At 30.7% G+C, this 72,089-nt stretch overlaps 3 protein-coding genes across 4 annotated transcripts; 1 reads left to right on the top strand and 2 right to left on the bottom strand.

Annotated features, from left to right (window-relative positions):
- Positions 1-17,842: 17,842 nt before the first annotated feature.
- On the bottom strand, positions 17,843-21,744 carry LOC121117358 (type I phosphatidylinositol 4,5-bisphosphate 4-phosphatase-B). The gene is made up of 5 exons (XM_040711762.2): positions 21,390-21,744; positions 20,402-20,751; positions 19,849-19,922; positions 19,668-19,783; positions 17,843-18,602 (listed from the first exon to the last, which is right to left on the bottom strand). The coding sequence occupies exons 1-5, from the start codon at positions 21,520-21,522 to the stop codon at positions 18,520-18,522; spliced, it is 756 nt and encodes a 251-aa protein (XP_040567696.1). The 5' UTR covers positions 21,523-21,744; the 3' UTR covers positions 17,843-18,519.
- Positions 21,745-22,186: 442 nt separating this feature from the next.
- On the top strand, positions 22,187-25,194 carry LOC121117357 (thioredoxin-related transmembrane protein 1). Of its 2 annotated transcripts, none has more exons than XM_040711761.2 (7): positions 22,187-22,254; positions 22,702-22,907; positions 23,040-23,204; positions 23,968-24,124; positions 24,193-24,312; positions 24,371-24,475; positions 24,542-25,194. In XM_040711761.2, exons 2-7 carry the CDS (start codon positions 22,783-22,785, stop codon positions 24,629-24,631), a joined length of 762 nt encoding a protein of 253 aa, XP_040567695.1. In that variant the 5' UTR covers positions 22,187-22,254; positions 22,702-22,782; the 3' UTR covers positions 24,632-25,194. The 2 variants fall into 2 exon arrangements, with proteins under 2 accessions (XP_040567695.1, XP_071744330.1); XM_071888229.1 differs by having other exon boundaries at positions 22,187-22,650.
- Positions 25,195-29,644: 4,450 nt separating this feature from the next.
- LOC139905327 (zinc finger MYM-type protein 1-like) lies at positions 29,645-31,199 on the bottom strand. Its single transcript, XM_071888228.1, has 2 exons — positions 30,325-31,199; positions 29,645-30,268 (listed from the first exon to the last, which is right to left on the bottom strand). The coding sequence occupies exons 1-2, from the start codon at positions 31,111-31,113 to the stop codon at positions 29,942-29,944; spliced, it is 1,116 nt and encodes a 371-aa protein (XP_071744329.1). The 5' UTR covers positions 31,114-31,199; the 3' UTR covers positions 29,645-29,941.
- Positions 31,200-72,089: the final 40,890 nt, after the last annotated feature.

The following is a 72,089-nucleotide window of genomic DNA, read 5'->3' as shown; positions in this document are numbered from 1 at the left end:
TATTTTTCTAGAGAAGGAAAGAGTTTTTATTTTTGATGTACTGCTGTTATGGTAAGGATCTTTTTCTTTTTATTAGAGAATATAAAAAGTTTGTACCCTCATATTTTTCCTATAATGTAAAATGTACATTTTAATGAAATTTATAGAACTCAAAGATATGTCGTACATATGATGGCATTGAGTCTTGGTTAGATTCTCCCTGACGGACAATAAAGGTAGTTCTTTTACGTTCGCAATTTTCTCCAGACTCATCCCATATCCCTACAAACCGTTTTTAAGACAAACAAACAGTAATGGAGAGTAAGCCCGGGTCGAATGTTACTCTACCACGTCAGTTGCTCGTTATGTTTCCTTACGACAACATACCCCCGTCTTTTTTTAATCAGGAACAAAAACGTTGTGCACTTTTGTCCATTTAGTGCAATTTAAATGGTAAAATAGACAACGCGTCCTGCTTTGTTGAGGAAAGTAAACAAAAAATTGTGATAAATCCCGGCCAATCGATTAATGTGATCGCGGACTACAAAGACGTAGCGCCTTGTTTTCAACTGTATATTGTGTAATCAATGAAAACTTACCGTACCACAGCTATGCAACTCGCAAGGGAAAAATTCTAGCTCCATCAAACAGGTACAAAAGAGTCATCTGAACCAAGGCTTTGATCAATCTAAAACAGAAGATGTGAAAATCTTGTATGGTTTTTCTCAGATGAGAAATTTTTTATGTCAAACACATAGGCATAACTCAAGGAGCAATAGATTGTTGTCAGAAAAGTACCCACAATAAGTTCTGGTTGTTAGAAGCGAGGGCCTTTTAATTTTCACCATTAATAATAAAAACCCTATTTTGATAAATAATTTGAATTTTAGAACAATTTAATTTTTTTTAGAGAATAATGTTTCGTTTTATTGACTGATCTTATTCGGATCCTTTTTCTGGGCTGTTTTGATGTTTAGTTTGATTAATTTTTCTTTAGAAAATATTTTTTTTATCAATTTCAAATAAGTACATTCTATAGAAAGTATTTTTTCTATTTTTTAAACAGGCTCTCATTTCAACTTTCCATCATTTAAATCACTGCATAAATATTGCATAAATTTTAACTAACATCAAATTTTGTCTGTATCACTGTCCCTCCAGGGATTCCATTGTTTTGTTAAGGATGCCTACAAAAAATTACCTAAAGTCTGACTTTTAATTTTTTTTAAATGTGAAATAATATTTTTTTTTTAAATCGAGTAATACTTATTTAATTAAGAAACTGACACTAAAGATTTTTTAAACTATTATGTCAAATATGTTTATCCGCTGCAATTGTGCGTGGAATCAGCTACGTAAGCCAACATCTTAAATGCCGACGTACTATTTTATCATTATTTCCCATTGGTGTCTTATGAACATTTCAGAGTTCAAGCACGTTGACGAGTGCAGAAAGCTGACAACTGATGGAGACGAGTGAAGATTGCTCAATGAAAATGAGATTTGAAACAATGAAACTAGACATTTTTGAATATTAGTCGAAAAGGAAAACATAGTTGCTTTAAACAGCCTATACATTGTGTGAACCAAGCTTTTTAAGCCTGACATGCATTGATAACAATTTTCAGGGAGTGATAGAGTGTCTTAATAGAACTACAGTCGCTTTAAATCATCTTTTACACAGGATGCCTTGATATGTTTTATATATTTGTAAGGTAATTTGAGAAACTATACTCTAGATAATATTCAGAAAATGGAAATTAAAAGGTTTGAAACCAGAATTGATCAAAAATCCTAGTTAAGAAACATTTCTACTCGGTGAATGACGCAACACAATTTTAACGATATGATGCAATAAACTAAATGAAAATAAGAAAAACGATAGGATATTATCTCAAAAGATTGAAAAAATTTGGATTCTTCTTTTTTTGGAGAAATTGACACCCATTTTTTCCAATAAATAGAGAGGTTTTCATATTATTTTTTTAAATGTTCCGTTTTTTATAATTAAGCTTTAAGTAAATAGCCAAATCCGAATAACACCTTCATTTGAGTAAAATTGTCGGTCTACCTCAAGTTATATTCAACTCTTTTTTGTTTAAATATGAATATGTTACAAACCGGATATATCAAAATCGCTTGAGCACTTCTCTTACTTCTTACTTATGTTTACGGTATTTTTCTTACCATTAACTTAATACTAATATGTTTTATTAAAGAAGTTTACGCATCAGGGTCAGTCCGTATCAGATGTGTCCACATGTACCCTTCTTTCTTATTTTTAAATGTCACTTCCTCCTTTTTTATACACAAGGGAGCAGTTTTTGAAAACAAGAAAAATCCTTGCTATATGAAATCCACGTTGTACCTGGACTTTTTAGTACTAAAACCCGTCACATGAGAGAAATTATTTTCAAAGTTCACTTTTTACAATCTTTCCTTTTTTTTAGTATGATTAGGACAATAAAAACATTTTATTCCTCATAATTTATTTACAATAATGTATACATGTAAAATCTTATTCTATTCGCGTAATCACTTGATTTTTAATTGGACCATTTCAATACTGTAAAGTTTCAATAATCGGAACTTAAACAATATTTATTCAGCAGCCTTTTTAAATGCAAGTTTGCATTTAAAGTAAAAACTAAAAGTTTTAAGTACAGGTATCAAATAAAATACTTTCAGGAAAGTCACACCTATTCAAAATTAAACATTTCTATAATATGAATATATAAGCAGAGTATTTTTATAATTTAATTTAAAAAACTGCAATATGAGTGGAATATAAAGTAGTATACGGGGAGTCAGAATAATTTCAAACACTGTGTAAAGCGAAATCCGCGGAGTTAGAAACTGTGTGATGCGGTTACCCCCTGTATAAAAAATTACAATTTTTGTTACCCCCGTATTTAATTGGTGCCCCAAGTATTTCCCTAATGCTGCAAAAGCCTAGAGACGACTCCGTATTGCACCGTTGGTTCGAATACTATATTAGCTTTGGCAAAAGAATGATGTCTCCGAGCAGAATTCCTTTTAAAATAACAGTGCAAATAAGAGAATTTTTATGCTTTGAGCCTGGTCGACCACCATTTTGACATTGAGAGTAACCTCGAGAAAGAAACAATAATATATTGCAGGGGTGCCTCCACCAAATTAATGAATTTTTACTTTTGAATAGAAAATTTAATATTTGAATTTTTTTCAAAAAACGTTATATTTGAAATTTTTTCCCAAAAAAAATATTTTTTTTATTTTATTTCCAAAAATTTCCAAAAACCAAGACCCCTCTAGATATAATCCTGCGGACACCACTGTATTGGTAGATACTTTTCTCTCAGAGAGGGGGCATTCTAATCCCTATGAACTTAACTCCCATGAATCCAAACAAATTAAAATTAATTAAGGGGTTACTAACTCAGTATTTTAAAAGATATTTAGTTGTACATAGTTATGATGGGATTTTTAAAATTTTCCATAACAGATGTACACAAGCAATTTTGGGTGACACGCCCATTGGATGTCGTTTTATTTACTTATTGAAGAATTTTCTCTGATTTTGATAATATTTTTTCCAATTTTTTTGTCCCTAATTCCCTAACAGTGAAATTATGGAATTTTTGTTTATAGATATCTTATACATAATATTATCTGGGCACTGGAACAAATTCATAAGTGGCTGTCAGTTATACGTAAATGACGCAACATATTATTGACACTATACTCACGCAACTTTAGTAATTTTTATTTTACAATAGTGGGAGTCAATAGGTCCTTTTTAGCCTATATGATTAATAAATTATTATTACTAGAGATTAATATCTCAATTTGTTGTGTTTTTAGCTGGCCCTTTAATTTGTAATTAGTTTTATAAAGAAGGTATTTTCCTTAGCAGTTGTCATTATTATTTAATTCTTGAGTAGTGAACATACCTTCCTAAATAGATTCAATTACATTCAAAACCTGACTGAACATTCGTGTGTGCACATAAAAGACGGAGCGTAACCCTGAGGCTTTGTTACAAAGTTATAATTGTAAGTCGTTGTTGGAATCAGAGTAGAATTGGGGATCGACATTGGAGTAATTCTAGCAAATGTCCTTGTTTATATCCTTTTCTCCTTCCTCTCTTGTCACAGCCGATCTAATGAAACGTCATGAACAACGTGGATTTTCGGGTTCTTTTTTTTAACAAACCCATTCTTCATTTTCATCATCCCAAGAGATACATTTGTAATAGGAAATGTTCTAAAAATTATTTGAAGATACCTTGAATTTAATCATGTTGATATTATTTGGATATTAATTTCGGAATTAAAATGTGGTAAAACGTAAAAAGTTGTTATTATTTTGATAGTCTATTCATGTTCTTCTGATCTAAAGTCGATTATTCAGTTTTTTTAAAATGTGTTTTTTGAGGAAAAGTTGATACTATTTGGTCTGACTATATCTTTTGAAGTCTTTTAATTCACATTTCTGGAATTGTACATTTAATGGTTACTATTTCATAGGTTGGCTATTTGCTTAGTTAACTATGCAAACATAACTATATAAATATTTAGTCATAAGAGATATGAGGAGGTCTGTGGAGTCGGTAAATAAAATAATTTAAATGTCACCGACTCCAACACACAATTTTTTAATAATATATTTTATAGCCTATATATGTACTATTGAGGCATTTGAGTCTAGAGACTATAAATATAGATCAAATTTATAGGTATATGTAGTTATTAGTAATTTGTAGCAAATAATAGTTGAAGGTATAAAAAGAAATATTTGAAATATAAGATATTTAACAAGATGAGCAACAAATGATATGGATCAAAATCTATCTATTGCTAATACATTCATAAGTTTCTTAACATAATTTATGAACTCGTAACCGAGGAACAACAATACAAACGACCTCTCACTTCAACCTTACTCTTTACTCGGATGAGATTGACTATTCATAAGTAATGAATTAGTATGGCTAGTCGCAAAGCTCTACCCAACATAATAATTTATAATTTAGAGATGTTCGGGAATTGTGATTGTATAGACTATAGAGCAAGTTTGAAATTTGTGAAGCAAACTTATTAATGAGTTAACTTTCAAGTTTCCTAATTAATAGACGGTTGTACCCGGCTCAAGTTAAGTGGTTCTATTTGTCGCGGTCTCGGTTCTTTCATTCAAACGGTTTAGTCTTGGTTCCGCTTTATGGGCCTCGGTTCTTTTTTATACGAGCTCAGTATGGTAACATGTACTTAAAACATGTGGGGGATCGCTAGTAAATTCGGGCCCAGGAAAGGATATTAGATACAAACAGTACCGCAGCTACCTCATAAATAGAGTGCATAGTGCCCCAAGTTCCAGTGGGGCCTCGACAACTAAGGTTGATTAAGGCAATGGTTTTCAATGTGGGGCCGTGAGAAGAGGCTATTGGGGGTGGGGGATGCAGGGAGATTGAGAATGGAGGATTGCTTTCAGTCTACACATACTTAGTACACATGTTTAGTATAAAGGGGGCCTCAGCTAAAAATATATACTTGTAGGGGGTATAGTAAAGTTTGGGAAATCCTGGATTAAGAAATATTATAGTTATCATATCATAGGGGACCGTCAAATATAGTAGCAGACCTGGACCCATAATCTACCCACCCCCCCCTCTTTTAATTACACCGTCTGGTGCCTAAAACCACTTTTCCAGGTCCATAAAAAGCCCTTAGCTATTTGGATACAACTGTATCGCCCTGGCAACGTAAAAAAGTCAGAAAGTTGAAATATTGATTTAAGTTTTGTTTTTTTAATAATATATATATATTGTATATTCTTTATATATTCTATATAGGAACAACATCACAGGAACCGAAAGACCGATACACAATATAATGCAGTCTTGGTTCGACTTGGTCGGTTTGGTTCTAGCAGTTCGAAAACCGGAACTGCTCCTACCGCAAGGCACAGCCTTGTAAATCAATGTTTTATTTACATAAATTATAATAATTTTTGTAGCCGAAGACGGTACAAATTGTCCAACTCCTGACTCCCCAAAAAAGGCACCGAATCCAACTCCACGCCTCCGACTATGCAGCCCTGGATAAGGGGCCACGAAGGTTTTGAACGTTGATTTTTGAACTTGAAAAAGTATTGTTAATTCCTAATAGTAATCATGAATAGATATAAGTTCAACAATTTAGAACATAAACAACGTTAAGGTGAGTCGGGCACCTTCAAATTTTATGTAAGTTACACCCGTTTAAGAATCCTAACTGCACAACTTACTTATAAGTTATAATGTACTGGTACTACGTAAACTATTGGAGAGAATTCGATTTAATTGCCTAACTACGTAATTCTTTAAGCTCTTTTTTGCAGAAAAGGTTGACAAAGGAGATATGAAATCAAGATTACTAGCTAAGTGATTAACTAATTGATAAACAGAATACATTGTTGGCTATTTTCCATAATCTTAAGATATATATCCAACGTTATGTTTTGAAGAAGTATGGAAATAATTTAAATAAAATGTATATTAATGAATATTTTATCAACTTTTTTAGAGAGAAATATTTGACATATTCGATCATAACAACTTACATAACATTCAATTTTTAAATTTTTGTTCTTGTAGACATTTGAATTAAGGAATGCTATTTTATGTCTTTTCTATTTCAATAAAAACATACAAAAAAGGAATGGTAGTTCGTCAAAATCATCAAAATAACCATTTATAGGGCGTCCGCACGGGTTGAGCTCGAGGCGGTGTAGCCCTCTCCCAAATTAAAGAGTTTTTGTTTCTCACTCGACAAAAATTTCGTAATTCGGACAAATTATGCAGTAGAGCTAAAAATTTAATATTTGATTTTAATTTTTTTTTAATTAATTTTTTGTGAATTGCTATTGCTTTTTGAAAAAAAAATCAGAAATTATATAATTGAAATTAACCTTTTAATTTTTTTCCAAGAAATTTGGTATTTGAAATTTTTAACAAAAATAAATCCTTTGTACGTTCCTGATTTAAATTAATTATAACAATGCAAATTTTCAATTTTGATTTAAAAAAAGTATATTATAAGTAGGGATGTGAAAATTGTCAAAATTCTCGTGAGCAAACATTTATAAAAAAGTAAATGTTGTTTAATTGTAACTAGTGATGTGTTGGTCCAGTTTAGTCCAGTCTTCGTACCGGTTCTTAAGACTGTCATTGCTAGAACTAATAAACGAAGAAAAAATAAAGTTGAGTGGCGTCATCCGTGACCGAACTTATAAGTTTTCAGTACTGATATGCGGGACTGAACTGGACTGGACTGAAACTGAACTGAAAGGAATGAACTTCAGTGTTCACGTCCTTAATAAAGACGTACACAAACTACAAGATATATGTGATCTTATTAATAATCCTTCCTATTTTCAAAATATTTTTGGAAAAAAAAATATTCAATTATTAAATTCTTTGCAAAAAAAAATCAAAAATTCTGAAAAATATTTCAAAACTAAATATAGATATTTAGTTTTTGGGGAAAAAAATTCAAAAATCCATAGCTATTTAAGGAAAATTAAATTTTTTGGAAAATTTATTGAAGAACTATTTTTGGGGGAAATTGGATATTTGGGGGGGGGCTACAGCCGCACCTGGCCACCCCCTGCGGACGCCTCTGAACAATGATATAGGCAGGAATTACAACGACGTCGATCCTTAATTCTACTCCGAGTCCAAAAAGGAATACTCTTAAACTCCGAAACAAATCCTCTGTGTTATTTTTGATCTTTCACGCACTAGAACTTACTTTACTGGTAAATGTTCTCCCTTTAAGATTGACTTACCGTGTGGACTCAGGACGGCGCACCCTCCCACACGTCCGCCAAGTCACTAAAGTTCTGTGCAGATAAAATGGCTGAATTCTGGTCTAAAAAGACTGCAGCTTTAACAGTCCAGTGCTAGTAAAATTTGTCCTTATTGGTCTTTAATGGAAACTAAAATAGCTGAAATGACGTAGTTACTAGTAACTACGTTATTTGAGTCATCATCATTCATAAACTCTTTTAAAGAGAGAAAAGATATTTGAAGTTAAACTATGAAGTGTGTCACTAGAACGTATTATTATAACTTCTAGCTATCATGCAGTATTTTCTTAGTTCCTATATTCTTCAATTCTATCTAGGTATGAAGAAAATAAAAAAATAGTTATGTTTGTATGACTGAAAGACCGATTTATCGGTCATTAGGACCGACTCATAAAAGAAAAAAGTTTAAAAAAGGAGGGGGGAAAGACTGATGAGGAAATTAGTTCCAGGACCAATCTAACACTATCCCCCATCCATTATGTTAAATACATATATCACGCCGTTATCTTTATGGTACAACGCAACCTTTCCTCCAAAAAGAAACCGAAAAAAGGCCCGAAATAATCTGTTAGTTAGTCAAATAAGTTAATCATACAAACCTCTATTTATATCTTATATATTCGGAAACTATCACTGTTTTTAAAATGAATTACACCTATTAAAATTTACATAATATTTTATTTGGTACTGTATTATAATAGTGATTAGTAATATTTTATTAAAAGAGTAGTTATTATAGAAAGACATATGGTATCATTGTTTAAAATACTGATGTGATTCTCACTGATAATCACATCAGTATTTATCAGATGCCTGCTTTATTATAATTTTTGAGGGTATAACGAAAGTATTTGTTTAATGAAGATATACTACGTATAATTGACTTAGACGGTTTTTCTCCATGAAATTGTAATTCATTATGAACCATATTCTCAGAATAATAACTAATGAAACGACAAAGTAGAGTATTTCAAAATATATTTGAAGTTCCAAGTTTAAAAAGAAGGCTTAAATTAAATATAATCTACATACTAAAAAATAAACCATTATACATTTAAGTTAAATATACAAAATTAAACAATTGGAATCATATAACTAATAATAACTATAAATACAGAATATTGAAATAATAGATTGATCCAAATAATTTTTTCTTGTTCTGACATGAATTTAGTTAAATATGTCATAACTTTAGGTTGCAAAACACAAACCAGACGTGGAGTTTAATCAAAAATATCATCACCGTTTTTTCCTCTTATGCAAGTTGCATATACAATTGTGCACAGGATAGATATATCTCTACCGATGAGATCTTAATAATTATTAATAATAAAGTAAATGTCGAAATCATAAAATAATGTTAAGATTTAAATCCATATCTTCTTCCCATCTTAGTACGAACAGCTTTTAGAATCCCACTTTCATTTATTTCATGTTTATCTAAAAAAAGAAAAGTTAATCCATGCAGTCAAATTTTAAACCTTAATTACTTATCTTCGATATAAAAATAAGACTCCTTTATAACTGATAAGACAATTCAGGTAACCATTCTTGACTAATGTAGTTTTCTAACATGACATCGTAAAGATTTAGAGCAAAAGCTAATTATGTAGTAATGTCCGGCGATATTACTCCTTATTAAGGGCATCAAAAAAGATTTCCCCCTCCCCCCCATTATTTATGGTTGTTAAACAACATACTATTATCATGAAAGATACACACAATTGCTAATTATAATGCTACGCCCAATACCACTACCACGTTGTTGTGACCATTTAAGCCGTTGTTTTTGCCTTTTTATGAGTTTTCTGAACACCATTTCTTGGAGCTTATGAACCATAGCTAATCCTTAAGTGACAAAAAAGTAATATTTATTGACTATTTATTGAAAACCTAATGTCATACCCATATTTAAGAGAAAACCTAATTATCAAAGCTACCCCCCAAGCAGTTTTTTTGCCTTTTATGAGTTTTCTGAAGAAATGAACTAGCTAAGTGTGAGACAAACTAGTTGCCAGACAAACTATCCAACCATCCAAAGCTACTACCCCCGTTGTTGTGACCATTTAAGCAGTTGTTTTTGCCATTTAATGAGTTGTGTATCATAATTTTTGATATGTTTAGCTAAAATAGAATCATATTTTATGGTTAGATTTAAAAAAATTGAATACTTACTGTTAGATGTTACAAAATTCAGAGTTCCATTTTGAAATTAGTAAATATTTTATACTTTTTACTGATAACTTGATCGTAATTTGGTGTAGATGACTCAAAACATTTTTATATGTATTTCTATAAATGACATCAGTACCAACATCCTCCATTAATTTAATGATGGTTCCTCGGGAAGGGATAGGTTTACCCGTGTATTTCTCCATAAATTTTTTGAACGTAGATGATTAGCAATGGATAAGGTTATATTACATGTAATAAGCATCTTTGTGAGATCAGAGTTAAAGTCTGACTTGATGTATTCATCATTAACTTGATTTTTAGATGAATATCCATGTTCTTGATATGAGATGAGGATAATGAGTGGCGTGTAATTCTAGACAGGGGATTAAAGGCACATTTATATCGACAAATCCAACAAGCCATTTGTTTCTCATCCGGTAAGTATTTTCCAAATTCCTGGGCCTCCATTTTCAGAAATCCAGACAGAAGGCGACGTTATTTTAGGCATTTTATTCAGTTCTCTACCGACTATTACCATCTAATATTATATTAATATTGAATAATAAAGGCGAAGACAGGCCCGTGACAACAGGAGGGGGCGCTTTACCCTCCCTCTTCCCACTGACTACAATCTTGATGACAAATTTGTGAAAAAGAAAACTTATTTTTGCCACAATTATGAAATAAACATATTTTGACTTTTCTACAAAAGAATGTATTATTCAAATTTTATATTTTTCGCAATTTTCGAAGAATTTTTTGCCCCATAGTTTGTAATTAGGAAATAAAAGCTTTTCATCGTAGAGACTAAAATTTAGACTATGAAGAGCTTGAAACTGTTTTCAAAAATTGAAGAAAACCAAACTGAATCGTACACCTCATCTTTTACCACCTTGTATAAGTTATCAGTCATAGAGATTGCCAAAAAAGTATATAAGCCTTAATCAATGTGAGTCTCTTAATCTGAAGATAAATACATAAAATCACACTGCCCTGTTTATTGATTACTCAACATAATATTAGATCATAAATATTATGCAAGCATAAAATAATACTTATGAAAATATTAGTGATGGGACGATTCCTAAAAAAATGCCGATTCCGATTCTATAATATTTTTAAAAAAAAGTTAAAAATACAATTTTGTTTGCTAGGGGCGTCCACAGAATTATATTTTATATATGTATATTTTCCTTGCTTTTTGGAATTTTTCAAATGTACAATTTGATATTTAAAATTTTTTCAAAAATCAACAGCTTAAATTTCAAAAAAAAAATTAATTAAAAAACCCATGGCTATTCTCAAAAAATTTCAAAATCCATTACTGTTCATATAAAATTAAATTTTTTCCAAAAAGAATTCAAAAATCCACAGCTATTTACAAAAAATTAAATCTGTTCACAAAAAAAAAAAAAAAAAAATTAATTTCTCTTTTTTCCAGAAATCTCCAGTTGTATTTCAAACATGGAAACTCTTGGGAATTGGTAGGAAGTTTCCACTAAAAACTTGAGAAATAAATACTAAAAATAAAATAAAAATATGTATAGTCTTTAACATATCTTAAATTGATTAAAGAAAATTGTCACTCCTGGATATTTATAATAACATTACCTCTTGATTTTCTTCAATCCAAAGGGATGTTCCATTAAGGGAATTAAGGCATTTCATTATATGTTAATAAAATACAATTAGAGTATTCAGTGAGTTAATACAATTTGTTTGAATTGAGTGACAAAATCTTGCTTATTGTCGTGAAAAGTCTTTAAAAAGTGTGATTGAATCTTTGAAGAAAATGAAGGCATTTGTATATACAAGACATTACAATGTAGATTTTGCAGACGTTTAGCATGTAGCATCGAGCGTGTATACAAGGTGTACTGTATATAGCGCTCCTTAATGTATATCAAAAACCTATTTTCATCTAAAAATGAATAATGTAGTTTTATTAATAAATATGGCAGATCTGTGCTTACAGCACCGAGTGTCTATACAAGAACTGTTTCTGATTTTTTTTCTTATTGCTCTCTTATGTATTCTGATAAAGAAGATTTTTATAAAATATAAAGGCTGTATAAATATGAATTAACTCTTGGAGGTGTTTTGTATGCAGCATCAAGCGTGTATACAAGTAGAATTGTTTTGTTTTTCTTAGTTAGTGAGCGCTCTGGAAACTAAAGTACTCATCCGTCTCATAACATAATGTTGTTGTTTTTTTCTCTTCAACTCCTATTACATATTTTTTTTTTTTTTCATTCTTGAGGAGAGAAAACATATGAATTAAGTCAATAATAACTAAGCAAGAGTTAAGTATTCATTGATTTGGTATGTGAAATATTGTCGAACGCCTGTGGTTTTGTTTTTCAATAAAAGAAGATAATAATTTCGGGTTTTTTTCTATAATTAATTAAATATGTCGGTCATTTTTTTAATATATCTAACTTTTAAAAACTGCAGAGTGAGTAAATGTGTTTCAACTATTATCTGACGAAATTTTGTGTTTTTAAGATCAACCATATTACCAACGATCACTTACATCATGATCTAGATCATTTGTCTGAGTAACCCTTTAGATTGAATCAAGGCTTAACTAAGATAAAATGATTAATTACTCAATAAATTTATTAATTTATTTTTTATGAAATGAAATATGTAATTGTAGATGACATTAATTGCTACTAAATTGTTTACTTGATTATTATTGTTTTAATTGGCTTAATGCCTATTTATTGACGTTGACGTCTAAACTACAACACCTATCCATTTCAATTGGACATTTTTTTTCATAATTAAGAATTTAAAAAGAAAATTAGGATTTGCAGAGGGAGTAAACGTATTTCAACTATCACCTGACCAAAAAATTATGTGTCTGAGATCAACCATATTACAGCTGATCACTTATATAGGTTATGGTCTAAGCAAGTGTTTGAATTTAATTAAGGTAAATTGATTGCTTTAACAAATAAATGTATTAATTTTTTTTTATAATAATATATATAATCGTAGATTACTATGTTTGCTACTAAATTGTTTAAGTAAAATTGGAATAGTTATTTGATTAATTTCTAAGCTACATTTAAAAATAAACCTGTTACATAATTAATTGCTAAAATAACTTATTATTAAAATATGTTTTAAATCTTTAATGAATATCTCATAAGTTTATTTTAAACAAATTTAATTTCATGATACATCATAATCAAAATATAATATTGCTAAAGTGCATTAGTTGCATATAAATTAAATAAATTTACTTTGTTGCAATTTGATTAAATACATGAATGCAACAACGAGAACTCACATTAAATTAAAATTTCCCCCCATCATAAAATAAATAATTTTTTGAAATTTTGGTACTCATAATTTTTAATAAGATCATCAATGGAGCTTCAGGGCGTTCACAGGATTATATATACATTATTTTTTCAAAATCCATAGCTATTCACAAAAAAAATTCAAAAATTTGATTTCAAATATTAAATTTTTTGGAAAATTTTTATGTTGAAAAATTACAAAAATCCATAGCTATTCACAATTTAGGAGTTTAGAAGGATCAAATTTTAAGTAGTTGTAATTAATTGAGCCGGGATTAAGCAGTGTAGCGTGTATTTACGCACGGAGTTGAATTGATTTGGAATTAGAATATGTGTTATTCCAATAATATGAAAAGCTCACCTATTAATATAGCATAAATTAACGTAATTAATTCATTGGAGTGAACAAGATTCTTATATTTGGTGTCCAATTGGAAGAAATTGGAAACATCAGTCGGACTATATCGATTTCCTATATCCCCATTCATGAGCTTAAAATGATCAAAATAATGTAATTTTTAGTAACTAGGTACATCTAATTTCCATGAAGTAATAATTTATTCACGGAGTCGATTTGGAACATAGAGAATATGTATATTTATCTATTGATTTGGAGTCGCAATTTTTCAAATACCTGCAGATTTGGAGCTAGGATCTCCAAATATTATAAATCCAACTTAAGAAACTATTAGAATCATACTCTAGAAATTAAATTTAAATTTTCAGTCCCTAAAATAATAAATCAACATAAACAATTTGATTAAAAATACACACATCTAATAATTAATTATTCTTAATGTTTAGTTTGTAATAATATTTTGTGATTTTGGCTCTGAATCCAAACATTTGAATTGTACAACTACAAATCCATTTGATTAATTGTGCAATGAATTAATCACATTTAGTATTGAAAGATCAATCGAAGAATAATATTCCATATTAATTAGTTATTTGAACACAAACTGAAGTAAATACTTTATTTTTGAAGGGAAACTTCATCAGTTTAAAAAAAAAAAATCAATAATTTAATGCAATAAAATAATATTTCAGCCTGAATACAGAAATAAAATGCGCATTGCTACAAAATATAGATACAATTAAAATATAAAAAATTAAATAATTTTTGGATTTAGACACATAAAATGAATTTAAGATACATTAGACAGCTAATTCACTCTTCTATTTGCTCTAAGATCACTATGTCTCTTGTTTTTTCTATTTTCTTTCACATTAACAGAGGGACTTTTAACTATGAAATTAGACGTTTTTGAAGCTAATCAATTTAAAAATCATCGTATAATTTTACTACGCACCTAGCACTTAAAAACAAGGTACATTGCATAAATTAGTCTTCCTCCACCCTTATTAATGACGAAGAGCAAAATTTACAAATTTTAACTTACAGGTATACACGACATTAGAAGAAATCGATTCCTCAATTTTCGTAATCATCTTTTTTGGTTCCACATTATAGTTTTTCTACCTTTCAAATAAGCTATGACGTTATGAATTGTATTAACAATCTTAAGTTTATTTGACCTCACCATATACACAAGCTAGGACACAGGAAACTTCTTATGATTTGGATAAGGATAAAAAGTAAGCTTTTGCTCTATAAACAACCTTAGTTGGATATCTGACAAATTATTAAGTTTTTTGAATGGGTAAAACGTGTCTATTTGTTCATTTTATAATTCCAATGATTTGCTGTGTCTTGCTTCAGAAGATGACCAATTCGTATTTCACCTTTAGCAAGATTAAGGAGTGTATTTCGGGACAAATTTTGATGGAACTACATATATCTCTTTTAGTTTGCTTCTTTTTATTAGTCCATGATTCATGACATACAAAAATTACAGGATTTGTTATCCGATAGGTAGTCTTCAAAATGTAATGCGCCCACACTTGAATTCTAGTAGGTGTCTAATCATTTCTACATATATCTTTAACTCATAGTTTTCAAAGTTTTCGGAATGTCGTTTCCACTTCTGCAGCATACCACACAGCATTAATCAGAGTAGAGACAATGCCCTCCCGCTGGTTTTGTAAAGCAATGAGCGCACTCTTGCTCAATGAAAAAATGAGCGGCGCTCATTTTTTCACTCGTATTTGAACTTGAAACTCTTTATGTATGTATGTTACAAAAAAATCCAATTCAATTATGGCCAATTTATCATCAGAATTTCAGGACATTTTTTCGTAGTGTTAAATCTGTTAATGTTATAACCTACACCAAAATCTGTGATATAACAAAATATGATATTTTGAGCGTTTTTTTCGATCTTCTAAACTGGCGAGTGCGCTCCCGCTCAAGAATTTTGAGCGGTGCTTACTTATGCTTTGGATTTCATTCAAGCTCATTTCAAGTCCATTACTATAATACTGAGTCTATAGTGTTAAGGCTTTTCTTGAGAGCACAATATACTAGCTTTCGAGTCCAAGTCGAGTTGTAAGACCCTAGTTATGTAGTCTAAGTCAAGTCTCGAGTCTTTGATTGTGAGATCGTCTTCAAAATATGGACTCAACTCTAAGTCGAGTCGCAAGCCTTGAGTCCAAGTTCTCACCTCTCTCAATAATTGACCATTGTATCTTAAATTATACATTTATTATTATAATAACAATCAATAAATCATTAATAAATGTATAGCTAATTGAAACCTCCTCTTTGACTTTCAAGAAGTGACAAGTGATCAGGTCAAGAGAAGTCCGATATATCACTAATACTTACGTCATTAAGTTAAATAAATAATTACGTTTGTATGGTTGTTAAAAGATTAAATCTATGGTCGTATGGTTACTATTTATTATATAGGGGGTAAAATACTGAGGGATAGATGGTTCAGGGGGTTCTGGAGGTGAATTGCTAAGAGGTAAAAGGAGGTAATTGGTGGGGGTAGTTGGGGGGGGGGTAAGAGCCCTACAACCTTCCATACTATATATATATCTAATTCCACATAATAACTTTCTGTTATCCTAAATACAGAGTTCGATCATAAAAACAAAATACTCTACACTTTTTAAAGCAAATGATAACTGAAGCATAAATTCATAAAATGCATTGGAAAAATTATAACATTAAAAAATATATATATAATCCTGTGGGTGGAAAATGACAAAAATATATTTATAACTTCAAAATTAAAGAATTGTATGAAAAATGCAATTTATACACTCGGTTATTGGACATCTAATGAAAACTACATGAACGCAATCGACTATAAAATGCATGTACATCAAATAGAAGCAGATGTATTACTTCAAGATTTGATGTTTACAATTGCTTGATTCCTTTAGCCATATGGAAAATTTTATTTTATCTAAATATTCATAACAAGTAATTTAATAGAATACATGCTGAATTCCTATCCATACATTTCAGTACTATCTTATTAATGTTTATTTCATTTAAATACTAAATGGAAATGCAATAAATAATCCCTCAATGATTTTTTTTAAAATTAATTATTTTCAATAATTAATTTATGTAATACTATACATGAATCTGATAATAAAATAAAATTTATTTTCGTCATCAGCTTAGATACAATTTAAAATTTTATAATTATTTTATGTCATAGCGTAGTTATACATTTATACTAATGAATGTTGTAATAAAATATGACATTAATACAGTATACTTAGTTAATGTCTACTAATTATCAATTATATGTTACCTATTATCTAATAGCTATAGAAAAGTCAAATATTTCTTCTTCTTTTCTTCTCTTGGTGCTATTAAATCTGACCGCTGAAAAAATATGGTGCAGTATTCTGTATCAGGTCTGATGTCCCAGATTAAGTATATTCAAGTTTAATAGAAATAGTATTTCAATTAAACTTGGGTATATTGAATTGTTAAGATGTAAAACAATATGTGAGTCTTGCAAAGAAAATACAAAATCTCTGTCAAAAAATTCAAATTACTTTCATCCCATCAAATAAATATTAGAAATATTGGTATCACTGAAAACTAAAAGTTAAGCTACATCCAATAAAGTTTATTAGCTCATTCAAATTTAAAATTTGAAAATAGATAATTACATACATAATAACAATATGAATTGACTTAAGTAGTTACGTGTCAGTGTGCCTATGAAAACCGTGCTTGATAAGGGGCAGCGCCAAAATAACACAGGTGTATCTGTAGTAAGATAATTAATCTTTTTCTAGAATTATGACTTAACTATATATATGTATTTGTAAAGGGGGGAAGAGATTTTCTGTGAACTGAGAAGAATATTATTTAATTTTTAGAGTATAAACAGTAAGAAAATCTAAAATATTGTCTTTTAATTGTATACAGAACCTTTCATGATTCCCGGAGGAAATTTTCCATGGAAATAGAAACTTTCCACCCCAATGCGACTCTAATTAAAATCAAAATTAAGATAAACAAGTTTTGCTTTATAATGGAACTTAAAAATAATTCATTAACAAAAATAATCCTTGCTAATTGACAATAGAGCGGTAACTAATAATGAAATCCCAAAAAGTATCTTCCGCTTAAGCCTTTTACCTTCGGCCGTAGTAAATTAAATAAAAAATGAATATTTTGTATAAAACTTTTTATTTATAGTTTTGAGGATATTATAAAACATTAGAATCACAATCGAATAATTGAAAATGTAGAATGGGTATGAATCTCCAACTGTTAGTTGAAGAGCTTTCTTTCTTCTCCTTCTCAATTGTATGTACATTTATTTCCGTAAGATATGTGTATTTATATAAATAATTATATCGAAAAACACAAATGCAAACATCTTGAACGGAGAACAAATTAAGAGTGCGTGGATTAAAAATAACTTTCTTCAAATAGATTTTAAGAACATATTTATCAAAATATTTGAGACAAGGTATTTTTGCACAAAAAAAAAAAAAAACACTTTAAATTCAATTACTCGTAATAAAATAGTATTAACTTAATATATAAATAATATTTTAATCCCGTACGCTTTATTCAGATTAAAACAATTACTGGCGTTAATTTATAATTAATTGTATGAAGACTTTACTCTTACAATGACAAACTATCACTTTTTTTGTTTCTTTTTTATTTAATGTATTGATCTTTTAATAAAGCAGGAATGTAAGAAAGAAAATCAAATGACAAGGACTAAAGAGTACATTTTTTAAAAATATATTGTTTTTGTTAATAGCTACATCCATTTTTAAAAAGATAGTTAAAGCAGTCCCTTCTTTCCTAAAATAACCAATAATAAACTCAAAATTATTCGTTTGAACTACTACTAATTTTCAATCGGAAATAGTAAAAAGATTTGTAGACAAAATAAAGAAATAGAATTAAAAAGCCTATAAAAGAAAAATTATACAAATTAGTAAGTTATTTCTTAGAAATTAATAAACATTAAAAGCTTTTTCACTGACATCATAATATTAAGGGCTCATAGTTGGGATTTTTACTACATTAAATGGACAAATTTTCAATAAATCTTGATGAAATTTCATCAAATCATTTTAAAAATAACGGAAGACTTAGGACCTGCATTGAATACTACTAGATGCCAATAATGAACAACACTGATACTTGAATTAAATAAAAGTAGCATGTACTGAAAATCCTTAAAATTGAGTGGATTTGTAAAATTATTATGATTTCTTTATGATCGAATAGGGGCTAAAAAGTAGGATAATTAGAGAAATATATCTTAACATTTCCATTGTAATATTTACCTACAACATGGAAATAAGATTGTATAACAATGTAATATCATATTTTTAATACAAATTGGGATTGGATTTTGACATCCAATAGTTAACTATTTTCCTTCATATTAGTGAACAAGGGATGTTATTGTTATAAAACTTGGTTGTTTAGACCAGGGATTCTCAACCTTTTCTTAGCGCTGTACCACTTGTAAAATATTTATTTAAACAACCAAGTACCAACACAAAGCATTTTTAGCTTTAGTGACAAGGGCTTCCGCAGGATTCTATTTTGGAGGGGGTCTTGTTTTTTGAAAAAAATAAATCCAAAAATTAAATTTTTTGAAAAAAGTTTCAAAATCCACAGCTCTTAACAATAAATAAAATATCTTGGAAAACATTTCAATTATAAAATTTTTTGATGAAAAATTCAAAAATCCATATATATTCACAGAAAACTAAATTAAATTTGAAAAAAAAAAAAAAAAAAAAAAAATTACATTTTCAAAGTAAAAAACAAGAATTCCTTAAGCTCCTCCAGCTGATCTCTTACGGACGCCCCTGAGTTATGCACCTCATGTAAAATATTCTTTCAAAATCTCAAGTACCCCCTGGAGTGCCCCAAAGAGTACACGAACCCCCATTTGAGAACCACTGGTTTAGACCTGAACAATGATGATGTCACATGAAAACGCTCTATAAAATACTTACCCAAACAAATAAAGTAGATATATGTATGGCTTGCTGGAAAAGTTACAGCCATAAGAACAATAGGTATGATGAAAAAGGAAGCAGCCAAAATCCCATAGCCAATGCCTCTTACATACCTAGAATTATATACAATGCAATAAAAACGTGAAAATAAATTAGGAAAAAATATGCGAAGACTTACTTGAACTTTACATCAACAGCAATATGGTTGTGACAAGTTGGACATCTCGCCGCTGAATTGCTCAATACATTAAACTGTAATAAAATATGATGTAAATTGAAAGAATTAAAATACGTAAATATGGCCTACAAATAGTGATTAACTGACTAATATGCGTAAATATAAAATTAGCCAAAGTTGTTTTATAATATTACATGATATAGTAAATATACTAGATATATGTTCAGAAATAATATTATGCAAATTTTGACACTAAGGATCAGAAATTGTAATAAAAAAGCCTACTAGAAGTACGCTCGAAATTGAGTTAATCTTTTAATTTATTATCTGGAACATAGTGTCCATTTTTCAGAATGAATTCAATTGAATAAATATGTACATTATTTCTTAGTCATTCTCTATATGTGAAGCTTTAAAACATATTTGATCAATAATCAGGTAAGATTATTTTCATATTGGGAGGAACTAGATTAAAATTATCCTAAGGGGGGAGAATGCAAAATATATTAGGGCTCCAGCTCCTTTCTTATTAAGTCACTATAATAAAACCTACCAAAAAATTGGAATCACAATGCGGACAAATAAAGTTTCGCATTGTTCCATTCCCACCTTGGATACTGAATTGACGATCCTGAGGGCTAAAATGTATAATTCGGTTACAATTCGATCGAGGGCAATACACTCGCTCGGAAGAAGAGCGACATATAAGTAAGCAACAGCAGCAGCATCGCACATATTTCTTTCCAGGAGGAGCAGAGAAAATAGGAGTCGCTTCATTGCAACGGGAACATTTAGCTACATATTGCTTTTTCAAATGTTCAATTTGTATGACATTTTCACAAACACGGCAAATCACCTCATTTGCATTAACCAACTGAGGTGTTTCTTCGCGCCACCCATCACCTGGAATTAAAAAAAACATCATTCTGTTGTAGCATGGAAATTATAGGTTTTAATTTGGAAAAAAATCAAACTTTGGTCATTTGTATGATAAATAAACATACATACTTGTTCACACATCATTAACAAATAGAAATCGCATAAACATGGATGTGGTACATGATTGAATTCAATGGGTACTTTGAGGAGTCAACGAGACTCTTTTAAACAACAGAAAAGTTCAAACATATTAACAAGTGTTCAAAGTGCATAATTAACTTTTAGATATTAGAAGACAATGGGCCATGTGTTGATATGGAGCCATATATAGAGAAATAAGATAAAAAATACATTTATTTCTCGCGTTGGGGGAAGAACTTTAAGAACAACTAAGAAAGGGGGGAAGGTAAATTAGAACGTTCAACATTCAATTAGGAATATATATATATATATAAATAACAGCTATTATTAGCATGATTACACTTCTACAAGAACTTGAGTGTCAATTTGGACATTGACCATCTTAAATCAATAAGGTTGAACATAATAGCGCTAGAATTGTCAAGCAAAGTCCTTGTCGATATCCGAGAGGCGCACAAACAAAGAATGGGGAGAAAAAGAAAAGAATGTGGGATTAGGACAAGTGCTTTATGACTAATTACCAGTTTCCTCATTTGGAAAAGCTCTTCTTAGACTCGTTTCATAAGAAGGAGTTCCATTGGAGACATCAGGACCAGAAGGTTGGGCCTTCAACAAAGAAGTCTTTTCATTGTCCTCTTCTGTCGTCATTTTCATTTATGACAATGACCTGAATCTCCTTCGGACGATCGTCAACTTTGTTTGTGAGTTCCACAGTGCTTCTTTCTCCTCCGACTTGAATAATCTCACCTCTTCTTCTTCTTTTTCTTCACTTACTCACTTTACTTCCCTTTTTTCAGTCTTCAAAAGATGAAAGAATGGAAAATAAGAAAATGAAATAAAATTTCCTTTTTTTCTTTTTCTTTTTCTGGAACTGTCAGTCGAGAGCGCTCATTGGTTCAAATCATTATTCCTGCCCTGCATTCGTCCATTTCACAGTCTTGAATAAGGTCCATTATTCCATCAAACCTCGCTTTTATGAACTTTTTATCAGTTTTGGGATATATAATATAGTATCATCCTTAATTGTTGCATACCTTAATGATAAGAGTAGGAACGCTCAATAACTCATCTCTTTGTCAAGTCAGGATAAAAAACGACTGAATTCCAAAAAATGTCACCTTCATACTAGGCTCAGTGGACCGTTGATGTCATTGAAATATATATATTTTATGGGTCCTTTACATACTCAATTGAAATCCCTCGATCTATCATTTATTCATTGACTAGGCATGGATAAAACAACGCGGGTTAGGAATGTCAATGCAATATCAAACTTGAATTGTTAAAAAAAAACCTGAATTATTCTATTTTCTTTTTCAGTTGTAAGATTGACTATAAATAGCTAAGTCATGGAACCTCCTTCTTAATTCAATTTTCTAGGAATGGGTAATGATTACCTCCTAATTCTTTTCCTGCTGGATGGAAGAAACATACGTACATAGGGATGTGAAAATTGGGTAAATTATCGTGAGCGTAAATCAAAACGAAAACTATATGTAGCTGTCTATCAATTTTGAAAGACAGCTAGGTTTGAAAAAAATAAAATAATAATAATAACTATTATAGAGTGCTCCTTGCTCGTTAATAATACGTTTGCATTTTTAAAATAGGGAGGAATAATTAATGAGAGTACAAGTATCTTGTAAGTTATGTTGTTATATATATTTTTTTAAATGTACATATACTACTTCGGAGGATTTGGACAATTTTCACATCCCTATGATTGATAGCTAAAAAGAGGTTTCCCTGTTTCAAGTGTAAATGCAACGGAACCTCTTGAATGTGAGTGACGTCGAAAGAAGTGATTGAGAAATTGCTTGGTTTTTTTCCTAGTTAATATTGAAGACAGTCAAAGTGTTTACCTACTGCATTGCTACCGGGATCTGAAGCCGCAGACCTCTCACTACTATCCAAATGAGATTGTTATGCTTTGTGGGCTTGTTCGTCCTTGGGTCCCTGTGTGGATCCGAGGGACAAGTGATTGAACTTGAGGAGCAGAATTGGGAGCGTGTTCTGAGTGGAGAATGGATGCTGGAGTTGTAAGTACTTCCACATTTTCACTTAAAGGGCGTGGGCGTCGAACAGATGCTCCAAGCCTTGTTTCGTGAGCTAATGCTCAATAGTCGTAGTTGAATATCCATTTTGAATGTCTTTCGTTTTTTTTTTTGTAGTTATGCTCCTTGGTGCCCTGCGTGCAGAGCCCTGCAGTCTTCCTGGGAAGAGTTTGCCTCATGGTCCGAGGATTTACACCTCAAAGGGATTGCTCAAATTGACGTTACTAAAAGTCCAGGTCTCTCTGGACGCTTCATGGTCACAGCACTTCCCACGATTTTTCAGTGAGTGGAAAACATTTCATGAATCATGACTTATCCATTTTACTTTGTATTTTATTAAGTAGTCTCCGGCATTGCTCGGAGTTATTAGGAGTCGATGAACATTGCTTTAATAGTATATGTAGAGATGTGCACTCCCCATTTCTTTTTTTAGTATGAGGCGTTGAGCTACACAAGCTCCTTGCTAAATCTAATCAAAAGTCACCTTCATTATTTTAAATAATATGCACTCTCCTTTCCTTTCTGTAATATGACCAACACCATCTAGACCAAGGATTCTCAAACTTTTTTATTCATGTACCACTTGTAAAATATTTACTTGACACAAGTTCCCCCTTACCAGCACAAATCATTTTTAGTTTAAGTGATAGGGGCATCCCAAGGATAATATTTTGGAGAGGGTCTTGTTTTTTGGAGAAAAAAAATAATTGAAAATTACATTTTTTTTTCCTAAATATTTCAAAATATTAAATTTTTTCGAAAAAAATTAAAAACGTTCAGCTATTGACAAAAAATTCAAATATTAAATTTTCTAGTCAAAAAAAAAACCTTAGTGGGAGGGGGCTACAGCCCTTTCAGTTCACCTGTACGGGTGCCACTGAGTTATGTACCACTTGTAAGAAATTCTTCCAAAATCTTAAGTACCACATGGGGTATGCGTACCCCCATTTGAGAACCACTGATCTATACAAAACTTGCTTTTTTTTTTTTTTTTTTTTTTTTTTGCCTTATTTATATGGATTAACTCATGCATTCATTTGATTAGTGTGAAGGAAGGCGAATTTCGTCAGTATAGAGGATCCAGAGATAAAGAAGCTTTTATAGCTTTTATCGAAGAAGAAAAATGGAAAGAGATTGAGACCATTCCTTCTTGGAAGGATCCTAGGTCCTTCCAAATGACGGCCGTCTCCTACTTTTTCAAGGTAGATTTTAAGAAGCATACTAGCTTGTCTCTTTTTCTTGTATTTTCCTAATTTAAAATTTAATTTAGATGTCAATGTTTCTTCGTAATGCGCATTCTACAATCACGGAAGTCTATAATTTTCCTACGTGGGCCTCTTATTTGGGATTTGCTATTGCAACAGTAGCTCTTGGAGCTTTCCTTGGATTGGTATATCCTTGCTTCCCATACCTTTAACTTCAATGATAAAATCGTTCTATTTTCATAGGTATTAGTATGTTGTATTGATTTTGTCTGTCCTCCGCAAAAGAACTTCGGAGTTGTCGTTTCTCAACCTGACGATGACGAAAAGGACGCTACTGATCAAGATGATGTAAGTCTCTTTATTATTATAGTTTTCGTGATTTACATTTAACCTACTTATTTTAATCAAATGAAGATAAAGGATGATGTTGTGGAAGATGATACTGAATCTAAGCCAACAGCCATCAGGAAACGCAAAGCCAAAAAAGGCGGAATAATCTCATGATTACTTAATACTAAAAATGCGATAGGTTCTGCATCAATGAAGGCATAAAAAAAGACTTCAAAATTATGCTCGGTGACTGTGATTTCCTCTTTTGTTTATCCCTCTCTTATCTCTCTACCACCTTTTCAAGTTTTTTTTTCGTCTCAACCAAAAAATAAGCTTAACCATAACTTTCCTTATAAATGATTTCATGATGGGAGCTGATAATTTTATTTATCTTAAAGTTTTTTGTTCCTTTACATTTCATTATTAGTTGAGTGCGCAATTTTTATGTCTTCGAAATTTACCTAAATATTTTTTTTTAATAAATGAGTGGGTCATTTTTTGAATTTAGAGATGTAGCATTTATATAATTTCCAAAATAATACTTATTTATTACAAATGGAAAGAAAAATTGAGTAGATTACCCATCATTATTTTTATATTATTCACTCAGCAGATAAAATTACTAAAAAATAATCGTGTTGACTCTTTTCCTCGGAGTAGTGCACTTCAATTAATAGTATGTATTAACTATTTTTTTTACATCGTAATATTTTTATGAATAAAGAAGCTGTTGTTAATTTTTAAGTTTATGTCTTTTAAAAAAAATATTACTCTCCGATTTCATAAGGTATTGTGGGACAATAATTAAATACGGAGAAAATATGCACAGGTAGAAATAGCCAAATGTAAAACATATGCTCTCTTATATTATATTATTCATTAGGAAAAATTACAAAGCAGCGGTTACACTTTAAAATGTAACTGGAGTCTAAGCCGTTACGTGCTACCTTACATATTTTGATTAGTCTCATGGGAAGCTCAAGATGACTGAGATATTTACAATGGTATATACTGTTGTGTCAATCCTTATATAACCACTGTAGTCCTGTTCAGTCCTGCATATCAGTCATTGAACTTAAAAATTTTGGTCCTTGATGACGTCACTAAACTTAATTTATTTTCTTTTTTTAATCAGCTCTAGTTGTGACAGTCCGAAGGACCGGTCCTAAGAATGGATTGGAACGAATTAGTAATGACTAACACTATTCGTATATGATGGAATAATAATGCAATAAAATGTAATGCAGAGGCCCAGTTTGTAAAATGATTTTTTTTAAATATACTTTGGCAATAGATAACTGGGTATAATTTAGTATATCGTTGGCCCAGGGAGAAAAAATACTAACCAGCAAAACACAACAAAATGATAAATAACTTTTTAAGAGTAATCATGGAGTGAAATTATAATTCTTCAATTATTTTTTTTTAACCAAAAGTCAATATTTTTCCATATTTCTGAAGCTACAATATGCTAACTACAATTTGCTATGACTTTTCATTGCCAAACCATGCTGTGGGACATTATCAATCATATCTGTAATGCAGTGTTGCATTCAATCAAAGATAACGATATTATCAGCAATATTGCATTACAATATCTATATGTACTAGTATAAAACAACATTTTTAGTAAACTCTAAAATCTCTTAGCTTAATTAAATACTCGAAGTTATAGATACTTGAAATGTAAACCTTATGAGGGGCGTCCGCAGGGGGTGGTTTGGGGGCGCTGGAGCCCCACCCAAATTACGGAATTTTTGTTTTTCACTTGTAATTTTTTTCGTGATTAGGTCAAATTATGCAGCAGAGCAAAATATATATATATATGCATAATCCTGCAGAAGCCCCGGATGATAATAGTTTTGTGTTGGTACTTATTTAGGATTGTGTCCATTCACACTTGTCGGTCCTTAAAGAAGGTCAAATCGATCCCTTGTGACGCAATGAGGATGTTTTCCTCTTTTTAATTATTCCGTTATATATAATACAAGAACTTAGAACAAATGTAATTTGAAAAGCACAAACCAAGTAATATTCAATATTTTTTTGTTTTTTTAATATGTTTTTAAAATTCAAGATGGTATGAGCTTAAACCTTGTGTAATAGTTAACCTGCTCTTTATTAAATAAGTGTTTTAGAACGATTATCTGGATAGTTAATACAATATTAAGGACTTATAATAAAGAAAGTAATTTATTGTCAACCCTGAAATTTCATGCAAAGTATGTATTTATAGTTTTATTATTTAGGTCAACCCAAGAGAGTGGTTGGTGTAATTTGTATTTTAACTGTATATTTCTCTGAATATGTGGAATAATGCATTTATTCATTTTATCTCAAAGTACAAAAACAAATTTGTTTTTTATAAATAAAGTATTTGAAGCGACGTAATCGGAAAGATTAATCATGATTACCAAAAATGACCAATAAATTGCTGAGGTTGATGAGTTACTGTCCATTAAATTAACATGGTCCATTTACATAACTATCATTATGTAATTAAAGCTATTTATGAAACTGAACAAGCTCTCTACAAAGAAAGTATGATAAAACAAGTTGGAAATTTGAATTTAATATAACTTCCTATATACAAAGTTCGGGCAAATTCATTAGAATATTCTGGCATTCAAAGGACAGAACCCCAGATATTGTTTTTAAAGTGTATGTAATTAATTATATTGTAATTATCAATAGAACCTTTTTTTTTTTTTCAAATATACGACCTTTAACTTTATTATTTGTCTAAGACCATTGCTAGATTCAAACTTGTTTTAGGATATATTCAATATTCTAATTTAAATAATTATCGGAAATATAGAAACGTAGTTATTATTGTGAAGTTAAACATACTTCAACGAATACTGCAGGCATCGCCAACCAAGTGCCCGCGGGCATTTGGTCCCCGTTGGCTTTTTCTTAGTCACCCGCTGGACTTGTACTAAAAAATATTTTATGCTTTTTATTTCTTGATTCGTTTGTACATATTTTTTTTGATGGTAGCCGTCAAGCCTTTTTGGGAATCTTAAAGTAGCCCTCACCTTTAAAAAGGTTGGTGACCGCTGGTATAGAGAATTCTTTGATTTATTATATTAATTTCATTAGCGTAGGAGCTATCAAATATATACTTCGTTTACTAATTACTGTATTAGTGTAAGTTAAGTTGATACCGGAAATATGTTAGAAAGGATCAAACTGAAATGTTCTAAATCAGGGGTAGGTAACCTTTGAGACATGGAGTGCCAAGTTCAACATTTCTAATCAATGAGTGTGCTATTATCAACAATAATGGTAAAAAACGAACACAAACTACGGAAATATGTTTTAATTTGTGCGTGCCAGTGAATATGCCCACGCGTGCCATAGTTTACCGACCCCTACTCTAAATATATGTAATTAGAAAGTTGATGGAGGTTATAGATACTTTAGGAATATGATATGTACAGTATATGTCACAAAGTTCTAGCACAAATTCATACTGAGGCGATATTTTGTAAAAATGGGATGGAAGCAGTATCAAATTGAGTAATTTTGTATATCTATACTTTCTACCAGGCTTGTAAGCGTTCCGCTATTTTGATGTTCCTATCATTTTTTTCGTTGAGCATTCCTCCATTATTTCCGTTCCACGTTCCAATTATTAGTTAGTACCATATACACTTTACGACAGCAAATCACGACTTCCACTATAATTGTGTAAGGGAGGCCTCATTTGAGAACTAGGTTTCGAGATATTTTAACACAATAATTCGGTGAATATTAGCGTTTAAAAGAGCATTAAGTGACAATAATCGGTTCATTCATTGTCAAGATGGAGGCCAAAAGGCATAGTATAGCCATTTGATTCGCGCTCAGGACAGCAACAAGACAAGAAAAACTGGACCATGGTCTAGTCGAGAAACTCCATGAACGACCGTTACCTCAATTACGCAGCCAACCGGTCTAAGTTCCCAGCCTCCACGATGATGCTGGGAATCATGGCATCACTCGGGAAGAGGATGTCCCCCTATTGGTTCCTGAAAGACCAAATAATTGGGCCCAAGGAGTACCATGACGTCCTCAAGGAGGTGATCTTGCCCTTGGTGAATTCCAACTACCTAGACGGAAACTATGTTTTACAGCAGGCCTCTACCTCGGGGCAAAATGCCAGGACCACAAAGCAATGGCTTTTCTTATTTCTCGAAACTTGATTTGTGGCCTTCCTCCTCGCACGACATGAATCATCTCTATTATTGTATCTGGGGCTATATCGAAAGTAGGGCCTGTGCTGTCCCCCATCCCTGCATCGATGTGCTAAAGATCTCCGCAGAGAGGCAGTGGGAGGGCCACCTCGTTGCCATGGCCTGCAGCCTTCAGGTCCAACCTCGAGGCCATGGTGCAAGCAAAGGGTAGCCATTTCGAGAAATAACTTTGTAATTATTGATCTTTTGAATAATATATAAAGCACGCATTCAACACTTTGTTGTTCTTGATGAAGTCGATTTTTCTGTATGCTAAACTGAAAGATTGCGTTTTGCTGTCGCTGTATATAAAAGAGATTCAAAAACAAGAATTACTATGTAAATATTGAAAGACACCTATTAGTAAATCTCATTACTTGTAATGACATTATACATTGCGTTGCTTATTTTGTCATAAAATTCATCATTTAATTGAAAACGCCACCCGGCGTTACCTTTGTCAAGACACTCAGCATTCCCTGTATATTTCTTGATTGTGTCTCATTCAAAAATGCCACCAAATAGATTTCATGGTATAAATTAATATTACACTCTTGTAATGGAAAAATACATTTTGGAAAAAGTAAAGTATATTTAAAATTTTCAAAACGACTTGGTTAAACTATAATCATTTTATGTATTGCTGCAAGAGGGAACTGTTTCTCGAAATTTTCGTCCCCAATCCTTTGCCTCGTCCTTCGCCATATCAATTTGTATTTGGGAAAAAAAGTATTTCCAAACTGGCAAGGCTTGAGAGTATTACATTATACCCAGTGCCGTATGTCAGGAAGATTTTTCGGTCCGCTTTACAAGGGTGAACGGTTGATTTTCAGTGGTGAACGTGGGATATTTAAACAGGGCAAATGCTACAGTATAGATTAAATCTTGCAAGAATATCGTCCAATGGACTGTCTGACCATTATTTTCTTCAGGCAAACATTGGGAAAAATAAAATGAAAAACTCTTGACGGAAAGTCAATGCCGACCTATTCATAAAGGAAGGAGTATAATGGAGTATAAAATGCACGGTGCAAGAATGAGAGAAAATTTTTGAACTATACAATTAAGTCAAACAATTTAAACCTCCTTAAATATTTTTAAAATAATAACGGATGAAGATAATGAACGAGATTATAATATACCATGAAACGGTTACATCGACAGAAAATAAATTATGTTCACAAGTCTTGATGTTCTTAACTCGCATGTATACGTGGTGATGTGTTTGAAAAAAATGAAGAAAAAATGCATGTGTTCTTTATCATGATTAGAAGAAGAAGTTTTTCCTCTCTTTCCTTGACGCAAAGGTGTCAATCAAACTGTCCATGTCTTCATGGAGCACCTTGTCCACCATCACCCTGTCCATGTTCAAGAGGGTGAGGGAGGAGAGCCTCTCCTGGTCCATGGTGGTCCTCATGTGGTTCTTGAGCCTTCTGAGACAGGAGAATGACCGCTCCGCCTCACAGCTGCTGATGGGCATTGAGGCCAGGATAACGATCACCTTGTATAGCTCCGGCATCAGGCGGAACACTCCCGAGCTTATTAACTCCGCAGCAATTTGTGACGAAACCATGTCTTCTGTGTCAATATCTGCCTAGAGAAACATAAATTTTAAACATATAATGCAAAATGAAACATTATAATATTAACCTTGAATTGCTGGAAGATTGCATGGTCTGACTGGAGCTGCTCGAGTTCAAGTCTGTAGTGCTTGGCGACACGCTCAATGACACAGGTCTCCACTTCACTGTCATTGACGATTGCAATGAGATCCATTGTGATGTTTGTATCGTCGGTGGCAAATCTGCTCTCAAGCTCTAATACAATCTTATTGATTGCAACATCGAAATGTGTTTCACGGAAGTAGGATTCAGTTGTTCCTTTCCACTTTATTCTCCTTGGAATCTTCGCCTCCTTGAATTCCAAATCAATTGAGTCCTCCTGGTCAAATACTGATTTCATCTCAGACGACTTCAACTCAGCAAGTTTCCAGATTGATTCAAAGATTTTCTCATTCTTAAGATCTTCAAGAGTCCTAATCACTAGGTTGACGTGTTTCCGGGCCTTTGTTAGGTCAACCTTTCTGCCTTGAAGTTCATCTGACAAGCTAGATGTGTGTCTGAGGAGTGTCTTCAACAGTTCAATGCCGAAAACAAATTCGTGACTAAAGATGCTGTTGAGCAGAGAAGTTGCTGTTGAACTCGACAATGTATCTTTATCTTTTCTCATTATTATGAGGGTCTTCATGATTCTGACCATCCCTAGAGATACAGCGTGTACAGCATCGTAGCGGAGACTCCAGCGGGTAGCAGACTGGTTCTTCAGGGTCATCACCTTGGCATGCTCCTCATCTTTACTTGTTATCTTCACCGACTTGTAGATTGCTGACCTCTTTGGTGACCCTTCAATGAAGTTGTATAAAATTTGTACTGTCCCCATTGTATTTCTCAACAGGGTTATATCTGAGAGAAGATCCTTGACTACAAGATTGAGGACATGGGCGTAGCAGTGGATGTAGACACACAGTGGGGCTGCTCCCTTCCACCTGGCGGCAAGACCCTTCCTGATGCCGGATATGTTGGAGGAACCGTCCGCGGCCAGGGAGATAGTGCGGGCGGGGTTAAGGCCGAGATCCTTGACAGCCTCGTGAAGCTTCTCAAACAAATATTTGCCGTCAGTCTGGGTAACTTTTACAAACTTGAGGAAGCTCTCTTTCTTGATGCCTTCACTCGTCAAATATCCCAGTGACAGACTGAACTGCTCCGTGTTTGACATATCTGATGTCTCATCAACAATCACAGAGAACCAGTAGTCATCATCGCCGGCACAAGTCTTGACATCTTCAATTATATTTTCCATTACTTTGGATGCTATAATCTCTATCAGCTCATTTTGGATGTCAGGTGAAGTCCATTTGGGAAAACCTGCCCCAGCTGAACCAAATTTTTTGACTTCAGCCTCCATTTTATCTTTGAGAATATGATTGTCGTGTGAACGCAGGGACAAAAGCTCCAAGAAGTTTCCTCGATTGTTTTCATTAGATTCCGTCAACATTTCTCTTGTTTCGGAATCGCCCCTAAAAGCCAATCCTTGCTTTGCAAGGAACCCAACAGTTTGGAAAGAAACCTCAAATAAGCTCGCCACTTCACAACTTCCTCAGCATGTTGAGGCTGAACATGGCCGAGAACCGAGGTATTCTTTCTCTTTGATGTGAGGAAATTGATCCACTTTTCCATCGACAGTTTGTGTTTTTTGTTGTTAGAATGAACTTTCAACGAGGAACTGTTTTTCCATGTTTTGAACTCAAATTTCCCAAGGTTGGAAATGGAAAATTTGGAACAGGCGAAACACTTGGCTGACTTTTCAAACTCGTCATATTCTAGCCACGGGAACTTACGGAACCAATCATATTGAAAGTCTCTGGAGTATTTGTCATCTATCTGAGGACTGTATGTTTGTAACTTGGGCTGTAGAGGATGATCTCTCTCGACTTTAGGCACAGTTTCCCGCTCAGTCTCCACTCTGGTTCTGGTCTGGATGTCCTTCCGCTTTGGCTCCCGCCCGGTAAGTATCGGGTCACCCAGCTGGCTTGTGAAGACGACAGGGTACTCTGGGCCTCCGTCCACAAACTCCATCTCCTCAGTCTTGCTCTTCTCACCTCCCTAGACATTGTCGCTAGTCTCAGAGTCCTCTGCAGAGGGAATATTGTTGTTGTTGACTACAGGGAGCTGCTCGGGAGAGAAGATTGGTCCGATATCGAGATTAGGAAGTCTTATTCCATGAGAAATCCATCCGCTGGGGTAATTTCATGCGTCGCCATTATTTTCTGTGTCTGCAGTAACTTTCTCTTCAGCAGAAACGGACTTTTCAGATCTTGGTTCAGGCAGTAAGGCCTCAACTGGAGCAGGGTCATCGGGACAGGAGGAGGCAGTGACTGAGGATGAGGATGTAGGAGAGGAAGTTTTCTTAACAGCAAAGTTCAATGTTTTCTGCTTCTTATGATCAATTTTCACTTGATACTTGCAGCTGGGGTCATTCTTATGGAGTTTAACTTTGTGATCATTAAAGTTGTCCTTCTGTATTTCCTTCTGACAGATAGAACAAATCACCAACTCTCTGTTAAAATGCGTTTTCCGCTTCCCGTGATACATTTCTGATAATTAATAAATTACTGCAACAATCCACTCTAAAAAGTACATAACTATTATTTATGTCCCTTTTAAGCAGTAATAATTTAATTTATCTTGTATTCAATGAAACAAATTCTCACGCTCTTAAATATTTCAAGAGTACTCCATACGAAAAATGTTGTGTGCGTCTTTTTTTTTTTTTTTTTTGGCTGTAAAGTACTTCACATTTGCAACCAGTAACGTTAAACGTAATATCTAACTCAAATATCCACTCAATGTGAAGTACTTTAAATCCATACGAAAAATGTTGTGTGCGTCTTTGTTTTTTATTTTTGGCTGTAAAGTACTCTTGAAATAATTGCAGTAATTTATTAATTATCAGAAATGTATCAGGGGAAGCGAAAAACGCGTTTTATATTCAAAGGTTCAATCATTTATTTTATAAAATGACAGGCAATATTTGAAAGAGATATTACGGTAAATTACAGGATTTGAATTCAAATTTCTGCGATGAATTGAGATACCCGAGAATGTTAACTGTAGTTTAAAACCTCCGTTTTATCTATCTGACTTAATTTGGCCCCAATATTGTCTTAGAGATAAAATTTATTAATTTAGTAATTCTATAAATGTGCCGGTGAATTTTGGCTACTTTAAGTACAATTTGTGGTGCCTCCAAAGGATTAATCAGAATCATTTTTTCATTTAAATGAACTATAATTTGTTGGAAAATGTATTCCATGTTCAATTTTGAGAAAAATTATCTAGCTTCCTTTTGGGTGGACGTGCTACAAATATGTAATTTTATTATAATGACTCAGTACTATTATGAGTTGGTCATAAGTTACATATATATAATAGATTTTAATAATTAATTATGACTTAATTCATCTATATTTACATACCTATATGATTGGTGGACGGTTGAGTAAGGTTTTTTTTTTTTGGTCCGCTGAAGCGGACAAAGCGCAATACTGACGTACGGCCCTGATGATACCTCATTAATACTTTATTTATCCTTTTATATGCAAGGATTGATTCCATCGCCTCTGACTCGTCACTTAAAAAGCTATATCAGTCTTCCTCTGTCTCTTGGCAAAGAAATTGTCCTTCTCTTTCCATTTGTTGGAATCTGAGCCTTTGTATATCTGGCCATATAATCGCCTGTTGGCAACCGTGATTGTAGTAGTCACCTGTTTTTACCTCCAAAGTTTGAAGGTGTTTTCATATTCTTCTTAAATATTTTATTCAATCGAAATATAAATCTCTAATTATATTCACGTGTATCATCATTACATTGTGTTTTATTATAGAGTAAGCTATCCAGCCCATTTATTTAAACAATCTTTGATTCTTGACAGAGGTTTAAAACCTCACACCATTCTAATTCCTTGGGAAGTTGGCAAGACGGAAAATCTCCCATTTCCATCGCCTCATCCAAAAGGTAATTTCTTATCCTCTCTTGCTTCTCCATATCGATGAAGCCTATTTTGAACTCAAGGATATATGCTGAAGCTATGAGCATATCCCTGTCTTTAATGTAGGCTCAAATCTTTTATCTATACCAGAGAAGAGTGCATTAATTAATGATTGGCATTCAGTTGCCATTTCTTTCTTCTCCTGAAGATGTATTTGAAGGTATGATAATGGTGGGAAGCAGATGAACCAAATAAACAGCCTTACATCCCTGACAGAAATCTAACGCTCTAGCTACATTCCGCATCACACTCGCCCATAGATCTATGAAGTCGTCATATTCAGATAGTTTAGGCAAATTGGTAGCTGCAAGAACAGACCCAAAAACTGACCTATCATGATCTCTGAGCTCCTGGACTGTCTTGACCACGTCTTATGTAGAGTTTCAGTGCACGTCTTTGCTTTATCAGTCCTTTAAATCATATTTAAACAAGTATCTATATTCATTATACAAGTGTGTGCGTCTAAAAATGAACACTCCTTTAAATTTTAGGCGTTTTTCCTTGTCTACAGGCTTGACGAGGGGTTTTCTTATAGACCTTAAGGCCAAGATATTTCTTAACTAGCCGGTCCATGGTCCTTCTGCTGACGTTGGACTCCCTGGAGAGACCACTGACGGTAACCTTGCCTCTATTGTCCTCGACAGACTTTTTCACAGCAGAACCATTTCGTCCGACCTTCGAGGCATTGACTTAGATCTTGGGGTCGCCTTAGGTGTCCCTTTGCCTACCACGCTGTAAACGGTGGTGCGGCTGCAGTTCAGAACCTTGGCAATTTCAGTGGGAGTTTTTCCCCACGCGGAAAGTTCCAAAATTGCAACTCCACGTCTCTCCATATTATCGGCTGTTGTTTCACTGTTGCTTTTTAGATTTTGCTGAAGTTTTGTTTATAACTAGTCAAGACCCTTGCCTCGAAGTATAAACTGGTTACAACTCAATAAAATCACGAATATGTGCATGACGTAAAATTTAAAGGAGTGCTCAGTTTTAGACGTGCATACCTGTACAGGTGTATTCCTTTCTCCTAATGAATTTTTAACTCATAGTTGGGGATGTTCATTACGTTGAGCACGAAGAAAAGGTATCAGCATTACTGATGGTACAACTGAATTAACATTCTTGTTACCATATATATTATTTCAGAGGGAGAGAAATGAAAATGTATTTATGTTAGAGGGATGAGAGCCTTCAACATTTAAAATAGCATTTGTGCAGTGAAAATAATGTAAAATTATTTAAGAATTCACTTTAAAAGTTAATGTTTAAGAATAAATTCAAAGTTCAAACAGAAAATAATTTATTCTTTAAATATTAAATATATGAACTCTTTAAAATCACAATTTTATACATACAATAAACTTAAATAATAATTAATTATTAAATTTATTAAATAATTAATTTATTTCAATTAAATGAGATCAATAATCCAGTTGGTTGTAGTCCAATGTGCATCTTTGATGGTATTGATCCACAACTATGACTTTTGGAAAGCTAAACATATTCATAGACGAGAAGGTTGAAGAATGTTTATCCGTTGGTGATTCATTTTTACAATACTTTGCTCTACACATAACGATTATGAAAAATATATTACAATTACTGATTGGTTGATTATACTACATAATTAAATTGAGTGTTATGTCCTCAAAATAGAGTGTCACAAGACTTTTCAAATAGGAATATATGGCAGCTGACAATTTTAAACCAATCAGGAACAAGGACAAACATGATCTGCTGAGTTTTCACTCTTTCTCTTGAGTCCTTTGTGTTAAACTATCTTGGAGTGATTGAGCCGAGAAAAAAATCCATTGGAAGGTTTGCAACAATGAAGCAAGATATTATCAAAAGACGACGTTGTTTTTATTTTTCTATTATTATTGTAATTAATAAATTTATATTAGTACTCTTACCTTTTAATTGTACCTATAGTTATTATTGGCCTAGTTATCGGTAGATATAGTCATCATTGGTGATGTCTAAATAATGCAAATAAGATTTATTTGCATTTTGGGCTCTTATTTGCATTTTCGACCCTAATTACCATATTTCCCCCCATTTTAGGTGAAAAAATATTCAGTTATTAGAGTAAATGGATGATTGAGTGGGAGTAATGGAGGAAGAAGAGAAAAGGATCTATTGGCCCCATAAATCATAAATGCAAAAGTACTCTGATATTCAAAAATATATTATATACATCTTGCCACCAAAGCTTATGTGATTCCTTACAATCCGTTTTTTCTCTATAAATATGAACGAGCATCCAGTAGATTTTCTTATAAATATATTTACATTCATTCGAAGTGAAAAACCATCTTTTTAAATTAACATGCCTAAGCTAGTGGACCCCTCAGTGCTCATTAAGGAGCTCGGCTGTACCAAGATTCGGACTAATGTCCCTGAAACAAAGTATTTACTATGTAACTTTGCAACTATACCCCTAAGCCAATATGAAGTGTGTCCTAAAACAGCGTGGACAGTGTGCCAGGCACAAAAAGAATGCATATTTAAACAACAAGGTAAACAAAGCTACAGAGAAGGTGCTCAAAGTCATCCACTCTAACGATTACAGCGATAGCGTCTTCAATACGGACCTAGTGAAGGCTTTGGTCTCTCTTAATATCTTCCTTCCCAACATCAACATCAGGGAGTTCAAAGACTTCTTGGAGAAGTACTCTAAGAAGATGTTGCCTAGCCATACCAGACGATAATTCAAGGGAACAATGGCCTACTTGATTGTGAAATTTTAATTATATATTTGTTTTTTATAAGAATACATCCTTTTTTAACAGATTTATTTGGAATTTTATTCGCCTTTTTCTGCATTTTAGAGTTTTTTATTTACATATTTAACTCCATGTGTATGTATTATTTGGACATCACTAGTCATCACCAACTAATGTGATATAGCAGACAAAAAATATTTATCTTGTTTCTATCCTTTTCTTATGTAATCCATGGGTATAGAAACACAAGCAAATAATATAGATCATAGTTTTTAACTAAACTCTTTTGGTTGCAAGCTCCAGAATGATGTCTTTTTAAGCTTTTTTAGCGGGACAGTCAGTCAAAAAGTTAATACTGTCCATGAAAAAGCACAGCAGATTTTGTATGCCCTAAAGTCAAGGAAAGAGAAAGACAATGGAGATGTTTTAAAAATTGTAAAGTTGTACACGAATGTTTTAAAATATTTATAATACCTAGTATTTTTTCATACGGCTGTCATTATTACATAGCGGATAATGTATATGTTTATCTGATTTGCATATTTCATTTAGTTTGTGTATCTGTCTTTTTTGTTTAAAATCTGAAAATATTTGAATGCCGAGTAAAGGGTAAAAGAAAAAAAATATTGATTAACCAAACTCGAGGGATTTCTCTAAAAAAATTATAATAATGAGGATTTTGGAGGAATATCAATTCATTTAATTTTTACATTACGGGCTATGGAACTTTCGTCTATACTATAAAGAGTGAAAAAAAATGATATAATTAATTTAATTTAGTTTTTAATGGAGCGTCCGCAAGATTATATTTTGATGGGTGTTGGTTTTTGGATATTTTTGTAAAAAGCGAGTCAAAATTAAAAAAAATTGTAAATGAAATTTTTTGAAAAAAATTTTACGAATTTTTTTTTTTTGAAATTTTTTTTTTTTTTTTTTTGAAAAACATTTCAAAAATCAACAACCATTTACAAAAAATTACTTGTTTTAGAAAATAATTTAAAATATAAAATTTTTTAGAATAAAGTTCCTAAAATACATAGTTTTTCTCAAAAAATTTTAAAAATCCAAAACTGTTTACAAAGAAATTAATTTTTCCAACAAGAACTTAAAATATTTAATTTTTTGGTAAAAATTTTAAAAATCTGCTATTCTGAAAAAATTAAATCATTTTCAAAAATATTGTAAAAAATCAAATTTTTTGAAAAAAAAATTATAAGATTTTCAGAAAAATTAAATCATTTTCAAAAAATATTGTAATACCTATAAGATTTTATGAAAAAGAATTTCAAATATTAAATTTTTAGGTAAAAAATTTAAAAAGTTAAATCCAATTTCAAATATAAAACTTTCTAGTAAGTAGGAAAAATTCCTTAATTTCAGCTTCAGCGGAAGGCCCCTGTAGAAGCGATGTTAGAGAATATGGGGAGAGTAGAGTTCTAAAAACTGCCTTCGTCTCTTATGGATGCCTTGTCTACTTCTTGCTATTTGAACTCATTTCTGTTCTTTTATTTGTCATGTATGTCATTTTAAGATAAACTCTTAAAAAGTTTGTTTTTACCCTTATACATATATACTATTGTATCTAAATGTAAAAAGCTGAACTTTTATGATAAAATTTTTTTAAAAGTATGGATATTTTTTTACCTATATAGATATACAAAAAAGTATTGAAAGGAATAACGATCCAATTACTTACTTTATCAAATTTTACTCGAGCAAAATACATATATTTTGAAATAAAGTATAAAAACTCATATGACCTAGTTGACAATAAGAAAAACCACATTTTTATCTAACAAGACATAACAATCAAATCAATTTTTTATATTTGATTAATAATAGGTATAACTTCTAGTACGTTTATAATCTAACAATACAGATTGGCATCAGGGGTCGGGCAACAAGGGAGGCCAAGGTCATGACCACCCTACTTTCAGATAACAATTATCATACGGCTAGAGCAGAGGTCGGCAACCCCTGGCTCGCAGGTCATATCGGCCTGCAACTAAATTTTGACTGACCCACCATCTTATTATGAACCTATGGATTATAGATCTAAATATACTAATATACTAATCCAAAATGAAAGTTTCTAAAATTTAACAGCACTATCAAACTCGACAAAACCATTATGAAAGTTTTGCTCCTGTCATCGACAAATATTTCACCTGATATCGAATAAATATTACAAAATAAACAAAAAAACAATGGGTCTCATTAAATAATTAGTTTTTTTTCCTACTTTCTAAAAAAAATAATTTTTTGTGAATAGTTGTGGATTCTTGAAATTTTTTTCAAAAATTTAATATTTCAAATTTGTTTTGCGAAAAAAAATGATCTTCTGTGAATAAGTATTGGCTTTTAATTTATTTTTTTTCCAAAAAAAATCATGATGTAGCGAATTAGTCACATACGGGCGTAAATGGAGTTTATATTTCGTTTTTTTATTATAATTCCTGTAGTAAAAAATATGGGTATTGTTTAAATAAAATTATGTTGAATCCTTGTTTTCTCTAATCACCCAGAAAATCAATTATATATTCAATAGCATGATTTTCACCATGACTCTGCAGCAATAGCTGTTTGACCCTCTGCCCTGACGCTACATAGCTATTTGGTCCCTATTCTCCAAAAGGTTGCCGACACCTGGGCTAGAGCGCCCATATTTTGATTTCCAAAAAAGGACATGTGGCCCCATTAGTGTCGTTTTAAGAGAAGAAAGGGTAAATATTTTGGAATGAATAGAATTTAAGAATTTAAATTTTGATTCGTGTTTAAATTATCTGAAATTTTTTAAATAGAAGAAATTGATTTTGATCATTCTTTAATATTATTTGGTCTTTTTTTATTAACTATTACCTTTTAGCACTTCACTTAATAATTAAATAAAAAAATCTTGAATAATTGCATTATAACTAGGGATTCTCACGGGAGCACGCATGCATCTCTGAGCATTTTCAGCTTCAAGAACAAGAAGCTAAAAACCGATAAAATTCATGAGATATATGTTTTTGGGATGCTGATTCAGACAATTGAATAAAAATTATGAAATATCAAATTCTTAGCATGTTTTAGGATATGTTGTTGGAGTTATTTGAATGTTTGAGCATGATCCCAATGTCTCTCCAGCAATTTTTTTGTCTCATATCAAAATTTGAACTCTTAACTTTCTCTGTGCAAAAAATTGAAAGTTTAGACGTGTATAAAAGTGTTTTTGCCGAATAACGAAGGTAAGGTTTTTGGAGCGCGCGTATTTAAACTATACAAACTTTGTAAAAAAAATAAAATAAAAAATTGTAAAAAAAAAAATAAAAAATTTAAAAAAAAAAACGAAGAAGTAAAAGTACGGTAAATCTGAATTTATCGTTAGTTGATGTTGAGAATAAGCTTATTTCAGAAGAAAAAGTACAAAGAGATGAGGTCGAATACCTCAAGATTAAATAAATACTTTGGAAAATCTAAATGCAAAGTCCAGATACTTTTTATCGAGGATGCTAAAGATGATCCTTCTTCATACTTTCCAGAGCTACCCTGCAACATAATTCTTGGAGTTCGCCCGACCAGGATTTTCAAAAAACTTTCCCGTGTTTACTAAAGCTCAAAAGTTGAGGTTTTCCTGGAAATTGAATGGTGCAAAACAGCAGCTCCACCACCGAATTTCAATTATTTAAATACAGATCCTGAATCAGCACCCAAAAAACAACAACATAGAATTACAAGTTTTCATAAAAATGAACAATGTTTGAAATTCCCGTGATAATCCCTAATTATAACAATATAAATACACTTTTTAGTTTAAAATTAGACCACCAGATCCATTCTTCTGTTCTTTTTTGTTATGTCTCAATTTCGAAAATTCTATAAAAGTATGAAGTATTCATATAACAATATTGGAAATAAAAACTAAAATGAAATAGTTACTAATAACACATCCAAGGAAATTTACAAAAATATTTAAAAAATGTACACAAATAAAAAGAAAACCTTATAATTTAAAATAAAAATTTCCACAGCTACAATTTATCTGAAGGTCAATGATGCTTTCTAAAAATATTCACAATATGTTTTAAATTTTTCAAGTGTCGCTTTGATTCAGAGGGGATGAACCTCCTATGTCAGAGGAAAAGTACCATAACTGTGTCCATAGACTCCAGGTATTTAGATACTAAAAGCAACCTATCTTGCTGTGGCGTCTATTAAAATGCCTCTAAAATCATTTACTCTGATCGGCTCTTTCAAAGTGAGTTTTTTGGCAGTATATGCCTTGGAATTTAAAAGTTCTCACAGATAATCCAAAAAGAATAATGGCCGATAGATAACTTGACTTTGTATTTATGAGACTCTACATATTTAGAGATACAAATAGTTTAAGTATTTCCAGACGGGAGAACTCAGCGAATGCGTGGATGACCGAGTTATATGTTATACATCTTCCCACAGTCTTTGCACGGTTCATAAAAGGAAATACATCTTGCCAAGATTTGTAACTAAGCCCTAAATTTACGACCATCCAAGATTCCACATGTGGACCTTAGTATTCGTTTAATCCAGATTTACGGGAGTTTTAGTAGTCTTATACCGGTAGTTGCATAAATACGCGGACTATTTGTGGCAAATAAGTAAATGTGTAATAAAATTCGTATGACGTATTTTTTTTGAGAATGATAAAATAGAGAATTTATTCTGGTATAAAATTTAATATAGTGACTGAATATAACCACCATCAGCTGCTATGACACCCTCCAAGCACCTGCGGAAGGCCTTGCACACATTGTAATGTAATGGTCTTCCATGGCTGACCGTTGCTCCTTCACGCTGGCCTTCAATGAGTCCAAATTCGGGTGGCGGGTAGCACAGGCCTTCTTTTCATTTTGCCATCAAGGGGATTCAAATCAGGTGATTGAGGTGGCCAAATGTGTTTGTGAAGGTCTCCTTCACCTTATCCACATTGATTTTCCGTGGTCTGCCCGTCCGAACACCCTCCTTCAGATCTGTTCCCTCCTTGACAAGCTTCTGGACCTTGAACATAGTAGTGCTGGATAGTCAAGTGTCCTTGATTATCTCCTTGACAGACCTACCCGCGCGGAGGAGAGTGGCAACCATATGACGTTTGGCCTCGTCATTCATCGTAAACGACTTTGTTTGATGTGAGTAAGAAAAACAAAAACAATGCCAAAAGATTTACCGAGTTACTTGTGCTGGATTTTTTTTATTTCCGGCCACGGAACCTCGAGATATCCGCGTTTAAAAATTAGTCCGCGTATTTATGCAACTACCGGTATATTCTTTGGCTAACTTAATTGGCTCGTCCAATATGATTTCTCCAGATTTTTGTTTCACTGGCCTCGGTGCATGTGCATGGTACACCTGGTATCTACTTATTGACGGATATAGTAACTTCCCCTTTGATAAACTATTGTCCGATAAAGGGTCATGGACAGAAATAATATTTTTCTCCACGGCTTCCCACAGTCCTTCATGTTGCTTGAAGAAGTACTTCTTTTTATAATTTTGTTGGATGATGTCCACTGTAGAACTCGAGTCATTAACTAGAGAACCTCTCTACAGAATTCTCCCTGCTATAGACAATGATTCTGATATACCACTAATATGATTGTTTGATAAAGTTGTATAAAATCCCCTTAAGGCCTCCTTTTGAAAAGATGTATACTGAATGGAAAGGATTTTCCATTCAGTATCTTTTCTTTTTGTGAGATCAATGAATATATTTTTTATACATTTTTGACAGTACTTTTTCAAACAAAACTTGTAGATTCTATGAGATCGCTTCAAATATTCAGAAATTGAATCAGTAACAATTTTAGGATTTATCGAAAATAATCATTACAAATAGGATTTTTATTAAGTCACTTGTAAGTTTTTTTATTGGTCCTTTGCTATTGTATGACTTTAGTGATACGTGCATCGTTTAAAAAAATATAAAAGTAATTAAAATAATAGCACGGGAACAAGGAAATTCACCTACTGAAATATAAAAACTTAAGTACAGTTTAAATTGAAAAGTAAGCTAAGCTAAAGAAACTTTGATCATCTGGGAGTATTGAAACCTTATAATCGGAGCCGTTGCGATCGAGGGAAAAATAGGATGTCATTAGAAATTTGTGATTATTTTTGTATAATGAAGGTCTTTTGAAAAAATGAAATACATATTTTTCCGAAAAATAACTTTTTAGAATTGGATAGATGTTTTTTTTGTTTTTCTTTTAAATAGAAAATCTACTTATATAACATTTAAAATCAATAAAGTACAGTTTTAAGGTCATATAAACGAGAACAATAAAGGTCAATTTCTTCCAAATTTTTATTTTAGCGGATGTACTAGGGTATTTAGTTTTTAGAGCTACCTATTAATTGATCTTCTGTTGTATTTTAGTGAAAAGTTATGTTTGTAATGTTTTAGGTTTAAAAATGACTTTTTTTAACGACATTATCAATTTGTTAAGGGATTTACTAGTTTTAATTTTAAAGTTATATTACTGAATTTCAGAAGTTTCAATTTTAAAGTTATGTAATTGAATTTCAAAGGTTTCATTAAAGTTCCTTTTCTAAGGGATACTTCAAATTAATCCTTATTTTTCCTTTTGAAGAAAAACAAATTCTATCCCAGCGAAATACTTTGGATATTCAAACGATCAGAATCACTGTACTGAACTCCAAATCCAATCAAATAAGTATCAGAGCTCAGTCCTTAAATTTTATTTTAGTGACTAAAGTATTAGAAATTAATGTTATGTGGAGTGCCAAAAACAAATGTACACACAGTTGGACAACGAATAATAATGGAAACTGTTAATGAAGTAAGAGAAGAAATAAAAAAATAAATTTCGTAGAAAAAATAATTCAATATTGCTGAAGGGTATCAAACTTCCATGCAAATACCATAACGAGTATTTTTAACATTCGTAGTTTATATTTTGGATATTTTTGGATTGATGCAGCTGTGTATAAATTCATTTCCCAGATTGCATCAAGATTAATTATGAGTGAAGATGTCTGAGTACAATGTACATAGATATGCAGTCAAAACCCCCTTTCTGAATTCTGGTATATTAAGCCTAACGGGTGCGGCGAAAATATCTTTCAATCAAGAACTTTATCCAGATGTATTTCAGCGACAAGGTGTAGTAGGGTATGTCAATAAAATGAAAATAACAAATAGGATATCTTGGCTACTCTAATCATTGATATAGCCCTCCTTGGCAGCAATGGCCTGGCACCCATTGCGGATGTAGTCCTCAGATATGACCTCTTAGTGCTGGTAGACGATATCCTTGAGGTTGATGATATTTGGGTGATAGACGGTGCAGGCCTTGGACTCAACATGCACCCAAAAAGTGAAGTCCTTTGAGTTGGCCTCTGGTGAGTAGGGGCCACATTTTCTTTGGGTAGAAAGGCAAGTTGTCCTCCAACCACTTCTGGGCCTTTTTAGACGTGTGTGCAGACGCACCATCCTGCTGGAACACCATGTTGACGCTGAAGGTTGCCCTGGATATCCCCAACTGCTTCTTTTTAGCGTCCAAAAGTGCGTGCACCGAAATTCGTTGTTCATGTTCAGATAGCATTTTCTTGGCTTTTTAGACACTTAGAAGGAGGGAAGTTTTTTCGTTTATTTCATTTTTTTGTTTATTTTTAATATTTGACCGGAACAATTTTACGCTATTCACAAAAACCTTGATTTATGTAGCAAAAACGAAATGTAGAGATTTAGTTTGCCGCACCCAGTTTACTTTTTATTTAAATGAAGCCATATTTAGTATTGTAAGTCAATTGCTCAATATTGACAATTTCATAAGATTAACGATTCGAGTATGATTCAGAATGATTGATAGGTTCCAGTTGATTTTTATTCATCTTTCAATGTCCAGGAGAAAGATATTAATATCAAATAAAAGTAGGCAGTTGATTATAGTTTCAACTTCGTATGACAATCATCATCAATAACCTTTGAAATGGTATTTATTTATGCTCTAATTACATTGTTTAAGAAATCATTTACTATATTTCTGAACTAATTTTGGTTAGATATGATCAATTGTCTGATCATATCAAAATCTTCAAATCCAAAGAATTATGTCCTCTTTCGATGGGATTATTCGATTAGTTTGAGAGCAATTTATTTTTAAAAAGGACTTCACTTGCTAAGAATATACTTTTATATAAATATTCGGTAGATAAGTAAACTTATCAAATAATAGTTTGTCATAAATCACTTTTTATAACTTATCAATTCTTAAATCAACATTGAAGAATGATGACAATGTGAAAAATAAGGTTTTAATTCTTATAACTCATGTTCATTCACGTATTTTACAGACACTCTTTATTATATTTAGAATAAATATATATCTTTGGTGTATGTCTTTTGTATATTTCTTCGATATGTATACGAGGGTCGTTTAAAAAGTCCTTGCAAAGTCCAAGAGATGCCACTACTGACGTGTATCGAAGTTATGTTTAGTTAGTAGCATCTCTTGGAAGAACACACACAAAGTTTCAGTCAGATCGGTACATTTCTTTCTGCTTGGCATTCGTTTGAATCGAGGAACGGTCTTTGCCTTTTTTGGTGCAGATTCTCCCCTGATAACCCATTTTTTAGATTGTTTTTTTGGTTTTAGAAGTGTAGTTATGTATACATGTCACAAAACAGTCACAAAATGACGCTTGGTCAAGCGTGAGCACCCATCTTGGGGATAACTGTGTCATGTCTAAATGCTGATGCAAAATATTATGTACCCGTTCATTCGAGATGCCCACAGCACGAGCAATCTCAAGTACCATCATTGTTCTGTCATCCATCACCATATCATGGATTTTATCAATGATTTCTGGAGTAGTAACTTCAACAGGGCGTACAGAACGTTCAGCGTCACTTGCCCCCATATGCCCACTCCGAATATTTTGAAACCCCTTATAAACTGTTCTAATCGGAGGTGCAGAGTCCCCATAGTGTTTATCAAGTTTATTTTTAGTCTCCTGAGGTGTTATATCTTTCATAACGTAATGTATTATCAACACACGAAATTCTTGTTCGTCCATTTTTTGAAAATCACTCCACTTCCTCGATTCAAACGAATGCCAAATAGAAAGAAATAGACCGATCTGGCTGTAAGTTGGTGCGTGTTCTTTCAAGATATGCTAGAAAATAAACATAATCTCGATACGGACCAGTAGTGCCATCTCTTGTACTTTGCACGGACTTTTCAAACGACCCTCATATATACATACAGTGTATCTCCATATCCCCTTGGACACTATTGAAGCAACAATACTTTTTTTCATTTCTTCGTTTATTTAAAACTAGCGGGAGTATCCCCCAGAAATGCATGCAGCTATTAGACGTTGACTAATAGAAACACATAGGTTTATGAGCATAGAAGATAACTCCCGTAAGATGCTCCGTGTTACTCTCTATTTTTCATGAGCACAATCACATGTAGTTACTAAATACTGAGAAGTTCTCTTCTCAAGAGTGAAAGAATAACAAAATATATTGTATAATATATTTCTTTAATAGGATGTGATGAGCCGGGAGTACTTTAGTCTCTATAGACTAAAGTACTCTACACATATATGCATCCTTTTTTCTTTTAATATGACGCGCACGCTCCATTGATTTTTTTTTAAGATCAAGTATCTCGACAATTCCAAAATACACTCAAACATGACTTTACTTAGTATAAAGACACATGCGTATGGATGGACTTTACTTGATTAATATAGATAAAATATATAAAGGTTGTTAGTTAGTGTTGCAAAAATTTAAGAGAAAGGTTGGAGAGATGTAGCAATTCAGAGGAAGGAATTTATGGAAAAAATACCAGTAAATACATAGTATGTTGCTAAAGTTAGAATATAAATTATTATATCAAAAAAAAAAAAAAAAGAGTACAGCCCTGAGTTATTATAATAACATCCACTCTTGCTTCTTTCAATCTAAATAAATTAGGGCATGTCTTTATGTGACCATGATATACAATTTGACTGCTTTTTTTTTTGCAGAAAATCATGTAAATTGTCGTGAAAAAGTCTTTAAAAAGTAACTTTAACAACTTAAGAGCCATTTAGCGAATAAATAATAATTAATGAATATATGAAAACTTTATATAGTGCTCCCTGATACCAATACTATATAAAGAAAAAAAGAGTGAACAAATACAGGGAGGACTATATAAAATAAATGAAATCTCGCAAGAGTTTAGTTCAATTCATATTAAAAATTAAAGAAAACGTAAAGTACTTTAAATATAATTTTAAAAAAAGAAGGTGACATTAGATTAGTGATGGGACGATTAATCAGGATCGGGATCAGAGAATCGGACGCTTTTTCCGGAATCGGAAAAATAATATTTAATTTGCAATTCCGATTCTTATTGATTACTTTTCTAAGTTATGAAAAAAAATAGCACCTCTCCACCAAAAAAATTAAGGAATTTTTGCTTTTTACTAAAAAATTTAATATTTGAAATTTAATTTAATTTTCATTTGTTTTTTTCGAAAAATTTATTTTTTTTTCAATTTAAAAAAAAAAAAATTAACTTCACTTTCAATTTTTTATTTCAAAAAATTAAACTTTTTATTTTTCTCAAAAAAAAACTAATTTTCTGTAAATATTAATGTATTTTTGAAATTTTTCTCCAAAAAAATTAATATTTTGATTTTTTTTTCAAAACATTTACATTCAAAATTTAATTTTTGAACTTTTTTTCCAAAAAATTATTTTTTTTGAAAACAGCTAGAGATTTTTGAAATTTAATTTTTGTAATTTTTTTCAAAAAAATCCAAAAACCAAGCAAATTAAAAAAAAAAATTGTATGTTCGTCAACACTTAATAACTCCTGGAAATGGCGGGAACTACCGCTTGTATATAATGAATATGCATAATTACTATTTTAAAGGCATTAACTTGCTAATTTACATAACAAAATTGTCCGAGTGATATTGAAATATATTTCATATTTGGGGTAATACATATAGACAGGGGCGTACGCAAGATGTTATATAGAGAATTCCTCGAAAAAGAAATATATGGATATGGACTTCAGACATGGTTATTGGAGTATATGTAATACTATAATGTTTACTTATAACTACTTAGTCAATGCAACTCCATCTAACCAATTAATGGAGCATTTAAAAAAATATCTTCAGAATTGTGCACCCACATAAATAAAAATTCAGGTGAACGCACTCATTCTTGTGGCATTTAGTCTTAAAATGGAAATCCCTTGCAAAATCAGTGTTTGCATTAAAAAAAAAAAATGTATCTTTCAAATATATCTCCAGAATTTCTTTTGAAATTTTCTCTAAAATTAGCGGTTGCTAAAAGTCCAACACCTATAATCTATACTTTTTTTATACTTCAAGCCTTTTTCAACATGTTTTGTATGCAATCTGGGGAAAACATCGGATATTGACGTAAGGCCAAAATCATATTTTACTAATACATAAACAAAGTCTAAAAATATATATTTGAAAGCTGATCTGGTGATTTTTTAACTTTTGTTATTGTAGGTGGGTCAAGTTGTCAAAAATACTAGCTTCCACATCTCTAATCACGAATTCCTTCCAGATAACTGAACGCCAGAACAGTGGAACACTTACAGACCTGCAATTGTATATTCCATTTGGCTATGATGCTGTTGCATAAAAATGGAGATCCTTTCATTTTCACAGTTTGTTCCCGCTATAAAAAGCTAATGAATATTCATTTTAAATTGTTGAATTAATTTCGTCTTTGGCTCTTCACTAGAAAGTCAAAGTCTTTATCAAACAAAATTATATTATATCTTTACTCAATGAGTTTATATTGGAGTTTAGTGAAGTAAGATACGAAATATTAATATAATCATCAAATTACATCTTCAAAAAAAAAAAAAATATTGCATAATTTAATATACATATTTCTTGTGTCAACATAAAAACAATCTTGAACAAAAATCAAAAAGAAGAGAAAATCCCCATATGTTTTTTAACTTAATATATACATATTAGGTTGGGGAAGAAGTGATTATGATTTCCCTCCTCTTTTTTTAAAACAATCTTGTTCATTATTGGTCACATCAGATACCGAGTGATCAATTGAAATCGGAACACTCTGAATTTTAAACTTCAACAAGAAAAATTTTATTAAATAAAAATAGAATTTCAACAAAGTTAATACTATAAATAGATGTGCTCTGCTCTCTACTGTGCACAACTTGAACGTTTGAAGCTGGCGATAGAACAGAAGCGGTCAGCATTGATTAATAGGAGACAAAAAGATAACATCAAGACAAGAGAGTGTTTCTTCGAGCCTGGATGTCTGCTTCTTAGGCCTTAAGTGCACCTAATAATGACTAATAAATATTCCTCCATTCATTGAGACCAATGGAATTCAACATCAATTTTTTTTTTTGAAGCACACAAGATAGACCGTTCTTTACTCTCAATTAATTAAAATACACAAACGTTGAAGATTTTGTTAAAAAAAAAATCAAAGAAACTGTTTTGATGTCTGCATCTCCAACAGACTTTTCTTGAGACATTTTCTGACTAATGGAATGATTGAGATGACTTCCGACAAGCTCTTGATACTATCATTCATTAAAAAGTTGTTAATGATCTTGCTGATCGAAGAGTTGATTTCAGTAAAGAATATAGTGGTCTACTGAGATCTGATGAATCACAGCTCCAATTCCTCCTCCAAGTGGTCGAAGATCATCGGAGCTCTTTCATTCAAGGAAAAATACGCTTTTAAATTTTTAATTTAAAAACATATGGTATGTACAATAGAAATTAATAGAATTTTATTAAGTTAAATTAGATTAATATAAATTAGGAAAATCTATTAAAGTTTTATCATTGAAAAATAAATAAACATATTTTTTTTAGGTTGTTATATTTATCATGCTTACCCCGTAATACAATTGTTCAAAAATGATAATTTTCTACTAAAACTAGCCAATAATAGTTTTCAACTACGACTACTATGAAGGTTTTGTATATATAGATAAAATGAATTTTGGTTATAAATACTTTTTCTATGAAAAACAGGTCAGAATGAGGTCAAATTTATATTAATTTAACCAGATCTGTCTACTTCAAGAAATAAATTGAGCATTGATAATGATTTGGAAACATAAATTGTAAATAGGGATAAAATTTCTATTACGACAGACAGATGGGCATAGCAAAAATGTGAGTTATTGGAATCTTTGCTCTTTTTCACCAATTAGGACAAAACTTCAGTATAAAAGATATGCAATACTTTCGATAAAAAATTTTTTTAGCTAAATTTCTTCTGTTATAAGATTTGTTGTGAGACGAAATCCTCAGATGATATTGAGGTAAAAACACTTTTTTTTAATCGTAAAATTTCAAATCTTTGGAGCCGTGGAGGTACCTCTATATATTTTGCAAAACTGTTCAAAATTTATATACGATGCTTTTCACTTAAAAGAAAAAAATTGAAATAGATAATTTTTAAAATCAATAATTACATAGAATTCCATCTTCAAAACTCCATATATCTAGTAATATTAAAACATGCGTACATTTAAGGAATTTCCAAAAGTTATGAGGGCGGATCTTAATGAAGCCATTTACGACGGTAGACCACCTAAAAAAAAAAAGATGCATGCGCTCACAATACATATTTAGTACATAGATTCATCTATATGTAGATTTTCTTATTCAGTAACATTTTGTAAGACTTTTGAGTGTGAAATTACAGTGAAGACCTACGTACAAAAATATAATGTATATTTTTAAAAATAAGGACATTACAATCTATTATGTCATTATCTTAATGCTAATGCTGCCTTTTTCCATTCAATCCATCGAGACCCAAGTCATGGGATTTTCCTCGTCCGACACCATTTTCTCTGGAACGATTCACAAATTTTTTTATCGACAGCGATTCCCATCCGAGTTAATTCCAAGATATCTAGCAAGGAGAAGAAGACTGTCAGCCATACTTATAGTTAAAAGAGTATATCGTGGACAAACGGATATTTTGGGAGATCGAGTTGTGTTAGAGGGAATTAAAAAAGAGGGATTGAAAGTTGGAGACACAAGAATATTCATAACAAATCACATTGAAATAAAGGATAAAAATTTCCCTAAACGTCGAATGGAACATTTCCGTTTACAAAGGCATCCTTTGAGACTTACAATTCCTAATTTGCGTTTTTTGTGGGACCTGAAACATGAGATGAATTCAAAGAAGAATATTAAAGGTAGGATATATTTTTAAATTCATATTGAACTGGAACGCGTCTTAATATCGAACCCATATACAGTGTAGAAGCGGGGTGTCAGTAGGATTATATTTTAAATATATATATATATACGTTTTTTTTTTTTTTGTTTTTTTTGGGGGAAATTTCTAAGAAAAGCTACATTTGTTGAAATAAAATTTGATAAATAATATTACATTTTCTAGTAAAAAGGACAAATTCCTTCATTTGAGAGACCTACAGCTCCTCCAGCCCACCCTCTACGGACGCATCTGAGAAAAAAATAAGTATTTGAACCCTTCCCGATTTTAAAAGTTTGCCAAATTACAAAGATAAGAACGGCCAATAAGGTTTATTTTTACAATGAAGTTCTGGCTGGTATAACCCCAAGAATACCCTCCTCCATCGCCATGAATAAGGGTAGATCCATTAAGTTTGTATAGGGGGAGGGAGGGGTTCTCTTCCAAGGGATAATTATGACTTCACAATATCAAAGGGAACATGGACGGTCATGTACAGGGAAATCTTGAACGACATACTCCTTTTTTCAGGGCAAGGCACTGAAAATAAGTCGTATAATGGATATTCCAGGCCGACACTGACCCAAAACATACGGCTAAAGAAACAAATGAGTGTTGCTAGAGTAGAAGCATATTAAAGTCATGTAGTAGCCAATCCAGTCTGCAGATCTATAGGGAATCGTTATCATTGCTCAAATTTACAAAATCGGAAAAATATAAAATACTTATTCCTTTTACTATATGCAAGTGGAGAGATGTGCTTGAATCCTCCTTGATTCAATTGGAAATGTACAGCATTAGTTTGTTAAATAAAGTTTTTCTCATATTTACATATCCCAATATAGTAATGCATTAATTTATATAATATGTAAGTTGTCAAGAGATTGATTTATTCATAATAACAGAGCCTATTCTTTAATATTTATTCATACAAAACCTGATATAATTAACATCAATTTGCTTAAATAAACATATTTCTAATAATTAATCCATCATATGTATTAATCACTCAAAGCATTCACATGTCAATAATGATTGATTAATTGATTGACTGACCGAATGATGGAAGGTCGAAAAATATGTAGAATTTCGTATGGGTTCTTGACATTTAGCAATTTGTTACCTAAATTGTATATCACAATCTTTCACTGAAAAGAAACAGAAAAATGGCCAAAATAAGTTAGCTAATTTTTCCCAAATATAGAACTATTATTTTATGATTTTTGAAAACTGTTTGCAGCTTAACTAACAATAGGTTAATCCAAATTAGCCCAATCCACTTTCAGAACAATGATTAGGTGAGGATGTCCAAATTTTTAATATAATGGGCCGCACTGCCACTTGAAATAGTTTAATGGACCAAAAAGCCTATTAAATCAAATTTTATGAAAAATGATTCAATGAAACAAAACTATTAAATAAATATTTATTTTAAATTTCGGAAATATTTTTCAATGTTTGTATGCGCGTATTATGAGCGTTCCACGGGTTTTGATGATATTGTGACAATTAGTGAGAATGATTAGTGGGCCGCACTTAAGCTGTAAGCGGGCCACCGGTTGGGCATCCCTAGATTAGGGGATAAGAAACAAAAGTATCGACAGTTGAATACAAAATACAATGTAAATTTTTGTGTCAGTGAGATCACAACATGTTGAGCCTTAACTATCTTGTACTTTCCTATGAAAATATTCTGTGTACTTTATAAAATTTATATGATGTACTTTTACAGCTCATTTTTTTTTTTTTTTGTTTAATGTGATTCTAGAAACATAAATTTTAATTGATTTGAAATATCAAAAAATATATTTTTCAAGATATATTTAAGGTTAAACCTTTTCTCTTATCCTTTTTTTAATTATAACAAACCGTAATGAAATAGCTGATTTATCGTATTTTTCTTTCTATATCTAGTCGTTATCCGTTTTTAGAAAAAATTTCTTTATCAAGTTGCGTTTTTATTTATTCAAGTTTCCCTAAGTGAGTCTATAAGCTTCTTTTTTTTCAATAAAGAGTTTCAAATCTTAAATTATATGCATTCATGTAAAATATGTTTTATATGACAAAATAGTAAGACATTTTAAGTACATTGTCACAAGTCATTTCCTACTGATAGAATACAATCTCGATTCTTTATGTGTGCTTCTGAGTTTAAAGAAGTTCTTGAGTTGCATATCCTAACATTTATACAAGGGGTAGTCCAGTTGAGAGTCATAGCGATATAATTGAAGCAATCAAACCAGGGGCGTTCGCAGGACTATATTACTTTTGGGAGGGGCTTGGTTTTTGGAATTTAATGGAAACAAATTTGAAGAATTAAATTTTTTGGAAAAAGGATTTCAAAAATTCATAGCTATTCTCAAAAAGTAAAGTTTTTTCTGCAAAAATTTCAAAATTCTAATGCTTTTCATAAAAAATTTTTTTTAGTAAAAATGTCAAAAATCCACAGGTTTTCAAAAAAATTATAGCTATTCTCAAAAAATCATATTTTGTGAAAAAAATATTCAAAAATACACAGCTGTTTGAAAAAAATTTATTTATTTTTGGAAAAAAAAATTCAAACAAAAATTTTCAAGTATAACCTTTTGTGAAAAAAAATAAAATATTAAATTTTTTGTAGAACAATTTCAAAAAATCCACAGTTATTCACAGAAAATTAATTTTTTTGGAAACATATTTGAAAAAATAAATTAAATTTCTAATATTAAGTTTTCTAGTAAAGAGCAAAAATTACTTAATTATTATTATGTATAAAATATGTATTTCGAGCCCATCCCCTGCAAATGTGAAAATAAATCAGAAATTGGATGTTGCTGCCATCAATATATGGTCAGATTGAAGAGATACAGATGCAAATTACCTTTATACAAAAATTATCATGTACAATATGGTATTATTGCTCAAGATTTTACACAAGGCCATACTTATGTGACGCCCAGAAAAAGAACAATTATTGATCCCCCCCCCCCTTGTTTGTGTTTGGCCAAAATTTGATACCCTCCTCCGATTGGAAATGTTTCATTTTGAGATCCCCTCCTCCTGTATATATTTGTAAATAAAATATATTGGTTATCTTAAAGACGACCACTGATCAAAGGCGTCTGCAGGATTAAATATAAATTGAAAAAGTTTTGTTGATCAGTAAACCCTTGATCAGTTCTCAATGTAGTGGACACTGAAATATCACGTACATACTAAAAAATCTTTAAATCGGTATAATTAAGGAATTTTTCGTTTTACTAGAGGATTTAATATTGCGAATTTTTCCCAAAAAATTATTATTCTATGAATAGCTATGGATTGTTGATTTTTTTTTCAAAAAAATTTATATTTGAAATTTAATTTTTGAATTTTTTTTCCAAAATATTTAATTTCTCCAGAATAGTTATGAATTTTTGTGATTTTTTTCGGAAAATTTAATTATTTGTGAATAGCTTTAGATTTTTTTTTTTTTTCAAACAAAATTCCAAAAACCAAATAATAATAATGTTCTCCTGCTGACCTCCCTGATATTGACAAGAATTACAACAGTGTCTATCTTCTATTCTACTCTGAGTCCTACAAGGAAAGCTTGTAAGCAGTAGAAAAGTAAATCCACTCCTCCGGAATGAAATAATAATTATAGAAGGTTAGGAAAACAAATAATTCTTCAGTTTGCCAACTCAAAAAAAACAGGCAAGCTCAAAAATGTAACCGATTAGCATCTTTGCCCATGTTGTATCTCTTCATGCTGACAGACACTTTTCGTTACTTTGTTTTTTTTTTTTTTGAAAAATCCGAATCAGAAACGGCATCAGGACTTTTTTTTAAATCGTCAAATTAATAATAAACACAATAAATGCACCTGATTCGAATGTAGTTCAAATCTTTATCTTAAAGCTTTAGATAAAACAATCTCTATGTGGTCAAACCTACGGATACAATAAAAAACTTTATAAGGTTCATTGACAGGGGTGTCCACAAGGTTATGTATATATATATATATATTTTTTTTTTTTTTGAGGCGGGAGCTTGCTTTTTGAATTTTTTTTTCAAAAAAAAAAATCCTTAAATAAAACCTTTTCAGAAAAAAAAAATTGAGAAAGTCCAAATTCTTTGGACAGAAATTTCAAATATGAAGTTTTTTTGTATAAAAATTTCAAAAATCCATAGAAATTTGGAGAAAATAAAATTTTTTGGAAAAAAATTTAAAAAATTAAATTTTTTGAAAAAAAAAAAATGAAGAATTAAATGAAATTTCATATTAATCTTTTGAACTAAAATTTCAAATATTAAATTTTCTGGTAAATATCAAAAAATCCTTAATTGATGGGGAGCTACAGCCCCCTTTCTCCCAGCCCAACCCCTGCGGATGCCCCCGATTGATTAACCCTTTGATACATATATACATTTAAATAAGTATGCAATAACATTGATATTTAAAATTTTATTGATGTGTTCAAAAAATATAATATTTTTTTTCATTCTTTTTTTAACAATGAAAGAGTTAAATGCATGAGATGTCATGAACAGACAACTTTTACAACAAAAAATAAAATAAATATATATTATATAAAAAGTGTCAATATGTGTCTTTCTTATATCCTTAAGTAAGATATTAATTTATCCGTATGTATAAAAAAAGTTTTTCACTTCAATATATATTTTGTATATATGTTTTTCCATAAGTAAGGTTTCTCGTTTCCCGGGAAAACATTTTTAAATTAAGATATCCCGGGAAATATGAGTTAGTAAATTAAGTAAAATTTTAGTATTTCTTTATATCTTTAAAAAAATATATATTTATGTTCGTCTTACTTGGTTTTAGGAATTTTTTTGAAAAAATGAAATTATTTTGATTTTTTAAAAATCAATACCTATTAAAAAATAAAAAATTTTGCGGAAAAAAATTTGAAAAATTAATTTTCTTTTTGGAAAAAAATAATTTAAAACTCCATATCAACTCTCAGAAAATTCAATTTTTTTGAATTTGTTTCGAAAACTTGAATATTTTTGTAAAAAAAATCATAGCTACAGATGAACTCCCAGAAAATTTAATTTTGTATAAATTTTTTTGAAAAAAACTTCAAAAATTAAATTTCATGAATAAATTTTTTGTAAAAAAATTTAAATATTTACAGTTATTCACGAAAAAGTTAAATTTTTTGAAACAAAATTCAAATATTAATTTTTTTTTTAAATATTTCAACAATTATATTTAAAATTAATTTGAAAAAAAATTCAAAAATCTACAACTCTTCACAAAAATCAAATTTTTTGTGAAAAAATTTAAAAATTAAAATTTCAAATATTAAATTTTTTGGAAAAAAAATTCAAAAATCTACAATTATTGACTGAAAATTACATATTTTGGAAAAAAAAATTCAAATATTAAACTTTTTGCTGGGCTGCTTAGTTTGCCCGAATGAATAAAAAAATTATAGTAAAAGCTAAAATTTCTTAAGTTGTGGGGGAGGGAATTTCTCATCAGTGTAAATCCCATGAAACGGGATCCCGGGATCTGGATATTTCTATCCATTTTATACGTTTGGAACAATGTGCATGTTTAGTATTTCTATAAGAATTTAAACAAAACTTCATAGAATAAGTTAAAAATAAAAGGAAATTTCGTCAATATTAAAAGTGAGTTTCATAATATTTATAAAATATAAATATATATATTCTTTTTACAAAACTTTATTGGGAATTCAATTATATTCTAATTGATCATTCCTTATCAACAGAAAAAAATCTATGTATTTTCACCTATTGTCAATCAAAAAGAAATATATTTATCATTCTGTATTGCTATTTCAATCACTGTTTTCAAAACAACATTAAATATTTTCGATTGTGTGATAGTTTCTTGAAGGAAAAGAAAATCTTTATAAAGTTATTATTTATATAAATCTTATCGAGGGATTTTTAATCTTTTAGCTTTGTATGATGTTTACGTATTTTTATGAACATATAAACGATTGATATAATACCACCCAATCTTTAATCTACACTCCTGCCTTGATCTAATGAATAAACATCTACTCAGTTGACTCCTTTGGGATAGAGAGATGCAGATTGTAGTACTTCTATATTAATATGGATTAATAAAGAGAAATTTCTTATATGAGTAAAATTGACTCATTTTCCCTTCTTGGAAATGATTTGGCGAATACATTTTATTACTTCATATGGACTTTTTTTTTGTGAATACCTGTAGATTTTTGAAAATTATTTTCTAAATATTTCATTTTTTCTGCATAGCTGTGAGCTATAAATTTTTTTTTCCAAAAAATTTAATATTTGAAATTTAACTTTTGAAATTTTTTTCTAAAAAATATAATTATTTTTGTGGATCGTTGAAATTTTTTTCCAAATAATTTTTTGTGAAGAGCTTTGGATTTTTAATTTTTTTTTCAAAAAATTTAATATATGAAATCTTTTTTTTTTGTGAATAACAATAGATTTTTATATTTTTTTACCAAAAAATTTATATTTGATTACATTTAAAAGTTTTCGTTCAAAGATTTTTAATTTTTCATACTTATTTAAGTTTAAAAAAATTTAAAAAACAAGCCTTTTGAGAGGGGTCCCCTCTCAATATATAAACAGACAGGCGTCCCTGTATATGGAAACCTTGTTGTCGAACCCACGTAATTTCCATTTAGCACTAAGCTTCAAATTGTACTTGTGAAAATTTCATTGCGTTCTGTGTAGACCAAAATCAGTAGTTGTTTTGGAAAACATAAAACATGCCCACAAAATTGTTTTAAACCCGTAAAATGAAGTTTTAGGGAATAGCTGACACATAAAAAGTATCAGAAAATAGTCTCTTTACAATTTTACATGAAAATTTGGGGATACAAAATTTGATATCTCTATGTGTATCCACATTTGCTCACATCGCGTCTGAAACAACACGGTATCGACAATTCAATGCGCTTTTTGGAGCTGTTCATCTAGATAAAAAGGATTTAGGTCGTTGTTATCTGATCATTGATGAAATTTGGATCCAACACACTACGCCTGAATAAAGAAGATTGTGCAAAGCAGTTGGGAAAGTTCATTTATGAAACTGGGGTTAGCAAAACAATCTTAACCTCTAAATCAACTCTCAGGATACACTGAAATTTTGAAACGTACTATTTGAAGGTTAGCACTAACTAGAAAGTACTTGGTTTTGTCGACAATGTTGTTATAAATTTCCTCTGGCTGGGGATATATTAAGTCACCTGTTACAACGTGCATAGATTGTAATAATTTAAACTGCAAATAACAAAAATTAAAATGGAAATATTAAAGGCTCACCAGATATGTAAATATTTAAGTGTTATTTGATAAGACTTTTAGTGGTGCATATATTAACGAAATAAAATAAAATATTTATTTATTTAATCAGAATCCTTCACTCAATCAATGAGAGCTTTTAACTACAATCTATCATAAAATCAACATCATCATCTCATCTTCCCACATCTCCACAATTATGAGGTGTGTTGCAACATCTTTGATTTTTTTGATATATTTGTCATCGACATATAGATTAGAATAAAAATGTACAAGGGTAATACTCTATTAATGTTTTAGCATAATAATACTGTCTACTGGAAGATAATGCTTCCAGAACGTTTCTATATTCTGTCTAAAGAGATCTGTCATCATAATAAGAATCCCTAATCATTGCTAAAGACTCGAGGGTATATATCTCACATCCAGAAAAGTTTCATTTATCTATACACATTAATTAGTATATTTTTAGTGACGATATAATAAAAATTAACGCTAATGTAGTATTGGCACTATCTGGAGATTTCAAAATTGTTGTTCGTTCAAATTTATGTAATAATTAGTATATAAAATAATTGGCAGATAGGACATTCTTAAATTGACAAAAACCACAATAATGAAAATATTGAAAAAAATCCCAAACTTTTTCAGGTTAAGTGCATCATGGACACAGAAGTAATCACTCATTTTTGAAATGTGACGAAATAGGACATTTTTTACTAAAGTAGTGATATACATTTTGTCAAAAAAAAGTACCAAGAATTGTTAAATAAAACAAAAATTTCACAATTAATTATGAAAATTTATTTAGTAGTCTTCAAAGAAATCTCCATTTGATGCAATACACATATTGCTAACGTTTTTTCCAGAACTAGAAACAATTTTTATTGGCACTTTTTTGCATGGCCTTTAGCTCCTTCCACGAATTTTGTATTATGGATTCAATAGACTCAAAATGGGTTCCACGGAGTTGCACTTTCAGTTTGGGAACCAAAAAAAAAATACACGGAGCTAAATCAATGGAATACGGTGCTTGATCGATGGTATTTATTGCGTGTTTGGCATTTGATTCGCTCACAATCGTGCCTCTTTATGATGGTGTGTTACGAGTTGTTCTTTCGTAATTTTGGCCGTTTTTGACAGATTTTCTCTCGTAAACGCCTTATTACGCCCAAATAGTGCTCCTTATTGGCCATTTGTCCCTTTGGAACGAATTTATCATGCACCAGATCGCAGGTATCAAGAAAACAATGAGTATTTTGACTTCACTGCCCTCCTTGAACGCTTTATACGACTCGTATGCACGGGTTTTTGATAAAAATGATTCACCAAAAGCTTTTTCTAACGTTTTCAACGCATCAGCACATGAAATTTCGTTCGCAACAATGTAAAAATCCTAAAATTCATACATTTTTAGTTAGTCGTAAAACAATCATTCATATTTCCTACACAAAAGTAACCCATAATGATTTATTTTCAAAATTGAGTGTATGTTTCAAAAAATTATTGTCCATTTCTATTAACAAAGTACTCTTTTTAAACCTTTGGGTGTGCCCCAAATTGCATTCAATGTAGTCAAAATTGATCGTCTGAATAAAATAATAAGAAATTGATAGATTTTATATATTTGAAAGTCCATAAAAAAAGAGAAGTTATAAACTATAAATAAAATTATTAGGTATCTTAACCTATCCTAGAAAATTGACTCAAGTTTATCTTTGAAATATATATATATATTTAAAGTAAAAAGATAAATTTGGATTTTCTTCTTTTCGTGATTTTTTTCGCAATTGTTTTTATCTTGACGGACCACAAGTATTAACAGGTGAAGTTAAAGTATGAGTGGGCTGTATAGAGGGTCATATTATAGATCTGTAGATTTAAGTTTTTGATTTTTTATTTTTTTTTACGTTTCAAATAGCCTATCTAGACATATTGTGTCAAAAATATTATTGACCTCATAATCAAGGTTAGCAAGCCCATCTTTTTAAAACTTTCGATACAATATTACTTATCGCAAACTCCAAACTTTTCCTGGAGTATTTTTAGATGTAAAATGCAAGTAAATAATTTTGTAAGAGATGCGCACAGTATTTATTGTCTTATTTGAAATTCCAACACACCTAAGAAATGTAATTCTAGTGATGTATGTAAAAATGGAGAGAGTCTTAAATGTTGCAATAATGAAATCATTCTCCTGATATATTCTGCAGGGATAATCAAGAGTATTGTGTAGATGTTTCTCTTTTAAGACCTTTATTGCACCAGATTAAGTTTTTGTATTGTGTATTGAAGCTGAATTTTAGATAATATTGTATCAAGGATAAAAAAGGGATGCAGTTGCATAAAATGGGTTTTCTCACCTTGTCTATGAGGCCAATAACGTTGATTTTTTTGGGTCAAAATATGTACAAATAGGCTGCTGTATTTGAAGCTAAAAAACAACATCTAAATTAAAATATAATGTTGCCCAGGGGCGTCCACTAGGGGTGGGCTGGATGGAATTTTTGTTTTTTACAAGAACATTTAATATTTGAAATTTATATCTAACAACATTAATTTTTTTATGAATAGCACTCGATCTAAGAAACTTTTTATTCAAAAATTTTATGTTTGATATTTTGTTCAAAAGTATAATTTTTTGTGAATAAATATGGATATATAATCATATATAATGTTTCAATTTGAACATTTTTGTGAAAAACAGCGGATTTTTGCAATTAAAAAAAAAAATTATAATAATTAATAAAATTTAATTTCTCATATTTTTTTTCGAAAAAATATATTTTTTAACTTTTTTTGTAAGAAAATTAAGTTTTTATTTACACTATTTTAAAATGTTTAATTTTTTTGAAAAAAAAATTCAATATCCCATTTCTATTCACAATAAAGTAATTTTTTTTGAAAAAAATTTAAAATATTAAAATGTTTGGAAAAAAATTTCAAAAATCCATAGCCACACTTAAAAAATTAATTTTTTGGGGAAAAATATCAAAAATTAAATTCAATTTATTTGAAAAAAAATTTCAAATATTAAATTTTTTGGGAAAAAAAATCAAATTATAAATTTTCTTGTAATAAGTTTAACTTTCAAAATATTTTTTTTTTTTTTGGGGGGGGAGGGAGTTTACAGCCCAGTCCCTGGGGAAGCCCCTTACCAGTGTTTTGTAACTCCTTATTTATTTAGTCTAGTCTAGCCCAGTCTTAGGACCGGCTCTTACGACCGTTTATCCTTAAGTCTGTCTGTACTACAACTGATTAAATATAGAATAAACATAGTTGATTGGCGTCATATAGGATTGAACTTATTAAGTGAGTTAGAACTAATATACATGACTGAATTGAACTGTACCACGACTGAATCGGAGAAGACTGCAGTCTTCAGTTTTAATAAGGATTGACACAAAACCATCCGTAACATTAAGAACGGGACCGGACAGGACGTCAAAATTTTGGAAACGAAACATCCCTAGTTTTGAGGGACTTACAAACACTTATTATATTTGTGTAGAAGTTCACATAAAATATATAGTTTTATGATAAGATAAAAAAAAATTTAAAAGGTTTTATCTACATATTTAATGTAATTACTTCATTAAAAAACGCCTTCGATTCTTATTAAATGAACTAAATAAATTATTGTATGAGTATGAGACGATTGCCAAGTCTCCCTGTTGGCAAATGGGTTTTTGATAAATCATGGTAACGGAGTAGAATCACTTTTGTCCTTCTAATTTTTTATTTATAAATCCCATTTAAGAAAAATACAAGGAATACCTAAAGATTCAGTGGTAAATCCTGAGCATTATTTAGCGTACGAGGTTTTGTTGTTATTCTTGGCAATCTGAACAGTGTTTTTTATCTTCGTAAGCGATTATCTTCATTCAAGAGGAAAAAACATCCAAGTGTAATCACGGGTTTTTATTGGACTCATCAATCTTCTATATCCTTGAATATGGCGGAATATTGATCTCTCTTATTCTCATCCACAATTGCTAGAAGGGGGTTGGAGGGGGGAGTGTAAAGGTGAAGGGATTGTGATATGATAAATATGGTTCTAGAACACATTGCCGAAAGTCTTATTGACGATAGCCATTTTTCCTAACGTATACTTCGCCAAAAGGACAGTTTTCCGAAGGAACACTATGCCGAATAAAATAATTAATATATTTGAGGATGATTCATGCTCCAATACTAGGTAACTATGATTCCTATTCATGTTAGTCCAAAATTTAAGGATAAAATGCTTGATTATTTGTTGCAAATTTTCATAACTAAGAGTTCATCAATTAATAATTCATTGATTCATTTAATTATGAGGATGCTTCAAAAGTTGGATCGAACTGCAATTAAAACCATAAGATCAAAAATCCTGATAACCACCCAATAAATAAATGAATTAGACGGATAAGAGATGGAGTTGAGTGTGGATTAATCAATGACTCAATGAGTGTTGATTGATATTCATTGTACAATCTACAAATACTTATTATTTGTTTTAGTATTGGACCATAAATAGTTATCAATATATTATTATTTTATTCGGCAAAGTGATCATTCGGTAACTGTTTGTTCGGCAATGTACCCGTTCAGCAAAGTGGTTATTTGGCAAAGTGTCTTTTCGACAAAAGGACTTTCGGCAAGTGTCTGCACACGGATAATTACAGTGTTGTACATACATATATATAAAAGTGAGTTGGCATTGGCTTAATTAAATTAACACATGCAAACCATATACTTTGATTTATAGATGTAAATACTGGTGTTAATAATTAAATACTTTTGAATGCCCTACCAAAAAATTATGCGTATATGTTGATTTTATTTTATTGACCTTGTTCATAATTATCAATTATTAATTTGTATACTTTCTTGTCTGAGGAATAGCATTTTATGAATAAAGAATTGGGAGGGGGTGGGGTAGGCATTTCGAAATGAGTATTCTCTGAAGTTTCAAGCATTAAATAGTCGTTTTTCAATTACTTCAGTTTAACTGTTGCATTATATCAATATAGCTGTTAAAGCTATATTGAGATAATGCAACCGACAGCTAATCTACTCTTTCTGCTCTTATACAAAACATGCTTCAAACTGTTATGGTTGATTTTCGGTTTCTTTTTTTCTAACATGCCCGAAATGCTAACGAAAATGCACATGGTCGTGGATTTATCTTTTTCCAACCCATGACATCTCTTTTTATGATACCACTGATGCCGTCATTATCTGTTTTATGCAACTTTTTCTTCCCATTGTAATTTTTGATGTCTTGCTTACGATTTACAAACATACCTATACATATGTTTAAAATTAAAATAAACCATTGGATTTTTTCAAAAATCTTCCAAGAAAAAATTACAAATTCCGCGAAAAAATATGCAAAAATTAGAATTTTATTCGATTATTTTATCTGAAAATTATGCATCATATTAACAACACACCCAAATAATACTAAAAAAATACCTTTTGAGTCTTTTTTTTGGTGAGTTACGTATCTATATGTACCATATAATGTACTTGAATATTCATTATGACTTTTTGGATATATGAATAAATAAACCACCCATTAAAAATATAAGCAATTAACTCACACACTCAAAAACAATAACGATGCAAAAGGGTCATTCCTGATCAAAAGTTGTAAATTAATCAATTTACTGTATTTTTAAAATCCCTTCGTCTTACGTGGATTGCATCATGTGTAAAATCGGTATTTGCAATTATACTTCTTCTAAAAATATATGAAAGTAATCCTTTTTTTTAACAAAAAATGGAAGAACTAATCCTTGTACTTTGATAATAATCTTATTATTACTTAAATATTAATTAAAATAATTCCATAATTGCTCTATTTCATTAAATAAAAGTATTTTCTTGACATGTGTTTTTTTTTCCCCTTCGTTTTGAAGAGTAAATTTCATTATCCTGATTTTATTCTTCTTAGTAAAAAAAAAAAAAAAAAAAAAGAATTCATAAATATAATTTAATCGATAAGCTTTAGACGTATGATCATTTTTATAACATTTCTTTAATGTTATCTGTGAGATAATATATAAATACAACTATGCCTTTATGCCCAACTTGCTTTACTAATTCTCCTTTTCAAGCTAGGTAATTTCATTAGTGCGAAATATATACAAGTGCAACACATTACTATTAACAAAATTTGTTGAAATATACTTTACTTACTGAATAAAAAGAGTTTTTTTCACTCTATTATAACCAGGAGCTTTTATTAATGGTTTCTATGGAGGTAAATATGTCAACTATGCAGTTTTATATCAGTTGATTAAATTTGATGAATATGTCATATTGCATCAGAGACCTGAAAAAAGTAGACACGTACAATAAAACGAGACTATTTCTTGATATTTGCTTTGTCTTTTTCCATGAAAAGACAAGTTTTGGAGACCTAGGTCTAATGGAACTTGAGCACCACTTTGATAAAAGAGCAGGTGTTATTTTAAAGTCTCCTGACCCTGTTATCATAGTCATTGTTCGACTTAACCTTTCATTGTATGTATGAGCCTAAATCAGTTTTTATAAGAGCACAGCTTTGGCATGACGCCTCCTTAAATCAGCTGTAAATATATACGAAGAATTTGCGCAGGATTTTATTTTGAGGGGGGGGCTTTGTTTTGGAGTGATTTTGTTTTAAATATCCAAAAATCAATTTTTTTGCTAAAAATTTCAAAAATTCACAGCCATTAATAAAAAATTATTTTTTTTGCAAAATAATTTCAAACATTCTTACCTATTCTCAAAAGATTAGATTTTTCGGAAAAATATTTCAAAAATCTACAACTGTTCACAAAAAATTTGATATTGCAAAAAATGGATGTAGTATCAAATGAATCAATTTTTACTTTAACTTTTTTTGTCATTCGGGGAAATTTGGGCAGCAAGGCAAAACATTTAATAGTTGATTTTTTTTTAAACAAATTTAATTTTCTGTGAATTGCTAGGGATTTTTTATTTTTTTTGGAAAATAATTTCAAACATTTATAGCTATTCTGAAAAGATTACGTTTTTTGAAAAAAATTTCAAAAATCTACAACTCATCATACAAAATTAATTCTTTTTAGAAAGAAATTTCAAAAATCAGCCGTGTAAACGAAAATTAAATTTTTTGAAAATTGTCTATTGTCCCCTCAGATGAAGGATTATGCCTTTTTACTTCATTTTTTTTTGTCAATCGGGCAAATTCTGACAGCAAAGGAAACAATTCAATAGTTGAAATCTTTTTTCAACAAATTTACTTTTTTGTAAAAACTATAGATTTTTGATTTTCTTTTTCCAATAAATTTAATTTTCTGTCAATAGCTAAGGATTTTTGAATTTTTTTTTTTCCAAAACATTAAATTTTTTATAAATACTTATGGATTTTTGAAATTTTTAATTTTTGGGGTTTACTTCCATTTTTTTCCGTCATTCGGGCAGCAGAACAAAAAGTTGAAAGTAAAATTTTTTTTTCAACAAATTAAGTTTTCTGCATAAAGCTTAGATTTTTTGAATTTTTTTGCCAAAAAATACACATTTACTGTGTATTGCTGTGGATTTTTGAAATGTTTTTCAATAAAAATGTCATTTTTGTGAATAGCCATAGACTTTTGAAATTCTTTTCAAAAAATTTAAATTTTTGGGTTTAAAAAAAAAAAATCCATACACCAAGCCCCCCCACACCTAAAAAAATAATAATAATATAAAAACCCTGCAGACGTCCCTGCACATATTCTTTAATAGAGTCATATAACCCTTTCCTGAACCCATAAAGAAGATTCAATCTTAGATACATACATTTATTTATAAACAAGTCCTCGTCTATAGTTTAAGTATCATTTCTTTTTGGCCATTTACAAAGAAAATGCCTTATTATATTGTAGGATGAATGTCTGTAAATATACCTTTACAATAAAAACACCTACGAAATTGTAACATATTTCAATATTATCCTCCATTTGTAGTCTGTAATTTACCCCATCAACTCTTTATGATGTCTAAATAAGGCGAAATATCTGTTTGTATGTATACATTTAAGTGTGTAACTGTAGGCTGAGATTAGAAAGAAAAAAACTAAAGAATAACCTCGGAAAAATGATAAGATTATTCTTTACATTTAATTGAAGATACCTATGTATGAGGTGTCCACGAAATATTCAAAGTCATTCGAATGTATTCATAATATGATACAATTTAATTGTGGTTTATAATAGAGTTATTCTATATAGTAACAGTAGTTGATAAAGGATTTAAAATCGGTCACGTCTTGTCGCTGTTTGGAAAACGTCCTAATTTATAAAGCTTCCTATACAAAACATCATCCTACATAGTAGTAAAATAATTTATGTGAGTGTCTGACGTTCGTCCCGCTTGGAAAAGTAATGATACAAACTTCAAAAACAGAGACAAATATAGACTTTAGACATAAAATAAAAGTTGTCAATAATTTTGAGTTATGTATCTGAGGCTCCTGACTTCTGTAGGGCAAGTTTGTTTTTGACAAGGAGGTTTTACAATATAAATTTACCTATTAATTATCTATAGTTTATGGTAGATTCCTTTTGTTTAGAACTTTAGCATAAAAAAACTAAATATAAATAAAATCTTTTTAATTTTTCAATGGCTATCTTTAAGATAGCGTGTTTGCGCTAATTGTCATATATATTATTTTACAGTATCTTCGTTTAACATTTGAATTAGTTAAGTTAAACATTAAGTAGCATTAAAACACGTGAGTATTGCGACATTTTTTTAAATTAATGTATAGTTAAAGTCTAAATTAGGCTTACTAAAGCTATAACCGATTAATTTATTATGACGTCATTGGTAGAAATCTATGATACGTTGCTTTGGGTCCGATTCAGACGCGTTCTAAAAATTAAAGAAGGGAACTCTAAAATAGGTACATGATTTCAAACCCATTATGAGCGAAGTGTTCTAAATGGGTATTTAGACCAGTTTAAACATGTAATATCTCAATGAATATTTAATATATTTGAACTTTTCATCTTGCAAAAAACGCGTTTGATGATCGAAATATTACCTTATTGATATATTTTTTTTACGTATGAAGTACTTTTAGTATTAATATTAGTAGCTATATTCATTGGAACAAGTTCAAAAATGGCATGCCTTACATTTTTAACGTAGTGTAAGGACATTTTATACTTTTTTATTTTATACGATACATAAAAAGAATAACAAAGGGATATTTTGTCAAATTTTGAGACTCGTAAATCCAATTTTTGTTTCAAAGTATCATTTCGATATGAGGGAGGCGTTATCAAATTTCATTTTCTTTAGAGAAAAATTCAAAGCGTTTTTTTCATATTTTTTTAGGCATAACTTTCAGCATTTCATTACTTAATTGTTAAATAATAGTCAGAGAATATATGTGCAAATTTTGAGACTTATTAATTCATTCTTTATTAAAAAGAAAATATTATTTTAAAGGAAGGAGCTGATCAAATTATGAAAAAATGTATAACCTTTGTTCTTAATGGATTATTATTATTATTTTTTCCTCAAATATTGGCCCTAACTCATCACTTCTAAACAAAATAAATGTGCGTAGGGATATCGTAGTTCGTAAATTCTAGAAAAGTTTGAATTACCACGCACTTATGTACAACAAACTGCCCAAATATAGAATAGTTTATGAGCTTTACTATAAATATTTGCATCATCATCATAACATATAGATTTGAATTATCAAATAATTATACAATTTGAATATTATAAGAGATTTCATTATTGGGTTTGCCTGTTTATTAGATATTCATGAAATAGTACAACCATAGACAAAGTTTGCAGAGGAGCCGGAAGGTCAGTGCGTCTACAAAAGGTGGGCTTGAGAGGCTGTAAAAAAAAATAATATTTGAAATTTTTTGAAAATAGCTATGGAATTTTGATTTTGTTTTCCCAAAAAATGTATTACTTTAAATTTTCAAATTTATTTTCCAAATAACCAAATTTTTGATTTTTTTAAAAATTTAATTTTTTGTGAATAGTCATGAATTTTTGACATTTTTCTCTAAAACAATTTAATATTTGATTTTTTGTCCAAAATATTCAATATTTTGACTTGCAATTTGGAAATTTTTTTCCAAAAATTTAATGATGTATTAATACAATTTCCTTCTAAATTGGCTTATCTGTGACGTCATGACAATTGTCAGGAAACAGTTGGTTTCCTCTATCCTAATTTTTAAGTTGTATAAATATGATTTATCCTAGTCATTTAACTTCAAATGACGTTATTGTAGGTCAATGTTCAAAATTATAAAACACAACTGTCGTCATTAACAACAATTCATCAATAGATTCAATCTGCACCAAATTTTAAATGAGGCTCATTCTGGTCAATTTTATTGTAAGAATGATCCCCACTAATGTTTTCTTTGTGACCAATCTAGAATAAATTGTTCTTTGAGACCGATCCGGACGGAACTTCTTTCAATGATCGAATTAGTTTGGTCCAATAAACATACCAACAGTCTCAGATCGGTCTATGATTTTCAGACCAATGCCCAACACTAGTAATTAACTACATATATGGTGAAGCTAAAGTGTTGTTATTGCAATTATTTTAGTGGATTTGAATATTCTTGTACGATGTTTATACATATTAATTACTATTATGTTAATATTATTCTTCAAATCGTGTACAACACACCAGGAATCGATTTAGTTTTTTGTTTTGTTTTTGTTTTTAAATAAATAAAACCTTTTTTGAGTATGTATGTTGATACTCATTGCACCTGCAGCCCCAAAATAGAAGTTCACATCAGGGGAGAAGGGGTTAGATACTATATGAGGTAGTATATAGTCTCCTAATGTGAGCTGATTTAGTACTGCTACAAATTAGGTAAGGGTACTTGATATGTATATTGTTCATAGCATGATGTTAATGTGTAGGAATGGGTAGGACACAAACAGTGTATGTAGTAATTTATGTAGAAATGTAATTTAACCTATGGGCATGGAGGAAGTATCCCATTTAACAAATGATGTTGTTTTTAAATAATGTTTGTATATAATATATGTATGTGCATAAATGAATATTAAAATAGTAATTTCTTAACATAAAAAAAAACAAAACTTAAAAACTCCTTTGTAGTATTAGTTAGTAGTTATTCATACATAAAGTAATGTACATACTTGAAAAAGCTCAAATTTAATGAGACATTTTACGTATTAAAAAGCCTCTATGAAAGAGAAGGACGGGTACATGCACAACAAGAAATATTAGGGGGTCAAGTGAATTTATCTTATAATAAATTCTTAATTATTCCACACTTTTTCATCACTGGGAAGTCTAATGGCAACTAATATTTGAGATGTATTCCTCCCGACATTTTGACTTCCCGACGGTTCCGTTCTAAACCATGAGAAAGCGTCCGAATTGGACTCTATATCCCTCCCATAGAAATGGCTAAATGAGATCAACATTAAAGTACTTACAGACTTCTTTGTTAGTATCCAGAAATGGGCAGTATTTGCATTTGTCCTTTTTGAGTCCCGCTATTGACCTGGTTAGGCCCTTTACTAGAAGGTTCCAGAACTTTAGCCTTACATAATGTTATTATCATCAACAGTTCTAGAACCTTCAAGTAAAGGACCTAACCAGGTCAAAAGTAGGACTGAAAAAGTAATGATTTAATCATCAATGCAAAATGAAAAGTTATTAATATGTTTCATTTAATAGTTCTTAATGTTGGATAAGCGACAAAAATTTATTTTTAAAACCAAAACTGCTTATAACCCTTTCTGAACTGCACCTTAAGTTCTTTGTTGCTGCGTATTCCAAGCATTTTTCCCCCCTGTAACATAACATTTGCTTTCAAATTTCATCGTATGGGTTCGATTATCCAAGGTGGTATGTTCATAGCTGTGATGGGACAATTAAAAAAAAAACACAATGCCGATTCCCATTCTTTAATATTATTAATAATGATTAAATAATACAACTTTACTATCAGGGGCACCCTCAGAATTATATATATACTTTTTTTTTTTTTTTTTTTTTTAGGGTCGGGGGGAGGTGTTGGAATGTTTTCAAAAATTGACAACTATTGACAAAAACTCAATTTTTTTGGAAAAAAATTTCAAAAACTTATGATTATTCTCAAAAAATATTTTTTTGGAAAACACTTTTAAAAATCCACAACTGTTCACAAAAAATAATTATTTTTTTTGTGAAAGTATTCAAGAGTTCCAAGTTTTTCTCAAAAAACTTATTTTTGTTTTAGAAAAAAATTTCAAAAATAGAATTTCTAACAATTAATTTAAAAATAAAATCAAATATTGAATTTCTTGGAGAAAAATTTCAAATGTACATAGTTAGTCACAGAAAATTAAACTTTTGGAATTATTATTATTTGAAATTTAATATTGAATTTCTAATATTAAATTAGAAAAAAAAAAAAAAAAAAAAAAAAATTTCTATTTCTTGTAAAAAGACAAAATTCCTTAATTTGGACGTAGCCATTTTTTTTATAACTTAGAAAAGTAATAAATAGTAAAATATCGCAAATTCAACATTAATTTCCCGATCCATGGAAAAACACCCAATTTTTCGATTCCGATTAATCATCCCATCACTAGTTCATGGTCAAAAAATCACAAAGTCCGTTTTTAAAATCTGTTTGAGGGACATTTAAATGTTGAACTTAGATTTAAACGGTCTTTATACTGGTGTTTGTTGATGAAAAGTCGAGAAACTGGGAAAATGTATGTTTTTCCATTTTCTGCTTTATCATGCCACAACTACCAAGAAAGGATAACATGTAGCACATCACAAACAAAATTAGCATAAGTAATAATTTCATTTAATACTTATGCAGAATATTAACACAAAAATTAAATTTATGATGCGTTTTCTGCAATTCCTTGATTGAATAAGCATATCATTTACATATCGTAGACCATCATATTTTTATTTTGTTTAAATAGACCCCTGACAGCTTTAAAACCAGTGATTTGTGTTAAGAGGGAAAACATATCAACGGAGAAAAAAAATATAATATTAATTACTGATAGATCTAATTTTTTTACTACTATGTGTACACCTTTTGACTAGTCCCATTGTTACGAATGAGATTTTTGTTCAGAAAATAAATAGTTTTATTTTTCTTGCACTCTACAAAAGTGCCATCCGTAATCATTTGTGGTCGCAGTTGCTTGAATTGATGCATAAATTTTAGATGCATGTTTATTGTTTACTTTATTTCGACTCTCTTTCCCAACAGTATCTTTTAAGTATCTTGAGATCATTCAAATTCAACAATTAGAGTTCAGCACGATATTAAATTCCATAAAATTGTCCCCAAACCAGTTGTAAGTTGACCAATTCTTCCCAATAGGGCATTATTAAATATAGTAATTGTTGAGAAGTGTTCAGAGTTTAATAATAGTTCATTTTTATTTAACCAATCAATGTTCAGACCCTCTGATTAATGGAAAAATAGGCATAAATATAGACAATTGACAAAAAAATACTCTGAATTTTTTTGGTGTCAATGAGTCAACGACGTCTCAAACATTGATAAAGGGAAATTAAACAGAGAAA

Source organism: Lepeophtheirus salmonis, chromosome 5 (assembly GCF_016086655.4).
Source record: "Lepeophtheirus salmonis chromosome 5, UVic_Lsal_1.4, whole genome shotgun sequence".
In the NCBI taxonomy this organism is placed as follows: Eukaryota; Metazoa; Arthropoda; class Copepoda; order Siphonostomatoida; family Caligidae; genus Lepeophtheirus; species Lepeophtheirus salmonis.
The sequence above is the reverse complement of the archived record's forward strand: the minus strand, read 5'-3'. Positions and strand labels throughout refer to the sequence as shown.

Coding starts and splice junctions, on each gene's coding strand:
- LOC121117358 (XM_040711762.2), bottom strand. CDS start 21,522: ATGAAAATGACGACAGAAGAGGACAATGAAAAGACTTCTTTGTTGAAG. Junction 19,923..20,401: donor ATTGTGATTCCAATTTTTTG/GTAGGTTTTATT, acceptor ATTTTATTACAG/TTTAATGTATTGAGCAATTC. Junction 18,603..19,667: donor TATCTACTTTATTTGTTTGG/GTAAGTATTTTA, acceptor TTTCTTTTATAG/GCTTTTTAATTCTATTTCTT.
- LOC121117357 (XM_040711761.2), top strand. CDS start 22,783: ATGAGATTGTTATGCTTTGTGGGCTTGTTCGTCCTTGGGTCCCTGTGT. Junction 22,908..23,039: donor GGAGAATGGATGCTGGAGTT/GTAAGTACTTCC, acceptor TTTTTTTTGTAG/TTATGCTCCTTGGTGCCCTG. Junction 24,125..24,192: donor CCGTCTCCTACTTTTTCAAG/GTAGATTTTAAG, acceptor AATTTAATTTAG/ATGTCAATGTTTCTTCGTAA.
- LOC139905327 (XM_071888228.1), bottom strand. CDS start 31,113: ATGGGGACAGTACAAATTTTATACAACTTCATTGAAGGGTCACCAAAG. Junction 30,269..30,324: donor CAATCTTCCAGCAATTCAAG/GTTAATATTATA, acceptor ATGTTTCTCTAG/GCAGATATTGACACAGAAGA.